The 71804-nt window shown below is 37.5% G+C and overlaps 6 protein-coding genes across 8 annotated transcripts; 4 read left to right on the plus strand and 2 right to left on the minus strand.

Moving 5' to 3' along the window:
• Positions 1–401: 401 nt before the first annotated feature.
• LOC106057080 (uncharacterized) lies at positions 402–8217 on the plus strand. 2 transcript variants are annotated; one of them, XM_013214129.2, is made up of 2 exons: positions 402–642; positions 7308–8217. In XM_013214129.2, the coding sequence occupies exons 1-2, from the start codon at positions 557–559 to the stop codon at positions 7831–7833; spliced, it is 612 nt and encodes a 203-aa protein (XP_013069583.2). In that variant the 5' UTR covers positions 402–556; the 3' UTR covers positions 7834–8217. The 2 variants fall into 2 exon arrangements, 1 of the variants encoding a protein (XP_013069583.2); XR_008777067.1 differs by lacking the exon at positions 402–642 and adding an exon at positions 649–1319.
• Positions 8218–11135: 2918 nt separating this feature from the next.
• LOC129925303 (uncharacterized) lies at positions 11136–16543 on the plus strand. Of its 2 annotated transcripts, none has more exons than XR_008777099.1 (2): positions 11136–15557; positions 15737–16542. XR_008777099.1 is itself a non-coding variant. In XM_056024849.1 (2 exons), exon 2 carries the CDS (start codon positions 13358–13360, stop codon positions 14912–14914), a length of 1557 nt encoding a protein of 518 aa, XP_055880824.1. In that variant the 5' UTR covers positions 11136–12251; positions 12431–13357; the 3' UTR covers positions 14915–16543. The 2 variants fall into 2 exon arrangements, 1 of the variants encoding a protein (XP_055880824.1); XM_056024849.1 differs by having other exon boundaries at positions 11136–12251; positions 12431–16543.
• A 3155-nt stretch (positions 16544–19698) lies between these two features.
• LOC129925229 (uncharacterized) lies at positions 19699–44073 on the plus strand. Its single transcript, XM_056024463.1, has 2 exons — positions 19699–19924; positions 43789–44073. Exons 1-2 carry the CDS (start codon positions 19798–19800, stop codon positions 44058–44060), a joined length of 399 nt encoding a protein of 132 aa, XP_055880438.1. The 5' UTR covers positions 19699–19797; the 3' UTR covers positions 44061–44073.
• LOC106057083 (alpha-2Db adrenergic receptor-like) lies at positions 34823–43157 on the minus strand. Its single transcript, XM_056024462.1, has 4 exons — positions 42909–43157; positions 41221–41325; positions 37276–37494; positions 34823–36728 (listed from the first exon to the last, which is right to left on the minus strand). The coding sequence occupies exons 1-4, from the start codon at positions 43089–43091 to the stop codon at positions 35925–35927; spliced, it is 1311 nt and encodes a 436-aa protein (XP_055880437.1). The 5' UTR covers positions 43092–43157; the 3' UTR covers positions 34823–35924.
• A 42-nt stretch (positions 44074–44115) lies between the features above and the next one.
• LOC106056960 (uncharacterized) lies at positions 44116–51248 on the minus strand. Its single transcript, XM_056024464.1, has 3 exons — positions 51112–51248; positions 46457–46593; positions 44116–44794 (listed from the first exon to the last, which is right to left on the minus strand). Exons 2-3 carry the CDS (start codon positions 46589–46591, stop codon positions 44555–44557), a joined length of 375 nt encoding a protein of 124 aa, XP_055880439.1. The 5' UTR covers positions 46592–46593; positions 51112–51248; the 3' UTR covers positions 44116–44554.
• A 7681-nt stretch (positions 51249–58929) lies between these two features.
• On the plus strand, positions 58930–61302 carry LOC106056959 (uncharacterized). Its single transcript, XM_013213920.2, has 2 exons — positions 58930–59451; positions 60191–61302. The coding sequence occupies exons 1-2, from the start codon at positions 59231–59233 to the stop codon at positions 60303–60305; spliced, it is 336 nt and encodes a 111-aa protein (XP_013069374.2). The 5' UTR covers positions 58930–59230; the 3' UTR covers positions 60306–61302.
• The last annotated feature ends 10502 nt before the right edge of the window (positions 61303–71804 follow it).

A 71804-nucleotide genomic window follows, 5' to 3' on the forward strand; every position in this document is an offset into this window, starting at 1 on the left:
GTGCTCTTGGAATTAGGGGAATTACTTTTGAATTTTTTTGTTTTGTTTTATAGAGGAGGGGGAGTTAACTGCAAAAACCCCAGGTAGAGGGTTTAAAACTCAAAACCCCTGGTAGGGGGTTTTAAACTCGAACCCATCTGGTAGGGGTTTTAAACTCGAACCCCCATTGGTTGTGCTGGGGCAAGTGATGGTTTAGTATTAAAATCTCAACTAAAATAAACAAAATCAAAGCAAAAAATCAGTCACTAAATTCCGACTCCCCCCTTTCGGGGGGGGGGGGGATTTCATTTCCGGGGGGGGGGGGTTGATCCCCACCCCCACCACGGCTACGCCCATGGCGGACAGTATATATTATAGAATCATTTCTTACTATTCGACAGCTGCTCTGAGTTGGAAACCTATTCCGTAATGTCGAGCTTAAAGGATTACAGCGTAAAAGAGGTGGCCCTCTGGAAGCGATATAAAGATAAAATCAGGCGCCATTTGATACTATTGGCATGGAGGAAAGTAGCTGGCAGATGATATCCTCTGAAATGGAGAGCTCTCATGTGAATACATGTCTATATATATATACTATAAGCCTATATGTGCTGAAGACATAAGGAAGAGCACACTTTGGAGCGCACACCTTGTTTTATATGGGTAAACATATAATCATTGTTTAAATGTTTTTAGATGTAGATCTATATGGATATACATGTATATAGACTTTTAAATGGATGCAAGCTTTGCTTTTAGAAATACAAACTATAAGCTAATTATGTCTATTATTTAGGTAGCTGTATAATATTTGTATGGAATAAGAAGTAAACGTTACGGTACTTAGGTCATGTGAGATAAATGATCTTATTCTTTTTTTAACTCCTATAACCGAAATCAAAACACACACAAAAAAAACGACATTAGACACGACACGATTATTTATTGGTTAGCTCTATCTTGTTGTATGTGTTATTAGATCGGCGAGTTAAGGAATGTAAACAGACTGAAAGCCTAAGCTTTACATTAGGGAATGCAATGTATTGAAAGATTTAAATGTCAAAGCGCACAGATGAATACTTTTAAAGAGGCGAAGAAAAGATACGTCGTAATCGATTTCCAATCCATTTAACAAATGACAGGCATTTGAGTGGCAATAAAAGTAGACTATGACTTTCGGTTTTAGTCTTGTGTGAAGTGTTGACTAGAGAAAGTGGATCGATTCTATCATAGCATCGATGTTATTTGAAAACTGGTTTAACACTGTTTAAGAAAGATGACATCTTTTTTCACACTATACATCACCAAGTGTTTACTATAATTGAGGAGATCAAGCGAAGGTAAATTAATTTATACCATTTTAATATAGGCCTATATATATCTATTTATTTAGTGATTTTACTAAAGTGTGAATATTCGTTTGCTATAAATCTCACTGCTCTATTTTGTGTCTGTTCCAGTTTCTTAGTGCTTTCTTGAGTTGAGGGGTCCCAAACAGAGAATACATATTCTATTATTGGCCTAACCAAGGTTAAATAACATTTTAGTTTTATGTTCTTCATATTTGATTTATAGACATTTTTACCTGCCTGGTTGGACCACTTCAGGGACCGATTTTGAGTTTGCGTTTCCACACAAACTGTCTTTGCTTGTAGCAATAGTTTAACAATAAATACACATTATTTCCCACCAAAAAAGTCTTTTCGCTGTTGTTGTTGGGTTTTTTTTTTTTTGGGGGGGGGGGTAAGGGCGGACATCATATACCCTAGCTACGCCCCTGACTGATACTACTTCTAATGTACGATAATAGGTCACAGGGTCAGATGAACTTCTATTTGTTTGGCTTGGATGTAATAAACAAATTTATGATGATGTTAAATCCTATCTATTGGCCTGCTGGTGATCAGGCTCAACCTTGAATCTTCTTATTTTCAGCACTGCAGAAATGCGATTTCATTTTTTATTTAAACATTAATCTGTATATGTGAACAGCGTAATCGGAACCGTTCAATTTCTCACGAGAGAAGTTCCATCGTTCTGTTGACATCTGTTGCGTGAACATAACAGGCCCCCTACAAAACAGGCCACAGGCCCTCTACAAAACAGGCCCTCTACAAAACAGGCAGGCCCTCTACAAAACAGGCCTTCTACATAACAGGCCCTCTACAAAACAGGCCCTCTACAAGACGTCTTGCAGAAAACGGTGCACGCTCATCTGCCTCGAATGTCTCTCTCTTCTGTGCGCGGGTTAGCTGGTGAAGACGCGTCAGGATTATAAGATAGGCCTATAATTGGTTTGTGTAAATGACCTAGTTAATAGATGTGCACGTGTAAAAACTTCCGGAAGTCCTTGAAAAGCTATTTAGGTCAACATTGATGCGTGCTAGGAATGAAAGACATTTCTAGAGATGGATAAAAAATGACGTAACATTTCAGAAAAGTCTTTTTGGGCTATAAGCTATCAAAGTCATTGTTCATGAGTAATTTATTCTCAGTATTTCGTCAGTATCTCACTGTGCTTCCTTTACTGAAGTCAGTCAAGTTACTATACTATTTGTACAAGTTTAATATGAATTGATTTCACCATGAATGCGAAGGCATGATGATGTAGACTGTAGAGTATTGTAGAGGCAGATCTACAAGATCTAAGCGTCCGGGCATGGAAACGAAAGCACAGGAGAGATCTGAATGAAAAGATATGTTGAAGAAGGCCATGGCCCTCCATAAGCTCTGTTGCCACCGGGATGAATGGATGGATGAATTATTTCTATTTGACCTGCGCTTGTCTTACTATAAGAAGCAGTCTACGGATAGTGACCAAAAAAAATAATTAAAAAAATAGATCTCCGAAGTTCTGAATACAGAAAAATGCTTGGCTCGGGGCTCCGCCTCCAACTCCGCTGAAAGGGTTTATATAGCTCCCTCATGGGGTGGGGGTGCAAGCATACATTCTGTGACCGGAGAATAAGAATTCAAAAAACATTGAGAAAACAGATCGCTAGATCTGGGTATTTTGTCAGTAGCCTGTCACACCTGTTGAAACTCTCTCTCTCTCTCTCTCTCTCTCTGTGTGTGTGTGTGTGTGTGTGTCTCTCTAAGAGGTAAAACCGCTTGGCCACCTTTCAAGGGGCTCAAGTTCGAATCCCCACTCGAGTTGAGTTGTGTTTGCTGAGAGCCTAACGGCAGCACGGAAACCTTCTCCTAGATATCCCCTTCCCTCTAGGTCCACAAAATAGTTTGAAATTTGGACCTTAGCGCACTGATCACGCTGAGTGATAACAGATGCACTATTACATGAATTATTTTAAAACAATATTATCTTACTCTCTGGCTTATATAAACGTTGACATTTAGTATTTTTACGAAGTTTGATACCATGCTCGTTGACTCTAGATTCTAGATGCATGAAAACACATTAACTGACCGGTACAATAATAATAATTATTATTTAAAAAAATACTAATGATAAATCCAAACTTTTAGCAACCAGAACAAACTATTTCGGTCTAAGTCACTAATGAATGAAGGTTTCGTTTGGTTGTGAACACGCTCAGCGCAGGATTGTTAACGAGCCTTGTTAGACATGCTAGAAATAATTTCTTGGAAAAACAAAATGGACGTGTGTCGATTCTTGATGGGAAAAACCCGTTGACTAATGTCTTTATTTTTACATTATTTTTCTTTCTACCACTGCTTCGCCCACCTCTTTGTCAATACTTTAATTTTGGACTAGGACAAAGTTAAGTATGTTGTAACATATTGCTAAAAATTCCGGGAAATCCCTTCTGTTTCGTGCGAGATGTCTGGAACTGTGAGAGTGTTTTGGGATAACTACATTGAGAAATCGTGCTGGATTTTAATGCTTAAAAATAGAAGCTGTTATTTTGGCCTTTTTAAGTAGATGGTAAAAGAAATTAAACCGACCACCGGCACTGTCCGGCAGACAACGGTTATAACATGCGCTAGACATGGCAAAATATGTAGATTCTAGCTACGACTGCGTAGCCTCGTAAATGACTGCACTCCTTAATATTCTGACTACAAAAAACAAGCCTTATTAATACAATTATTTTCTACGAGAACTGGGGAACACAAAATATTAATTTCATTTATAGAGCGCTGTTATCAACCATTACGTAGGCTCAATTAAGCAATAGATCCATTACTGTACTTATTGTTCAATACTTCGTGTCAGAAGTTGTGGTCAGTGTTACTAACGTGAAAAAAAGCGACCTGTTGGTCACGCAGTGGCGTAGCTAGGAATTCGCTATCATTTTTGGGGGCTCGGGAGGGGGGCTTGGCCTCTTTGGGGGCTCCTGCGTTTTGCGTAATATTAACTATAAAAAACACTTATTTGGAGCCCTCCTCAAGTGGGGGCACGGGGGGATTTTCTAATATATATGCAAGCAATCATGTCTGGGTGAGTCCAAATGTACAAAGTAAATAAGTAAGCAATCATGTCTGGGTGAGTCCAAATGTACAAAGTAAATAAGTAAGCAATCATGTCTGGGTGAGTCCAAATGTACAAAGTAAATAAGTAAGCAATCATGCCTGGGTGAGTCCAAATGTACAAAGTAAATAAGTAAGCAATCATGTCTGGGTGAGTCCAAATGTACAAAGTAAATAAGTAAGCAATCATGTCTGGGTGAGTCCAAATGTACAAAGTAAATAAGTAAGCAATCATGTCTGGGTGAGTCCAAATGTACAAAGTAAATAAGTAAGCAATCATGTCTGGGTGAGTCCAAATGTACAAAGTAAATAAGTAAGCAATCATGCCTGGGTGAGTCCAAATGTACAAAGTAAATAAGTAAGCAATCATGCCTGGGTGAATCCAAATGTACAAAGTAAATAAGTAAGCAATCATGCCTGGGTGAGTCCAAATGTACAAAGTAAATAAGTAAGCAATCATGTCTGGGTGAGTCCAAATGTACAAAGTAAATAAGTAAGCAATCATGTCTGGGTGAGTCCAAATGTACAAAGTATAGCGCACATTTTAATGTTAGGATTAGCGGCTTGTAGTAGATCTTTGTACAACGTACGCATTATTGTTGATTAATTGTTCCTTTTTTTTAAATCGAAAGCTAGAAGTTAGAAGAACTTGAAGCTGGAGAAGTTTTCACAGGAACACCCGAAGGATTCATTTCTTAGACGTTTTACAAATAGATTGTTGGTTGTTAACTTGTTATGAATATTCACAATTGTCATTTGTTTGTTCTACAAGGTTTTACATGAATTTGTTTCTTACGGACGTTCCTTCCGATTTGAAGTTGATTACATATTAGCCCAAAACTCCATCTCCCAAGTCGGCGTGGGTTCGAACCCGGGATAATTGAGACACAATCCAGAACACATAATACACGACCAGGCAGTCCTCCATGTCCCTACGTTATCTGCCCATTCTGTATCAATCATTTCATATTCTTTTAGATTTCCATTTTTTATTTCAACTATTCAATGATTCGGACACTTAAATTCTTGGGCAGAGACAGCTATGCAAATTAATTGACATCGACTTAAATTCTTAGAAGGAGTTGTTTACAGTTATCTGATGTTGGCTACATACATTTTATGTTGGGGCAAGAGAAGTTAAGTACAAATAGAGGAATTTTAGTAGCATTAAAAATATACATACAACAGTAGAAATTACCCTATCAAATATTCAAACAAAAACATCACAAACACTTTCGTAAAATTAACATTGCCTAAACACACATTACATAATACTGCATAGACCAGCAAGTCGTGGCTAACCAGCTATAGATCAAAACGTAATATAAACCTTCAGCTATAGGTCACAACGTAATACAAACCTTCAGCTATAGGTCAAAACGTAATACAAACCTTCAGCTATAGGTCACAACGTAACACAAACATTCAGCTGTAGGTCAAAACGTAATACAAACCTTCAGCTATAGGTCACAACGTAATACAAACCTTCAGCTATAGGTCAAAACGTAATACAAACCTTCAGCTATAGTTCAAAACGTAATACAAACCTTCATCTATAGGTCAAAACGTAATACAAACCTTCAGCTATAGGTCACAACGTAATACAAACATTCAGCTATAGTTCAAAACGTAATACAAACCTTCAGCTATAGTTCAAAACGTAATACAAAACTTCAGCTATAGGTCAAAACGTAATACAAACATTCAGCTATAGGTCAAAACGTAATACAAACCTTCAGCTATAGGTCACAACGTAATACAAACCTTCAGCTATAGGTCACAACGTAATACAAACCTTCAGCTATAGGTCACAACGTAATACAAACCTTCAGCTATAGTTCTAAACGTAATACAAACCTTCAACTATAGGTCACAACGTAATACAAACCTTCAGCTATAGCTCCCCCTATACTTCAAAACGTAATACAAACCCTCAGCTATAGTTCAAAACGTAAAACAAACCCTCAGCTATAGTTCAAAACGTAATACAAACCCTCAGCCATAGGTCACAACGTAACACAAACATTCAGCTGTAGGTCCAAACGCAATACAAACCTTCAGCTATAGCTCCCCCTTATAGGTCCAAACGTAATACAAACCTTCAGCTATAGCTCCCCCTTATAGGTCCAAACGTAATACAAACCTTCAGCTATAGCTCCCCCTTATAGGTCCAAACGTAATACAAACCTTCAGCTATAGCTCCCCCTTATAGGTCCAAACGTAATACAAACCTTCAGCTATAGCTCCCCCCTATAGGTCCAAACGTAATACAAACCTTCAGACTTAATGATTATCACACAAGTTCTATTTATTATATGCAAATGTTGAACTGACTATTGAAAACATTATGAGACACTGAGACAGCCTTCACTTTTTCTTCTGTCCTATTGGAACCCCACATGATCTGACAAAGATCACTATTTCTTTCTTGTCTTTAGCAAGGATTAGAGCCTTTTCCATAGGCCTGTCCATTAGGTTGTTCTCCCAACGATTTTTTAAAAGCATATTTATAAATGACTTACTATTGTTTTAGAAATGTATAAATATGAATTACTTAATTCTCAGAAAAGTATACAGATACATGACTTATTCTGATAGAAAAGTATAGATATAAACTAATTGCTATTTAGATAGGAAAGTAAAGAAATAAATGACTTTCTATTTTGATAGAAAAATAAAGATAGTGACAGAGAGTTGTAATGGTAGAAATAACTTTTAAAAAGTCTAAAGTCTAATTTTAACATCTTTATTATCTTCCTCTGAAAGGAATTTAGACTTTTTGAGTCGCTGTTCTAATACATTTTAAAAACGATTAAGAAGGTGCAGACTTCTCTTCTTAGATCCCTGGTTTATTTAATGCTTGTGATTCTCTTTTTCAGAATGAGTGTGTCTAATAAGGAGCTCCAGAGGCATAAACTAATAGCTCAACCCGAGTGGAAAACACGCTATGAAAACAAGGCCTGTCACAGGCGTCTCTTTCTTTACTTGGACACATTGAGTCGACGGTCTGAGAGGGTGGCTGCCAGAATGACTCATGACATACGGAGAGCCAATGTGAACATCTTGCACAAAGATGAAGACAGAAAATCTCGAGTCGGATTCCCTCTGCTAAAAATAACTGCTTCCGGGAAAAGAAAGCATGGCGGGAAAGGTGCACACTATCCATCAGAACAACAGCCAAGGTCATTCAAACTCTCTTTCATTGACACGGAGAAGTCGACGGAGAGTAAAACATCACAAATAAATGACGTCATTTCATGCCAGTACGGGCGAGCCTGCCAGTCGTGCCCCTATTTTCCCTGCCGGCGTCCCCAGACGTACCACAGCCTCGGCTTTCGTCCCGACAACTGCTCCACTTTTGAGTGGATCACTTGGTCTGATCTGCAAAAGCGTCAAAATCTGTGAACACTCAAAGATCCATTTTAACACGTTGCATTTGATAAGAATCTGTTCCTTACATTCAACCCATACATACTTTCGGCATGGGGAAAGTAGAGCGGCCCACACATTTCTAGCCTAATTGGTGTCTTCGGTTAAATCGCGATTAAGGTACATCGATCTTTGCGTCACAGACAGAACATCTGTTGCCAAAGACCGATGTATTATTATTTCATTGTTGAACATTCACATCAAATTTAGGATGTGTTTCCTAACTGTATTAATTGTCTTTACATCAGGTACTAATGTCATTTCAAAGCGATCAGTCTTGGCAGTGTGACGTAGCAAGGTGACATCTTGATTTTTGTAGGAAGACTGAACACGTCATAAATAAAGATATTCCAAAAGAGATACACTTTGTTTGTCTGTTGTATGATCTTTTACCAATGTCGGATTTTAAAGTTAATTACGTCCTATCCCAAACCTCCATCAGGACGACTGGAGCTGGCGGAGGGCAGGGTTCGAACACGGGATCATAGAGATCATCGAACAACAAACCAAAGCTAATACCACCTATTATCCAAATTATTTATAGTATTAGGAAACTATGTGATTTGATTAAGGCAATGGCATTGGTGGCTTTTGACGTCTCGAGAGACAATCTTTTCCCTTTGCTACTTCTTGTGTGACTAAAGAGGCCAATCCTTGATACACAGCTGCGATCGCAGGTTGGGCATATGTAATCACCAGGCGCCGTTGCATTTTCACTCTTCTTTCTACTACTGGTGTGTATGGCATCTGCAATTCGGGACCCTTCTTTTATGCTCTCTCTCCATGTGGATCTATCCAGTGTCACGTTTCCCCAACTGTTAGTGTTGATTTTGAAGAGCTTCATGTTGCGTTTGCATACATCAGAATACCGTAAACGTGGGCGACTAGCAGCTCTCCTGCCTTCTATTAGATCGCCATACAGAATGTCTTGTGGTAGTCGACCTACTGGCATTCTACGAACGTGGCCTAGCCAGCCAAGGCGTCTGCTACTGATAACAGAGCGGATGTCGTGGCACCCTGCTCTTCGTAGCATTTCCTCATTGGTTATTTTATCTTGCCACCTTATTTTAAAGATCCGCCATAGACAACGGAGGTGAAAAAAATTTAAGCCTTTTTTCCTGCCATGAATAGGTTTCACTTCCGTATAGCAAAGTGCTCATCACACAGGTCCGGCAGACTAAGGCTTAGAAATTGTTAGTAAGGTATTGCCCCACACTCTTTTCTGAAAGCCAGACATAGTGCCCATTGCCTTGGCTATCCTGTTGTTCAGGTCTTTATCCAGACATAGTGCCCATTGCCTTGGCTATCCTGTTGTTCAGGTCTTTATCCAGACATAGTGCCCATTGCCTTGGCTATCCTGTTGTTCAGGTCTTTACCCAGACATAGTGCCCATTGCCTTGGCTATCCTGTTGTTCAGGTCTTTACCCAGACATAGTGCCCATTGCCTTGGCTATCCTGTTGTTCAGGTCTTTACCCAGACATAGTGCCCATGGCCTTGGCTATCCTGTTGTTCAGGTCTTTACCCAGACATAGTGCCCATGGCCTTGGCTATCCTGTTGTTCAGGTCTTTACCCAGACATAGTGCCCATGGTCTTGGCTATCCTGTTGTTCAGGTCTTTATCCAGCAGAACATGGTTTGATGTGATAGAGCTCACATAGCAAAAATTGGCAATGACATATCAACCATTATATTAATACTTATTGATGATACAGATAGTAATGAATAATAATTATCTAGAGAGTTTCTATACTATAGCAGTACAAAAATAACTTCTCTGCTTCTATATTTTAACTGTTTAGTCTTTAAAAAAGTTATTTAGCGGCCCATGAAGATGAAATAACCGCTATTAGTTTTGTCTAGTCTGTCAGTCCCGTTTAGATCACAAAAAACTGGAAAAGATAATGATAATTCGATATCATGCTATTTTAGATATTTCAAACTTCTGAGGCAACAGCTACTTTTTAGCTGCCGGCGAAAGGGGAAAAGACGCTATTAGTTTTGTGTGGCCTGTCTGTCCGTCCGTCCGTCCCGTTTAGATTTCATAAACTAGAAAAGATAGTGAAAATCCGACATATAATATTTTAGACCATTAAAAGTTCTGATGCAACGGCTTTTTTTTTTCTGAAAGCGAAAAATCTAATTTTTTAAATCACTTATGCAAGCAGTTTTTTCATAAAAATAAAAATTATAGAACACTTAACCAAAGGAATTTTTTAAAATTTTTTTTTTAATTCTTTTTTTTTTTTTACGGAAATGTTTTTTTCTTGAGGAATAAGAGATTGACCCTTTACAAAACAATTAGATCAATTAGATATTCATTATAAGACAGTTAGGACAGGTTCACATCCAACTTCACATTCTCTTTCACCTATCCTTTGGTCTGCTGGACCTTTGAGGCAACACACAATATCCGTTTAATCTTTTTTCTCCATTCTTCTCTGTCATTTGTCTTTGGTAGAATTTAATTCTGATAATATTGAAACCTGCCTTTTTACCTGCCTGGGTGGACCACTTCGGGACCGATTTTCAGTTTGTGTTTCCACACAAACTGCCTTTGTAACATTGTTTTCTTTTCTGAAAATGAAAAATTAATTTTTAAGTTTAATTATGCATGCTGTTTTTTTTTTTTTAAAGAACATACCATTTTTACAACTATATACTTTAAATAGTAAAAAAAAAACAAAACAAAAAAAAAAACCCACGGAAGATCATAGTAGTATGGCAGACAATTGTCCACTATATTTTAAACACATTTATGCGAAGCTGTTTTTCTTTAACTAATGTTTTTAAAAATGTGTACAGATTCATTTTTATCACAAACTGCCAGGTTCCTTTTGTCCATGTAGTGCGGAATCTTAAAGTTTTCTTCGACTCAACACTATCTTTAGACCCACACGTAAGTCAGCTCTGCAAGGGTCTTTATCTGCAGCTGTGTAGATTAGGCCAGATCAGACCATATTTAACAACGGGGTCAACATAAACGTTAGCTGTGGCATTCATACTCTCCCGCCTTGACTACTGCAACGCCGTGCTAGCAGGTATACCTGATGACAAAATAGCCAAGCTGCAACGTATTCAGAACAATGCCGCACGAATAGTCCTTAGAAAAACAAGACGAGATTCTGCTACTACACTCTTTCGCTTCCTGTGAAAGCGAGAATCGACTACAAGACGGCCACACTTTGTCATCAGTGCATCTATAACAAAGAAATGCCCTTGTACCTTAGCGAACTGAGAGAGCCCTTCGCTCAATGGACGCTTCTAGTGGTGCCACGTTTCTCTTTTAAAAGCTACGGTCTGCGGGCTTTTCATTGCACGGACCAAAGGTTTGGAACTCACTCCCCATTGACATCTGACTGATAACATGCTACACTACTTTCAAAAAAAAAAACATTAAGACCTATCTGTTTAAAACTTTTTTAGATTAGTATGTCATTTTAGCTACTTGAGCCTACATCATGTTTGTTCATAGCGCTTTATAAATAAAATTATTATGTGTATCACTGTCAGTAAAGTATTTTCTGTCGTACGAGCTACTTATATATTTTTAAAAAATGTTTACTTTTGTTTTAAAAGAGGAAGACTTCATGAAGTGAGTATATACGTGAAATATAATCTAATTCTAAAACAACTATTAATAAGCAGTGGTTTTTTTTTTATATACACGTAAAATACAGTATGGAACTCTGATCAACTACACTTCACATTGAAGTGATTCAACCCAACGGAAACGTTTCTTTCTTGAGGCCTTGACAGAGAGATTGGCCCTTTAGAAAACCATTATGCCAATAACATAATTATTTAATAACGTATGTTAGGATAGGTTCAGCCTATCGGACATACATTTATAATTCAAAAAACAGAAATGGAAAAGTGGTTTGAGTGCTGGGACAATTCCCAAAAAGCCCGTGGAGTCTGGGAGCGCATGAGGCGCCCTGACCGCACTTCCCCGTGGTGGAGGCTGTCCAGGCCTGAGCAAGCTATTATAGCACAGTGCAGGACAGGCCATTGTCCTGTTGGCTCATATTTCTCACGGCTATGGCCAAATTTCGATTCACGGTGCCCCCCGCTACGGGGAAGAAGAGGAAACCGTGCCTCATATTCTGTTTGACTGCCCCAGACTTGCTGATCTCTGTCTCGACATGTCTGGGAAACCAAATGTGAGCTTGTGCTCCCAGAGCTATATTTTTATATATTTTATTTTTATAGGCTAGTGCCAAACTTATTATTTGTACTTCCGCTTTTTGTGTATAAAAAGTGATGCCACGCTGTTTTTAAAACAGTTCAGTGTACAGTTGACCAGTGGTCAGTACCATATCTGTCTGTGTGACAGCTGAAGATATTTGTGGTCTGTCATCTAATTATATTTTTATTCATGTACCTGGGACGGCCTGTAAGTGTAGAAATATATATTTTTTTTCTAGATCTAGATCTATACTATGTGTAAAGTAGTTATTTTATTTTCTACTGGACTATTTGTCATAATAGTTGGCAACATGCTGTACGGAAGATGGCGGCGTCCATCAGTCCTAATAGAATATTTTATAATATAGTTTTGCATTTGTTTTGCAGGCTATTATTACTGCTGTGTAACTGCTGTGTAACTGCTGTGTTACTGCTTTTAACTGCTGCTTTTAGCTGTTGAATATTACTGCTTATAATTGCTGTTGTAGATCTATTCTAATTCTAGGGAATCTAGTTTTATTTTGTTTCTGTAGTGTTGCCTTATTAGTGGCTTAGTTATATTTATAGTCTGTTTCTCAGTTCTGTTCTTAGTGAATAGTAATGTACTGAGCCTAAGGCTAAGATGTTCTTGTTTTAGATATGGGTTGGTTGTAATAGTAGGATATTGTAGATCTAGACTAGTTTATTGTAGATCTAGGTCTAGTGTAATAGTTTTAGTGACTTAGTTAGATAGTTGTTTTGATCAGTTTGTGTCAGATAGTTGGTTTGGTTAGTTTGTTAGTGTTTGTAGTGGTGTAGATTTAGAGGGTTTTAGTTAGTTGCTGAGTTCAGTTGTAGAGTTAGTGTATATATTATTATAATATTATATTTTATTATTATTTGATTCCATGTAAATAAAGTTTCATTTTGTTTATTTATACTAAACTAAAGTTTGTTATCTTGTTTCCATTTAGTATAGTTAGTTGTCTGGTTACTTAGGTGACTCTAGCCCCTTGGTCACCATACCGAGGTGCACAGATTGAGCCCACCCAGTAGCGCAAACATCTGCCTACTGTTGGTAAATTTTAATGTTGAGCAGCAGAGAATAGGTCATCTCTCTCTATCCACTCGCGCCTGCCTGACCTGCTCACATTTTTGGTGTCAGAAGTGGGATCTGTGCTTGAGTGACCAGACTTGTATTTTTTATTGGCATAGATTAGGTTTGCGTAGGAGTTTAGGCATTGATAGGCGGTATAGATAGTGTTAGTTTAGTTGTTTTTTTGGTATTGTTATTGAGAGGTTATTAGGCTTTAGTTTTGTTGAGTAGTTACGTAGATGAACAGCGAGGCAGCAGCAGCAGCAAGAATGCAGCCGTCTCAGACAATGATCTTGGTGCCTAGGACAGAGATGAGTATCCGGCGCTTCCATGGTGATGGTCCTGCCAGGGAAATTGAAGAGTTCCTTCAAAATGTTGAGAGAGCTTGGAAGTCTCAACACATGGTGCATCCAGAGGAAAAATGTGACTTCCTCTTTGCACATCTAGGTGAGGCAGTGAAGGCCGAACTTAGGTGTCACCCTCAGACGACAAGGGCATGCCCAGATGCCCTTGTACAAGTTCTACGCTCCACCTATGGAGAAAGGCGGAGCGTCAACTGTCTGATTGGGCAGCTGTTCCGAATAAGCCAGCACCAGTATGAGTCTGTCCGCACTTACTCACACCGTCTCCTTCAGGCATTTGAAGCACTCACAGACAGGCAGAGAGCTCTATCTGAAACTCCCTTCAGCGAGTCTATCCTGAGGGACCAGTTTGTAGAAAACCTCAGTGACAGGACCCTAAGGAGAGACCTGCGAGAGAGACTACTTGACAGGCCAGAAACTGAATTCTTGGCGTTAAGAGACATGGCCATCAGGTGGGCCCAGGACGAGAATGTCGCACCGCAAGTCAACGTCACATGCAGTGAGATAAAGATTGAAGGCCAGCTAGCTGCGCTCTCCAAGCAAGTGGAGGAGCTTGCAGCCCAGATTGTGCTCCTACAACTTTCGGGACCACAGAACTCTAACTGTCCCCACTGCAACCACCATCAACCTGATCACATTAGCGGCAATGTGAGACAGGTTACCTCACAACGGCGCGTGGAGACAAAGCGCACTCTTAACCATAAGAGGCCAACGACGAAGAACAGGAAATGCTACACTTGTGGCAAACCTGGCCATCTGGCAAGAAATTGCAGGCTGCAGAACAGGTTCCAAGGTCAGCGAAAGAAGCCAGGGAACCGGGCTCACCAGCAACACCCTTCTAGAAGCAACTGCTCGAATTGTGGAAGCCGGGACCACTTCACCCGAGCTTGCCCTGATGTCACTGCAGCAGTGAATCGCGTTCAGGTTGCCTCAGTGGAACAACCACAGGCAGTACAACTGCAACCTGCTCCCAAGCCAACAGAATTGTCGGTTGAGGTGCCACCGAATCCTAGGCGGTCCAACACTGCTCCTGATTCAATTGTTCGCAGAAACCAACCCGCAGTGGCAGAAATGATGTCGATTCATTCAGAAGTTGCCTCACCTGACACTTCCAGTAATCATGCAGTAGGAGGTAGGGAAACAAATCCTTTCCTACAGTTTCATCCGGTCCAACCAGAATCCACCTTGCTCTCCCATGAGGTTCCTGAGTTGCAGAAGAAAAGGAACGACCTTCTGAACATTGGGTGCAGAGTTCTTGTCGAACAGAGAGTCAGAGGCCAGGGAAGAATGTTCATGCAGTATGAACCCTCGTGTTTTGTAATTACTGCAGTACCCAAGTATGCTTCTGGCTGGTACATGGTGGAGGCAGAAGACGGCAGTACTTACCGATATGTAAGAGAGGAGGAAATGAAGTTTGTTTCCTCACCATACTAGCACAATTCTTCATTTGTATATTTGTAATTTTTATTTAATATGTTGGTTGCATTCCAATGTATCAAGATGTATTAGTTTGTAATAACTCTATGAGTACATGTTATCTACATGTGTATTTGAAAGCTTTTTTTCAAAAGTTTAGTAGTTGCTAAACCTATTTCAGAATGTACAGAATCAAGAGTATTTTCTTGTGTTTTTAGCTGATGAAGTGTATATTTTTTTTGCTTTTGTCCTTGTAAAGAAATATAATTTAAGTCATGTCATGGAGATGTATATTTTTGTGTGAAATAGATTTTAGTGTGTATTTTCTTTGATGGTAGAATATGTCAGCAGTATGTATGTAATGCATTTTAAGTAGTTTGTTAGTATTTTGTTTTGCGAGGATGCAAAAAATTTAAGGCGGGATGAATGTGAGCTTGTGCTCCCAGAGCTATATTTTTATATATTTTATTTTTATAGGCTAGTGCCAAACTTATTATTTGTACTTCCGCTTTTTGTGTATAAAAAGTGATGCCACGCTGTTTTTAAAACAGTTCAGTGTACAGTTGACCAGTGGTCAGTACCATATCTGTCTGTGTGACAGCTGAAGATATTTGTGGTCTGTCATCTAATTATATTTTTATTCATGTACCTGGGACGGCCTGTAAGTGTAGAAATATATATTTTTTTTCTAGATCTAGATCTATACTATGTGTAAAGTAGTTATTTTATTTTCTACTGGACTATTTGTCATAATAGTTGGCAACATGCTGTACGGAAGATGGCGGCGTTCATCAGTCCTAATAGAATATTTTATAATATAGTTTTGCATTTGTTTTGCAGGCTATTATTACTGCTGTGTAACTGCTGTGTAACTGCTGTGTTACTGCTTTTAACTGCTGCTTTTAGCTGTTGAATATTACTGCTTATAATTGCTGTTGTAGATCTATTCTAATTCTAGGGAATCTAGTTTTATTTTGTTTCTGTAGTGTTGCCTTATTAGTGGCTTAGTTATATTTATAGTCTGTTTCTCAGTTCTGTTCTTAGTGAATAGTAATGTACTGAGCCTAAGGCTAAGATGTTCTTGTTTTAGATATGGGTTGGTTGTAATAGTAGGATATTGTAGATCTAGACTAGTTTATTGTAGATCTAGGTCTAGTGTAATAGTTTTAGTGACTTAGTTAGATAGTTGTTTTGATCAGTTTGTGTCAGATAGTTGGTTTGGTTAGTTTGTTAGTGTTTGTAGTGGTGTAGATTTAGAGGGTTTTAGTTAGTTGCTGAGTTCAGTTGTAGAGTTAGTGTATATATTATTATAATATTATATTTTATTATTATTTGATTCCATGTAAATAAAGTTTCATTTTGTTTATTTATACTAAACTAAAGTTTGTTATCTTGTTTCCATTTAGTATAGTTAGTTGTCTGGTTACTTAGGTGACTCTAGCCCCTTGGTCACCATACCGAGGTGCACAGATTGAGCCCACCCAGTAGCGCAAACATCTGCCTACTGTTGGTAAATTTTAATGTTGAGCAGCAGAGAATAGGTCATCTCTCTCTATCCACTCGCGCCTGCCTGACCTGCTCACACAAAAATTATCGACCTGTTTGGGGACATTTATGCACTACGCAAGACAGCAGGGTTTTTGTCCAGGGCTTTTGCAAGAGAGGATTTGAGCCTGTCAAGCCCCCACTGTAATGGAGTTTGATGGTGATGATGATCGGGCTTACATAAATATTAACAATGTAATAATAATAATAAATCTCCGTATATCCTGTGGACCATGGGGTATCATGTCGTCATTCGGACAAAGACAATACTTTCGAGACTCTTCTCTTTGTATAATGGAAATAGGGGTTGTTGTGGATGTGGTTGTAGTTGTATTTCAATTTGAATATATTTTAATAAATAAATGCACAATAGATGTGTAAGTATTGTTGAATATTGTTATCATCATGATAAATTTGATGTTTGACTCTAGTTTCTAGTCTAGGTGATTTATCAGTCAATCTTGATGTTTTTTCGCCACCTCAAAATGGCCGCAGACTTTTTTGTTTGTTTTCTGCGATAAACCAAAAAAAAAATAAATTCTTGTCTAAATGGGGATTCGAACTCAATTGGCAAGCAAGGGGGGTGGGGGTAGTTTTATGTCCGTCAGACACACATCTGTGAAAGGTCAAGTTTTTTTTTTTTTTTTTTTTTGTACCAGGGGAAGTAACGAAGGAAAAACTTTTAAATTGTTAATAATTTATATATTTAACTCCCCGAAAATAAGTAAAAATTTTCCAAATACAAAAGAAAAAGTTCACCTTTCAGACCTTACGATCTATAGGGCAGATGATGTAAAGGTCATCTGTTTCTGTGGCCCACGATTAACGAGGGTGTCATGTCTGTCAGTCCAGTTGTGATTATCCGTATAGGCCTACACTGTCAGTGTCCAATCGTAGAGGCAAAAAATATGGCGTATTTTTAGAAACCAAGCCTTAGTATCTAATTATGCCTTTTTACAATACCTTTCTTCAGGTCAGAACGTCTTCATACTTATGGGATGAAACCTACATGCTGGTCTTTAATACAGTGAAAACAATTTCCTTGAAGTTCAACAGCTGATGTATATCACTGTTAAATGAATTACTAGTTTGTTGGTCACTGTCACAGTCTCGGTTGCCATTGCCTGTTATTTGTTCACATTGGGTCAAGAAGGTGAAAAACATGAGAAACCTCTGATATAGAAGGAGGAAGTAAGAATGACTAAATTCCCTTTAAGTCAGTTGAGTCGTACACCTATTTTTAGTAGTTGTTTTCTGTAATTAGAGCTGGATATACTGGCGGATCCGGGGTCCTACGTTTATTTAGAAGTCATAGTTTAAGAACAAAATTAGTTGAATAACTATATAATTTTATATTATGTCGCTACACTTCTGGTAAGGTGGGGAGGGGGGGTCGATTGCGTATACTGCCCTCCCCACTCTGGCCCTTTGATTGGGGGGGGGGGGGGCGGTCCTATTTTTATGGAGCTATCATAGTTTGTTAACAAAATTCGTTGAATATCTATATAATATAAGCTACATATTGATGTTTTAACCCAATTTGTATATTATGTCGCACACACACTCTGATCTCAAATTTTATCATTAGTAAATATAAATTGAAAAAGGCTTTTACCAGGTGGGAGGGGCGATACATGCAATCGTCTTCCGCCGATCTGACAAACCAATACTTTTTTCTTTTTGTATTTTAGTTAAGAAATTACAAAATTAAAACAAAATGTCACTGATATAATTTATATTTGCTATAAATTAAATTTTTATATAGAAGAATTCTTTGATGCCAAATGCAATCATTAGCAGAAATTATAAAAAGGAGCGAGGATTAACGTTTTCACTCTACCGCCCTCTCCCTTTTCCAGATGAAAACATGACGTTTTAAAACAAAATAGTCAAATATTACGACAGAGTTTATGTAATTGCACACGAATTTATCTTAGTTATTTTAAGAAAGACTTTGTTTTGGAAAATTTAGAACTCATACGAAATTTTTCATTATAATAGTAACAGTTGAGATGAGCTCTAAACCCAAATATTATTTTCCTAATCAGCTTTTTCCAACCTTTACTCTTACGAATACTTTTCTATTGTATAAAAAAAATTGGGACCATAACTCACAATATATACTTGAATCCTAAAAATGCAAACAAATTTAGGGTAGACTTAGGTCCACTTAATTTCTCCTCTCACTTCCGAATTTTTTTGTTTAGAGCTTTGAAATATAATTCTGTAACAAAACAAAGTTACAAACATGCCTATTGTACAAAATGTATCACTTACAAATGAGCTTTTTAAAAATATTTTTCGAATACCTTTTTTTCTAAACCAAGAAGGGATGAGGGGCATGTCTATATTAATGAAACCTGGCACATGTGTATCTTTCTAAGTGTTAGCAGGTCGTCAGGGATGGCTCTAGATCAGGTCTAGAACTTGCGCTGTTAAATATAATTTTACACAGTAGCTAGATGGTGATGCTACTGGGTGGGTTTCATCTGTGACACCTCAGTCTGTGACCAAGGGGCTAGAGTCACCTTTAGAAGTAACCAGACAACTAGACTGAACTAACTAAAGGAAAACAAACTTTAATTTAGAATAAATACTAAAATTGGAACTTTTTTTTAACAAAAATAAATCAATAAAATATAATATGTACACTAACCACTACAGCCACTACTACTGAACCCAACAACTAACTAAAATCCTCTAAATCTATGCTACTTACAAACACTAGCCCAACCAACTATCAACTAATTAATAAATGACTCCAACTGACTAAACCTAGATCTATACGAAGAAACACCCAACAATAAACTTAAAACTAGTCTACATCTACAATTATACTCCACAACGAACCCGTAACACTAAAAGCACTTTACTACAATCTAACAACTGAAACTAGATAGATCTATAAATATGAACAGCAATAATAAAACACTACAGCAGCAATAATACTACAACAGCAGCTTAAAGCAGCAGAGCTTACAGCAGTAATAATAGCCTGTAACATATACAAAAACTATAATTACAAAAAAATAAATAATAGGTTATAGATCCACTACTACTCATAGCAGGCTAAGCTGGGCGCCGCTTCCTTTAACACAACATGTTGGAAAACAAACTGTAACTAGAAAATAAAAACTAAATTAAAATATATAGCATATTTACACATAGATGTAGTAAAACAAAAAATACAATATTTCTACACTTACAGGCCGTCAAAGGTACAGAAATAAAAATAATTACACGACAGACCACAAAGATCTTCAGCTGTCACACAGACAGAGATACTATACTGACCACTGGTCAACTGTACACTCAACTGTTTTAAGACACTGTATGTGTACAACGCTACATGTTGTATGTGTACTAGGCTACTAGTTGTATGTGTAGTACTGACAGACACTAACACGCCCAGAGGAGTTCAAACCCTTACAAAGAAAGAAAACAGAAAGACTCTGATCCCTAGGCTTCTACTTGAAGAAATACGTAAGTCAATGAAAGACGGTAAAACGTTTAAATTAAATCCATACTACCTTTTGCAGTATTTTTTTTTAAGTTGGCAACACTGTTGTGATTTTAAAAAAAACAACCTCTCCTCTTGTAGCCTGCTCGTAATAAAAAGGAAATGCAGCTCCGGATTTATCGCGGTGCGTCAACCCAGGGCCTTACCCTTCAAAACCTAAAAAAAATATCTATTATTTTATCAAAATATGCATATTAAATATTTATTAAAGAAGGAAAATGAGATTTAAAAAAAAATTACTAGTACTGCATTTCTTTCTTCTCAAATATGGAGTGCTTTTAGAGATAAGATAAGTGGATTTTTATTAAAGCTTTTAAAAAAAAGTGTCGGGGCATCCACTTACTTAAATCCGGCCCTGGATAATGTCCCAGATGAATTTGACAATCTATCTATCTATCTATCTATCTATCTATCTATCTATCTATCTATCTATCTATCTATATCTATATCTATATATCTCATATATATATATATATCATGGGCATAGCCAGGATTTTTTTTCGGGGGGGGGGGTAGGGGGGATTTCCCCCCCCCCCCCCCCCCCGCGAAAACAAAATATTTGTATGTATGTATGTGTGTGTGTGTACATAATCTATATTACATTCTAACCCTTCCTATTTCGGAACACGTTTATTGTGCCCTAGAATAGGTTCTTCCTGTAGTTAGTGAAAAAATTGTTGACTCCCAGCCAATGCTAGCAAGGAGGTCTGGGGGAGCGCAAGGAGCCTCCCCCCAGGGCGGTGCGAAGCCCCGCCGCCAAGAGCACTATTTCTGGTATTGAATGGCAACAAAATGCATATTCTGAGGTGTCTACAGTGCATTTTCTTTCTATTAAAAAGTCTTATTTCAAACGTAGTGTGCTATTCTTACTGACTTAGACCCTCCCGCACCGTTCGGCGCATTTGCCGTCAAGCTGTTTCCCCAAAAATCTGTCACTGGTAATGTCAGAAGCCTCTTCCCACCTGCTCTGAGGACCTCCATGAATGTGTGGCGCCAAGTTGTACTAGGATGCCATCCCATTTCTTATTAGGCGTAATTCATTTTGTCGGAGAACATGTCCCGCAAACCTCATGCGACGCTCTGTCACAATCTTACTAAGGGGTCAACTTCCAGTTTGGCATAGATTTTCCTTGATTTACACCCGATCTCTATAACTGACTCCTAAAATCTGTCTTAGCCCCCCGCGAAAAAAAAAATTATATGTATGTATGTGTGTGTGTGTACATAATCTTTATTACATTCTGACCCATCATTCTTTTGGAAGACGCTTATTGTGCTCTAAAATAGGTTTTTCCTGGAGTTGGTGGAAAAAGTGTAGACTTCCGTCATTGCTGGCAAGGGGGTCTGGGGGAGCGCTAGGAGCTCTGTCACAATCTTACTAAGGGGTCGACTCCCAGTTTGGCATAGATTTTCCTTGATTTACACCCGATCTCTATAACTGACTCCTAAAATCTGTCTTAGCCATCTTTGTTGAGCCACATTTAGTGTTTTTCAATTTCGGCCGATGACTATTCACTGCACTTTATTAATTGAGCCCCGCAAACTGGTAGAAATGTGTAACCTCTCTTGAATACGCTACAGAAGGATCCTAGGCATCACATTCAAAGACCGCATCACAAACCAAGAAATCAGAGACAGGGTTACTGTAGCGATCGGAGCTCATGACGACCTGCTTACTATTGTGAAAAAACGAAAGCTTAAAACCTTTGGCCACATTACAAGATCTACGGGGCTCGCAAAGACCTTTATTCAGGGAACAGTGCCAGGAAAAAGAAGAAGAGGCAGACAGAAAAAGCGATGGGAGGACAACATTAAAGAATGGACAGGCCTGCCATTGAGAGAGGTTCTGATCAAGGCAAAAAAAAGGGAGGAATGGAGAAAGACGGTCGACAAATCTTGCCTGGTGCCCCAACGGTCCAACAGACTAAGGGATAGGTAAAGGTAAAGGTAAAAGTTTGCTTTAGATTTTATATCGAAAGGGGAAGTTTTATCGTCAAAATCATCTGTTGTGGGTTTTAAACTAAAAAATCTCTAGAGTTATGTTTGTTTTAAAATTCAAAACCCCGTTTATTTACGGTCATAGAATTTAGTAACTGTAGTTTGCTTTAGAATAATATTGAAGATAGAGGTTTTCCACCTCAAAACGCTCTGTAGGGGGATTTTTAACTCAAAACCAACTGGAGGGGCTTTAAACTTAAAAAATAAGCCATCTGTACTAAAATGATTTAAACTCAAAACCCCCAATTGTCTTGGCTAAGCTCAAATAATTTTAGTGTGTAATTTATTTTTTTTTTATATTGAAGAGGTATTTTTTATCATTAAACCACTCTGAAGGGGGGTTTAAACTCAAAACTCCTTTTGGCAACGCTCATATCATTTTGAGTGCGTAATTTGCTTTTTTCTTACATTGAAGATGTAATTTTTAGCTTCAAACCCCGATTGCGGGGGGTTTAAATTCAAAACCCCTTCTGCTAGGCTCATAGATTTCTGAGTGTGTAATTTTCTTTTTTTATATTGAAGAGGAATTTTTTAGCTTCAAACTCCACTGGAGGGGAATTTAAACTCAAAACCCCTTTGAATACACTCATAACATGTTGAGTGTATAATTTGCTTTGTTTTTAATATTTAAGAGGTATTTTTAGCTTCAAACCCCGCTGAAGGGGGGTTTAAATTAAAAAATGAGTCAAAACCCATTTAGCTACGCTCATAACATTTTGAGTTGTTTTTTTTTATACTGGGTATTGAAGAGGTATTTTTTCCTTCAAACCCTACTGATGAGGGAGTGGGGGTTAACTCAAAACCCCTTTATCTACGCTTGTAGAATTTTGAGTGTGTAATTTTTTTTTTATATTGAAGAGGGGTTTATCGTAAATTTTGGAGGGGGGTTTAAAAATCAAAATCTTCCATAACTGTGCTCCTGAAATTTGGGGATTGTTGTTTGCATTTTTTTTTGTTTTGTGTTATAGAAGAGGGGAATTTAACTACGAAAACCCCTGGTAGGGGGGTTTTAAACTCAAACCCCCCTAGTAGGGGGTTTTAACTCGAACCCCTGGTAGGGGGTTTTAAACTCAAAACCCCCCTGGTAGGGGTTTTAAACTGAAAACCTCCCTTGCTATGCTGAGGCAAGTGATAGTTTAGTATTAAAATCTCACCTAAAATAAACAAAATCATAGCAAAAAATCAGTGACTAAATTCCGATCCCCCCCCCCCCCCCGCAGGGGAAGGGGATTTCATTTGGGGGGGGGGTTTGAACCCCCAAACCCCCCCCTGGCTACGCCCATGATATAAATATAAATATATATATTGTGGTGCCGGGGATTTTTTACGACATTTAAAGAATACCACAAATCTGATAGACACAGTTGCCAAGGAGACCAGAAACGCTTTACTTAATTGAAAAACTTTTGAATTGAAACCATCCACTTTTTATAATTTTGTCAACTTCAATATTTGCCATGCTATAACCTATCAAGTAACAGTCTTGTAGGATGACCATCAAACAGGCTGACCCAGCGCCCCTACGTTATCATAAGAACACGAACACTTCCATTTCACCAAACAACCTCACCGAGAAGTCCTCACTCAGATATTCAACTGACGCTGTTGAATTGATTCCAAAAATAGTGATGAGCTGGTCTTTCCGTGTGCCTACCAGTTCTCAGGTGCTCTCAGAGAGAGTCTGGGTGCAAATGACTTTAACCCCTCTCACCCCGACTCACGTGTTTCTTGTTGATTCGATTTAGATTTTCTCCGCGATTCCTCTCCCAAATTTGATCTAAACGCGTAAACAAATTTGATTCTTTCTTTCAAAAACTTTACGAGAGCGGGCGCCTTAATCAGTTTAGACAATGCGAGCTCTTGTAGTCCGGCTTTGCGTAACCTAATTTAGGTTGCCCCTAATTCAAACCTCGTCAGTGGGGAGATTGTGACATGGAACTTGGCAAGACCACACCCACGTGTCACTTCAAATGTGTGAAACTGTAGGACTGGTCAGTCGGTCTTATGAAGCTATGTTCTATCTATCTATCTATCTATCTATCTATCTATCTATCTATCTATCTATCTATCTATCTATCTATCTATCTATCTGTCTATCTATCTATCTGTCTGTCTGTCTGTCTCTGTCTGTTTGTCCGTCGTCCTTTCGTCCGTCCTTCCGTCTATCTATCTATCTATCTATCTATCTATCTATCTATCTATCTATCTATCTATCTATCTATTTATCTATCTATCCATCTATCTGTCTGTTTGTCCGTCGTCCGTCTTCCTTTCTATCTATCTATCTATCTATCCATCTATCTATCTATCTATCTATCTATCTATCTATCTATCTATCTATCTATCTATCTATCTATCTATCTGTCTGTCTGTCTCTGTCTGTTTGTCCGTCGTCCTTTCGTCCGTCCTTCCGTCTATCTATCTATCTATCTATCTATTTATCTATCTATCCATCTATCTGTCTGTTTGTCCGTCGTCCGTCTTCCTTTCTATCTATCTATCTATCTATCTATCTATCTATCTATCTATCTATCTATCTATCTATCTATCTATCCATCTGTCTGTCTGTCTGTCTGTTTGTCCGTCGTCCGTTCGTCCGTCTATCTATCTATCTATCTATTTATCTATCTATCCATCTATCTGTCTGTTTGTCCGTCGTCCGTCTTCCTATCTATCTATCTATCTATCTATCTATCTATCTATCTATCTATCTATCTATCTACCTATCCATCTGTCTGTCTGTCTGTCTGTTTGTCCGTCGTCCGTTCGTCCGTCTATCTATCTATCTATCTATCTATCTATCTGTCTATCTATCTATCTGTCTGCCTATCCGACATATGTTTAAACCAGCATTATTGTTGCTCTCCATCATGTCCTGCCCAAACGTACAATCCATTGTTTGCCTTTCAGCTTTGTTACATTCATGTTCCATCTTCTCTCTATCGTCCATCAAACTAAGGGATTGAAGAATGAAGGGGCTAGGATTAATCTTTTCATTTGTATTTTGACAGCCTAAATGTCTAGGACTTGCCTTTACCTTGTTACTGAGAGGTATACCTCTAAAGGTGTATCAGTGATAATGATTTTTTTTTGTTCTAACTAAGATATAAGTGTGACCTTATTAAATACACTTGCAGTGTCCAGGTAGGTGACTTTTATGACCTCTGACCTTTGTTTTTAAACTGGTTTTTACGTTTGCTTCATAAGCAAATTAAAACATCTGTTTACATGCTAATAGGATTGCGTCACTGGCACCGATTTGCTGCAAATAACAACATAACTTATCATAAAATTTTGAATACAGTAGTATCTTATAAACCTCTTCATGTCAAACGTACTATTTTGTAAAACATATTATTTAATGAAATGTGTTATTCAATATGACATATCATTATTACAACAGATTCATTGCATCATTACTAAGTATTATTTAGATTAGCATATATTCCTTTGCAACAAATTAATTCTTACAATATATTATCTATAACATCATATTTTTCATGACATCATATTTCTTTTATTACAACCTATTATTTACAACAACGTATTATCGGTATTTATTGTATTGTTGTATTCTGCTCTTCTCTGTTCTGTACCACAAAAATGTTTCATTTCTGACTTCTGAATAGTTTCTTGATTGCAGTACGGAACTGTTGGTTCATTTCTGACTTCTGAATATTTTCTTGATTGCAGTACGAAACCGTTGGTTCATTTCTGACTTCTGAATATTTTCTTGATTGCAGTACGAAACTGTTGGTTCATTTCTGACTTCTGAATATTTTCTTGATTGCAGTACGAAACTGTTGGTTCATTTCTGACTTCTGAATATTTTCTTGATTGCAGTACGAAACTGTTGGTTCATTTCTGACTTCTGAATAGTTTCTTGATTGCAGTACGAAACCGTTGGTTCATTTCTGACTTCTGAATATTTTCTTGATTGCAGTACGGAACTGTTGGTTCATTTCTGACTTCTGAATAGTTTCTTGATTGCAGTACGAAACTGTTGGTTCATTTCTGACTTCTGAATAGTTTCTTGATTGCAGTACGGAACTGTTGGTTCATTTCTGACTTCTGAATAGTTTCTTGATTGCAGTACGGAACTGTTGGTTCATTTCTGACTTCTGAATAGTTTCTTGATTGCAGTACGAAACTGTTGGTTCATTTCTGACTTCTGAATAGTTTCTTGATTGCAGTACGGAACTGTTGGTTCATTTCTGACTTCTGAATAGTTTCTTGATTGCAGTACGGAACTGTTGGTTCATGAGGGCGTACACAAAAAAGTTCACTGCCGAGTTTGCAATGCCAAGAAAAGCCAAGATGTAGCCCACTTTGTAGTGGATGGAAATAACAATGGAGGACAGAGAGTAGATCATTGTCGGAGTCCAGAAACAAAGAAACAGACCGAAAACGACGAACATTTGTTTCAGCCATTTCAAGGAGGATACCATGCTGGCTAGGGCAGGCATTGCTCTTGTTTCATCAAGTCTCGCTTGCGTCGGCTGATTCCCTCTGCGTTCGTTGTCTCGAAAGGAAGAGCCGATGACGTCATTTTGATGATTTAGGGTAGGGATGCTCATTTGATTAGAAGATTGGTTTTGGGGAGTTGTAGTCAGCTGTGTGGCATGAAGTTGTCGCAGGTCTTCATTGTCCGAAACAAGGCTGGACGTACCGGAAGATGGACGGTCATCGCAGGTTTCCACATCGTAAATATTATCGCCATCCTTTTGCGACTTTGATGTTTCGTTTATATTATTATCTTCAGTGGTAGATAAGTCGACAAGAGAGTTTTCGTAACTAAAGGTGGAGATTCCTTGACAAGGATTCAACGTCACTTGATAGTTTGGAGAGGTTTTCAGAGACACGGCATTCTTCTCAAATTTCGCCAAGACGTTGCTTATTTGTTTGGCTCTTCGATATTTCATTTTATGGTGGCGTTGAGCAGTTCTTGCGATCAGACCATAGGTAACTCCAATGACAATGGTTGAAGCAAAGTACATAACTGGTAGATAGTACCTAACCGCTGCAGTGGTGAGAGCATGGAATGGGTTACACAGCTGAAACACAAGATACAAAATAAAACAACAACCACAAAGCTACTACTCAACGTAGTTATAATGATTCGTTTGGCTCAGACATTGAAATACATTTGTAATAGATATAGACTAATACTATTAAATCTGTGCTATTACGAATATTATTAGTATTTTACTGATTGTTTTTGTTTAGCGCTACTTCATGCTTTTAGCTTTCTAAATAAGATCTGATCTATCACTTTGTCTGGACCAGTTGGGGGATGGGTGGGGTAGAAAGAAGTGGGTATCTGGATGATCGCTAGTTTTAATGCATTTAAAAAAAATAGCGACCAAACGAACTGAATTCGAACTCAGTGCTTAAACCTCCCCAAGCTGACACTCTACCAGTGTGCTAGCGAAGTGCTTATGAAAATAGAAGGTTTTATAGTTATCCATTGTTAGCTTCAAACTTTAGAGCGGCGATCTTTAAATGGGATGAATTTAGCTTGTACCATCACATCAGTTAAGTACAATTTCTTTCCCTTATTCAAGATGCCAAACAAAATTATTAATTAACAATAGTTATTTAACTAATTTAAAAAAAAAATTGATTTTGTATTGTCAGGTAAAAGAAATAATTGTGCAAAATTTCAGCTTGATCCGAGATTAGGTGTTGGAGAAATTAGGTGTACAAACTTTTGACCAGACAGAAAGACATTCACATTTTCTCAAATTAAGAGATAAAAGCATTAAATTTAGAGATCATATAATGAATATAAATCTGATTAAAAGTTATACGAGGATGCAACGTTTGTTCTAGAATCTAGATCTTGAATACTTACATAAAACATTTGAGAGAGAGTGAGAGAAAGAGAGAGATAGAGATATAGATGGACACAGAGAGAAAGAAAAGGGAGAGAGTGGGGAAAAAAGAGAAAGAGAGAGAGAAAGAGATAGAAAGAGAGATAGAAAGAGAGAAAGAGAAAGAGAGAGAGAAAGAGAAAGAGAGAGAGAAAGAGAGAGAGAGAAAAAAAGAGAGAGAAAGAGAGAGAGAGGGAAAGAAAGAGAGAGAGAAAAAGAGAGAGAGAAAAAGAGAGAGAGAGAAAGAGAGAGAGAAAAAGAGATAGAAAGAGAGAGAGAAAGAGAGAGAGAGAAAAAAAAAGAGAGAGAAAAAGAGAGAGAGAGAGAGAAAAAAAAGAGAGAGAAAGAGAGAGACAGAAAGAGAGAAAGAGAAAGAGAGAGTAAGAGAGAGAGAGAAAGAGAGAGAGAGAGAAAGAGAGAGAGAGAAAAAAAAAGAGAGAGAAAGAGACAGAGAGAGAAAAAGAGAGAGAGAAAGAGAGAGAGAGAGAGAGACAGAAAGAGAGAAAGAGAAAGAGAGAGAGAGAGAGAGAGAGAGAGAGAGAACAAGTCAGGGAAACAGACAGGAAAAAAAAGAAAAGATGACGATGTCAGGTTCTTGTGTTCTTGTATTTATCAAACTAGTATTAGGTATTTCAAATGTAAATATTTATTAATATTAAATATTAATTCAATTTGTGTTATTGTTATTATTTTCTGAACTTATAATATTTTGGCTCAAGTTCAGCCTGACAAGCACACCATACACATATAGTTGTAGATAAACTAATAAACTACGTGTATGATGTTAAATAACAATAAAATTTATTCTTGTGATATATTTACAAATGACTGATTCATGATGAATGATAATAATAGTATGAAATATCAATATGTAATAATATGTAATCTAAAATGACCCAGTTAGTCTCTTTAGATAAATAACATTCAAATAATTATGAAATACATAATATATTACCTTAACTATAATAGCTAGTTCAATGAATCACATAGACCTTCAATCTCAAAAACAACAACTGGTAATAATAATAATAATAATAATCTTTATTATCCGTAAGGAAATTTGTCTTACAATTTGTGCATTACACCAAACAAAAAACATTATAACTATAAGAAACCAAAGTGTACATTCACACCAGACTAACTCATAATTTACATGTGACAAAGTTTATACCAGATTGTTCTTATTTAATGATTTGATTGCCAGGGGAACAAAAGAGTGTTTGTGTCTGTTTGTCTTTGCTATCGGTGTCTTGTATCTCTTTTGTGATGGTAAAATCACAAAATCCCGACACAAAGGGTGATTCTTTATTTCGAGGATCTTGTTAGCTTTTTTTATAGATGTTTGTCTCAAACAACTGCCCAAATGGGGCTTGTTTTTTGCCAATGATTTTGCCAGCAGCATTTAGGATTCTATTAAGTTTATTTTTATTTTTAATGCTCAGATTGCCATACCAGGCAGTGATATTGAAACTTAAAATATTGCAGATGTGAGCGTGATAAAACATAGCCAAGGCCTTTTCGCTAACATATGTAGATCTAGCCTCTAGATCAGGCACTATCCACTGACGACAATTCCAAAAGTAGAAGTTCATAGTTGATACTACACCATCAGGTCTGACCAATGCAACCCGCAGTCCGGAATCTTGAACCTCAGACTCATGTAAAAACCAAATTGCACACCAGATGACCAACTGAGAGAAAGACCTCAGTCCTGTAGACTGTAGACCTAAAGTTGTACTCTCAATATATAACTGAGACTGGATAAACAAGTCTTGACACTGAGACTTGACACAGAGTCTAACACATAGACTTGACACCAAGCTAAGATCACTACTTAGACTTGACGTTAATACTTGAAATAGAGTCCTGGACTGAGACTACGACTAAAACTTAGTCTTGAAGCTAAAACCCTATAGAAGATAAAAGAAAGGATTCTTCTAATCATCTATATCTAGTCTAATTATAGACTTACAAATACGAACGAATTCAAATAGCAAAACTATACAATGAAAAATAAAACTCACCCTAAACAGGGGTCAAGATAATCCAACAAGAAAATGTCCAAGGCAAATGCTAAGGCTATCCAATAACAAAAACCAATGAGAAATTCAAGAGCTCTCAAAACACGTCTATCTGTACCAACGTACAAAACAATGGAGAGACTGTACTAGACGATAAATGACGCAAATCACACACACACACTAAATTTACGTCACTAGAAGTTGTGACAAGCAACAAAAGTTCAGTCCTCTAGTCTACACAGAAAATATTAATAGTGTAATGACGTCATCAATGTAGTGATCAACGCCGCACTATCAATTAGAGAAATAATTCTACTATACAGTTACATAGATAACTGCGACAGACGAGACAAAAGAAAGACAGTCTGCAGATGTTGACTGCTGTTCAGAATGAGGTAAGTAACTTCAAAGCAATGGGAATACTGTTCAAGAAACCATCCGTTGTTTATTGTATTTTTTTATATACATTTTTTTTTAAGAAAAAAAAAAGACTACAACGTACATTCGGATCGCTGGTATTAAGAATGAAGGCGGCCATATAACCTTGACTTGCGGATAATACCCACTGCATCAGTATGAGCACACTGACTCTCAGTGACGTCACTGTCCGACGATAGACGAAAGGATGCAAGATATACACGTAGCGGTCAATAGCCACGGACAACATGGTGACCAAGCTGACAGTAATGGAAGTAAACAGCGAGCCCAGAACGTAGAGACACTGTTGAGGACGATATAAGATAGTTATTACATTTTGAAGGAAGCAAATCTTCACAGTGGCGGGCTATTAGGGAAATTTAATGAAGAATATTATCCGACCACAAGCCTCAAGAAAGATAAAAATGACTGAAATAGTAAGAAGTCAAAACAAATTTAAACTAAGACAGGACGGGTCGGGCCGATATTAAAGTTGTTTTTTTTTCTTTCAATAGAGCACACACTATTCATCCTTTTCTATATAAACCAAAAAGTAGCAGATGTAATTACGTCTGCTAAAGTGGGAGGCAGCACTGGCCAAATATGATTATATGACAACAATTGAAAAGAATAACGCTATCGGAGACGGTTTAAAATGCCTTCTTCAAAAAAGGTTAGGGTTAGGTAGGCCTTTATTGTTTATATAGTTCCATGATTTGACAGTGTCTAAAAGAAAGCACAAATGAAAATACAACATTGCTCAAGGCAAATTAAAAATAAGTTGACTTAGGGAAAAAGAAAATTTGTTTAAAAAAAAAACACGAAAGTCTTAGCCTATATTTTGTGTCATACCTATGTAGGTTTTAAATGGAGACTGGGGGAAATACCAAACACAAAAATACAAAGGTTTAATAGAAAGCTTGCGTTCAGGCTCCGAATCTGTCAAAACCCTTTTATAAGCGAGGACCTTAGAGATAAAAAAAAAAGTATTTATGCATGTCTCTTGGGGTAGCGGGTAATTGAAGTCAAAAGTCTGTGTCAGATAACATTCGGGTGAACAGGGGAGTGAAGATGGTGATCAATGTTGGAACTTGATCTTAGTAATCAAACTGACGTGACTTACGTGGACAGTATCGACCTTATTGGTGATGTAGTTAGACAGAAGCAGTTCTAAGATGGACTTTCCAACGTGGACATCCGCCACTGCCATCGAGACTAAGTACCTGTTCTAGTACACCAGAGAAAGTAAAGCACAGAGAGTTGAATCATGTTCGAACAGAAGTTATACAATAAACCAGTGTTTCCCAAACTGTGTTCCGCGCAACCCTAGTGTTCCACGAGGTCTGAATAGGTGTTCCGCGCAACCCTAGTGTTCCACGAGGTCTGAATAGGTGTTCCGCACAACCCTAGTGTTCCACGAGGTCTGAATAGGTGTTCCGCGCAACCCTAGTGTTCCACGAGGTCTGAATAGGTGTTCCGCGAACTCCTGAAATAATGAACTAGCCCCCTATGTGAAGCAATCTCTCTAAGAAAGCAAGCAAAGTATTCCGCTAAGTCGCGGCGCTAAGTACTGGTACTCAGCATGTGTAAAGGGAAAGGTTTGTGAAACACTGAAGTACATACAAAGACTCAATATACCAACAATACTTAGACAAAAATAAAGTAGTCATATTCATATTTACGGATCTGAATTTGACCATCAATAAAAAAATTTTAAATAAATAAATTATTTAGTTAGAAAAACTTTGTAAACTAGTTAGTTCTCACAGTTATATCCACTCTTCCTCCATCTTAGACACAGTTATATCCATTTGTTATCTTTTATTTCTTTATTTTTTGCCGGATTAATTTTTCTATGACAGTATTTGAATTTATTGGCGTATGTTTGTTTTACATACTAACTGACCTGAATATTCCTTAGAGCTTTTGTTCTACAATGAACTACCAGGGTTAAACTATTGACCAATAAAATGATCACACACAAAGTCAGTATTACTGAGACCATCATAGCCTGGTATATGTCACCGAATGCCATGAGTCCAAACTCAAACTGATACGTTTCACTAGCAGTGTCATTAGGAGTGAGTGCCCACTTGCCTGTAGAAGTGCTCGCTTCTGACATTTTCTGTTTTCAATCACTTGGTTTAACAGTTTGACTTCAAAACATCCGTTTGAATTAAATGCAAGACACTCATGCTTGAAGTCCGTCTGAGCCCATAGAAGACAATCATAAGTAAGTCAATCACAGTTATCTTGTCTTAGATTTTTTAATTTTAAAATTATGTACACAGAATTGATTAGATTGGCACAGTAGTGCCAACTACATATGACAATGAAGACCTTTAATAGTCAATGTTTAGGAACAATTTGCACATCCAGTTATGTAGTCCTAAAATATAGAACTAAAATAAGTTGTTTCTTGAAATACACATCCTAAAATATAGAACTAAAATAAGTTGTTTCTTCTGTACACCGGATAGAACGGAAATTGTTTATACATTCCATTTTAGAAAACCTTTCAAATGTCCCACAATTCCATTTTTTTTTTTGCAAAATGTCCTGGCTCCTTTCCAAACACTGTAGCAACGTTTGTACTAATACTCAAATTTATTTCTTTTTTGTCCGCTTTATATTTCTGAATATTGGATTTCAAATAACTTTGAATCAACGTGTTAGCTGTACAAGTATCCCAGATTCCATTAGTACAGAACTGTCTCAATCAACAGGATTTGGTATTAACACAGACTTCGTGAAGTGGAACAAGCGAACACGCATTAATGAGTTGACATAGATCTAATAACTAAATGAATGTTTGAGTATTTTGACGACAAAGTGACACACACAGAAACAAATAGACACAGGCACACGCTGTCATTCTCTCTCTCACACATCCACTTTCACCCATGCAAACACGTACAGGCGAATGCACACATACTCACAATTATTATAAGTCAACAAAAAACCATTAGTTAAGCACCAAGCAGACAGCACGCTATCAGAACAGGGTCGTGACGTCAAGTAATTACTCTAGGCCGTCACGATTCTGGTATTGGATTAAAAAAGAAGACCTGATCTGAAGGGTATTATTGTAAATAATGATGCAGTCATTCAGTCCTCCTATATCGTCTGAGTTACAGTTTCGTTCAGTTCGTTTGGCAATATTTCTGTTTACATTTTAAATGCTTTACCTACCGACTCACTTGACTGACTGTTAAGGTGTGTGTGTGTGTGTGTTTCTATGGTGACGGTGAGAAGAAGTTAGCGATTGGTTGGTGGCTAGTCAGTGTGAATGATGCAAGATAAGCAGCAGTGCCGTAAGGTGTCCTGGGTACACTAGACGACTCCAGGATGCCAGAGTGTAAAGACGTGTTTGTGTAGTGAGTTAGATTCTGTTTCAAAAAACTATTTTATATTCATACACAAGTCTACTACATTTATTTCACTTCATCTCAAGTTTAATTTCCTCTATATTGTAATAAAAATAATATCCAAAACTGTTAACAAAGAACTTATTTGAGCTATTTCAAGTTTTATAAGCTGAAATGTAATATGCCCGGAGCGGTTTCGTTTTCCAGCAGCAGTTTGCTGCTACAAGTCAACAAACACTGACGTCATAGTGTTACTGAAGCAATCATCATCATCTGTTCCTTGACTTTCTTCCTAGAGGTCTTGTGACAGTTCGTAGGAGCGTTGTGACAGTTCCTAGGGGTGTTGTGACAGTTCCTAGGGGTGTTGTGTTTAGCTTTTCTTTGGACGACCCTTTCTTTGTTCTACCTGTCTTTTGCCAGAATTGAGAAGTTTCTCTTTATTTGCCAGCCAGAGTGTTGACTTGTGAAAGTACAAACCTATTTGTTTTCTTGTCCTGCTATCTGAGACCCAACAGTTTTCTGTAGCATTTACTCTCAAAGGCTTGAGTTCTTTCTTTAAGCCAAATCGTTCCTAACCCAACATACACAACACAACGAACAATATTTAAATTGACTTTGAAAGTGGATGTTTCTTTGTTTCGTCCATTAAAAAGGAAGATTAATTTTTTTTAATTAATTTAATTCTTAGGTTTCCAGGCGGATCCAGTCAATCTGTACCATGCACTAATGTCACTAGGGAATAAAGAGCACTTGTACGAATTAGACTCATGTTAATCTGAAGGATCAGGTGACTAGAGCTTGACCTCTAGGCTGCTGACACGTACTGTTGTGATGAATGTAGAAATCAAGAAGTTCATTCACTGATCATGGGCCAGTAGTCAGTAAGGGAAACTGAGATTGTTGAAAACAAAGCAAGCAAAGTTCCAGTCTTCGCAGAGATTCAAACCCAAGACCCCAGGCTTGGAAACCAAACGCTTAGCCACTCAGCTAACGCACCACCCACGCTGAAAATACTTGTTTTCAAATACAAGGACTAACATTGTCATGACATTGATTACAACCGTGTGAGTTATACTAGAAGAAACAAATGATGTTTAACAAAAAAATAATACGTTTTTTTTTTCTAATTTTAATTCTTGCAGTCAGGATGTGATCTAATCATTATCAACTTAAAGTCCCATTTATAAAAATAAAAGATACATATAGATGTTCCAGAAAGATACACTTTGTTTCACTACTATCGGAGGAGAATGTGGAGAGTGTTCACCCGTACTCTACGTTTCATGAAGTAATGTCGCTGTGTCTGAGAAAACTATGAGCTACTTTATACTTCCCCTCCAATGATTGACACCTAGGACATTACGAGCCTAGTTTTTTAAAGTTTACATTTTGTCGCTAAATGTGCAAAATGTTTCTGCATCTTTTCATTTCTCATTGTAGTGGGAGGAAAGAAGGATTTTTTTCTATTGTAAAATACGGTTCGTTGCTTTGAGGAATTATTTGATAATATGAAAACTGGATTTAATTTAGGTACAGACAAATGTATTTTAAATTTGGAGATATCTTTTATTAGGAAAGTAGGAAATGGTGAAGTTATATTCCTTCATAAAATTCCTTCATAGAATGTTTCCAAAGAATGTTTCCATAGAATGTTTTCATAGAATTCCTCCATAGAATTCCTTCATAGAATGTTTCCAAAGAATGTTTCCAAAGAATGTTTCCATAGAATGTTTTCATAGAATTCCTTCATAGAATTCCTTCATAGAATGTTTCCAAAGAATGTTTCCAAAGAATGTTTTCATAGATTGTTTTCATAGAATTCCTTCATAGAATTCCTTCATAGAATGTTTCCAAAGAATGTTTCAATAGAATGTTTCAATAGAATGTTTTCATTGAATGTTTCCCTAGAATTCCTTCATAGAATGTTTTCATAGAATGTTTTCATTGAATGTTTCCCTAGAATTCCTTCATAGAATGTTTCCATAGAATGTTTTCATTGAATGTTTCCCTAGAATTCCTTCATAGAATGTTTCCATAGAATGTTTTCATTGAATGTTTCCCTAGAATTCCTTCATAGAATGTTTTCATAGAATGTTTCCATAGAAGTTTTCCATAGAATTCCTTCATTGAATGCCTTAATAAAATTCCTTTATAGAATGCCTGGATTTCGCACTTTGCCACTAACTTGTATTTTACTTTCAATTAGACCACATAAACTTCCGAATTTTATAATTAATGAAAGGTTTTAGACATAAGTAGTGCGGTAGGTTAGTGATTGTGACCTCTTTATCTGCAAAGTAATCTTTGAACTATGACCTGTCTGAATTGTTTGGTGTGTATCGCGTACACAAAAAAGTTGATGGCGGAGTTGGCGATGCCGAGCAACGAGAAGACATAGGTCACTTTTCTTGGTAACGGGTCTATCCAAGAGACTAGGATGTCGACCATGATGGGAGTCCAGCATATGGTGAATAGGCCAGAGACAATGGCCGTGAGCTTTAGCCATCGTAGTGACCGGACGCTGACTGAAAAATCGTTGACCTGTTGATGTCTCTCTCGTACGGTCTTGACGTCAGATTGCAGTGTTACAGCCGTCTGCTCAATGTTAACATCCGAAAATAAAATTTCCCTTGTAACCGTTCCTTCTTTCAACCTATTCTCCGCTGTCGTCACTTCCTGTTCTTTAACTTCCTGTTCTTTAACGTCCTGGTCTAGTACATGCTTTACTTCACTATTACCACTAATGTTATTGTTCACTGAAGCTACGAAAGGATTGCTTTTCTCGGCAACTCCGGAAGATGACGTCACATCTACGTTTTCGCCTAACTTGATTTTATCCAAATTTCTGGTAACTAAATGACCACAGTCCTCGTCCAGTCGATCTGCAATTGTTTTCAAACCAGAGCTTCTAGACTTCAGCATTGTGTTGTGGATGTCAAGCAGGCGGTGCACTCGTCTGTCCCAGTGCATCTTGGCGGTCTTGGCGATGAGGACGTAAAGGACGAATATTCCAGAGCAGACGAGAGTGAAGACGGCAGGGAACACGAATTGAACAAGCTTCAGCTGAAAGGCAAACAATGGATTGCACGTCTGTGGAGGCAAGGATGGAAAGGGACAATAATGCTGGTTTAAACATATGTTAAGCAGAAACACAAACAGACAGTCAGATAGACAGACAGAGAAACATACATACATACATACATACATACAGATAGATAGATAGATAGATAGATAGATAGATAGATAGATAGATAGATAGATAGATAGATAGATAGATAGATAGATAAATCATTTCCTATTCTAAAGAGAACCATTCCATTGCATGTTTGCACTTCCAGCCCTATTTCCTTATCTTTGCTTTAAGCAACATTTAATTATTTATTTTTTTGACCAGGGCGTCCTGTATATTTAGGACACATGTTTCCCAAGCCCATCACATAACAACTCGACGAATCCAATGAAACCAAGCTTCTGGGGATTTATTCTCCACTGAGGGCAGAATTTCGAAGGCCCGGCTAACCAGGTGTATAGGGTCGTATTGGGCAAGTGGGCAGTAGTTCGAACCTCACTGCTTCAAGGATTTATTTTGGAGTGGAAACGTTTACTCTTTTTTTTTAAACCTCTACGTATTCGTTACCTCCACACCTCCACTGACAGGCAGGTAAGCGGCGATAAATCCGTGAACCGAAGCCAGAAGCCACTCCATGGTGATAGAGACTTTGATCAAGCGGGGACTCACGTGTCGTCTGTAGACAAAGGGGTGTACGATGTAGAGGTAGCGGTCTAGAGCCACGGAGAGCAGGATGAACAGGCTGAAGTTTAAACTTGAGTACACGATGGCTAGACTGTACTGACACTGGGGAGACAGCAACAAAACCTGACTTAAGTCATCGCCTCTTAGTGTTTACTTTAAGTCATCGCGTCTAGTGTTTACTTTAAGTCATCGCCTCTAGTGTTTACTTTAAGTCATCGCCTCTTAGTGTTTACTTTAAGTCATCACCTCTTAGTGTTTACTTTAAGTCATCACCTCTTAGTGTTTACTTTAAGTCATCACCTCTTAGTGTTTACTTTAAGTCATCGCCTCTTAGTGTTTACTTTAAGTCATCACCTCTTAGTGTTTACTTTAAGTCATCACCTCTAGTGTTTACTTTAAGTCATCACCTCTAGTGTTTACTTTAAGTCATCGCCTTTAGTGTTTACTTTAAGTCATCGCCTCTTAGTGTTTACTTTAAGTCATCGCCTCTTAGTGTTTACTTTAAGTCATCGCCTCTTAGTGTTTACTTTAACTCATCGCCTCTAGTGTTTACTTTAAGTCATCGCCTCTTAGTGTTTACTTTAAGTCATCGCCTCTAGTGTTTACTTTAAGTCATCGCCTCTTAGTGTTTACTTTAAGTCATCGCCTCTTAGTGTTTACTTTAAGTCATCGCCTCTTAGTGTTTACTTTAAGTCATCGCCTCTAGTGTTTACTTTAAGTCATCGCCTCTAGTGTTTACTTTAAGTCATCGCCTCTAGTGTTTACTATAAGTCATCACCTCTAGTGTTTACTTTAAGTCATTGCCTCTTAGTGTTTACTTTAAGTCATCGCCTCTTAGTGTTTACTTTAAGTCATCGCCTCTTAGTGTTTACTTTAAGTCATCGCCTCTAGTGTTTACTTTAAGTCATCGCCTCTTAGTGTTTACTTTAAGTCATCGCCTCTAGTGTTTACTTTAAGTCATCGACTCTAGTGTTTACTTTAAGTCATCGCCTCTTAGTGTTTACTTTAAGTCATCGCCTCTTAGTGTTTACTTTAAGTCATCGCCTCTTAGTGTTTACTTTAAGTCATCGCCTCTTAGTGTTTACTTTAAGTCATCGCCTCTAGTGTTTACTTTAAGTCATCGCCTCTTAGTGTTTACTTTAAGTCATCGCCTGTTAGTGTTTACTTTAAGTCATCGCCTCTTAGTGTTTACTTTAAGTCATCACCTCTTAGTGTTTACTTTAAGTCATCGCCTCTAGTGTTTACTTTAAGTCATCACCTCTAGTGTTTACTTTAAGTCATCACCTCTTAGTGTTTACTTTAAGTCATCGCCTCTAGTGTTTACTTTAAGTCATCGCCTCTTAGTGTTTACTTTAAGTCATCGCCTCTTAGTGTTTACTTTAAGTCATCGCCTCTTAGTGTTTACTTTAAGTCATCGCCTCTTAGTGTTTACTTTAGGTCATCGCCTCTTAGTGTTTACTTTAAGTCATCGCCTCTTAGTGTTTACTTTAAGTCATCACCTCTTAGTGTTTACTTTAAGTCATCGCCTCTTAGTGTTTACTTTAAGTCATCGCCTCTTAGTGTTTACTTTAAGTCATCACCTCTTAGTGTTTACTTTAAGTCATCGCCTCTAGTGTTTACTTTAAGTCATCGCCTGTAGTGTTTACTTTAAGTCATCAACTCTAGTGTTTACTTTAAGTCATCGCCTCTTAGTGTTTACTTTAAGTCATCGCCTCTAGTGTTTACTTTAAGTCATCGCCTCTTAGTGTTTACTTTAAGTCATCGCCTCTTAGTGTTTACTTTAAGTCATCGCCTCTTAGTGTTTACTTTAAGTCATCACCTCTTAGTGTTTACTTTAAGTCATCGCCTCTTAGTGTTTACTTTAAGTCATCACCTCTTAGTGTTTACTTTAATTCATCGCCTCTTAGTGTTTACTTTAAGTCATCGCCTCTTAGTGTTTACTTTAAGTCATCGCCTCTTAGTGTTTACTTTAAGTCATCGCCTCTTAGTGTTTACTTTAAGTCATCACCTCTTAGTGTTTACTTTAAGTCATCGCCTCTAGTGTTTACTTTAAGTCATCACCTCTAGTGTTTACTTTAAGTCATCGCCTCTTAGTGTTTACTTTAAGTCATCGCCTCTAGTGTTTACTTTAAGTCATCGCCTCTAGTGTTTACTTTAAGTCATCACCTCTTAGTGTTTACTTTAAGTCATCGCCTCTAGTGTTTACTTTAAGTCATCGCCTCTAGTGTTTACTTTATCGCCTCTTAGTGTTTACTTTAAGTCATCGCCTCTAGTGTTTACTTTAAGTCATCGCCTCTAGTGTTTACTTTAAGTCATCACCTCTTAGTGTTTACTTTAAGTCATTGCCTCTTAGTGTTTACTTTGGATCTTTTAGTTTTTTACTTTCCCCTTTCTTCTTCCTTTCTTCCTTTTTTCCCGATTGGAAAGTAAGCGGAAAAGGTTTAAAAGACAAAAATGTCTACATTTCAGAGTGACTTTGTCGATTAACTAAAACTTTTTTTTTCACATTTTTCTACTTTGACTTGGCCCCCATGGAAAACGAGTGTAATAGACCAGATAAACCTTTATCTTACTTTAACTGGCATAGAACGAGTGTAATAGACCAGATAAACCTTTACCTTACTTTAACTGGCATAGAACGAGTGTAATAGACCAGATAAACCTTTACCTTACTTTAACTGGCATAGAACGAGTGTAATAGACCAGATAAACCTCCAGCTTACTTTAACTGGCATAGAACGAGTGTAATAGACCAGATAAACCTTTACCTTACTTTAACTGGCATAGAACGAGTGTAATAGACCAGATAAACCTTTACCTTACTTTAACTGGCATAGAACGAGTGTAATAGACCAGATAAACCTTTACCTTACTTTAACTGGCATAGAACGAGTGTAATAGACCAGATAAACCTTTACCTTACTTTAACTGGCATAGAACGAGTGTAATAGACCAGATAAACCTCCAGCTTACTTTAACTGGTATAGAACGAGTGTAATAGACCAGATAAACCTTTACCTTACTTTAACTGGCATAGAACGAGTGTAATAGACCAGATAAACCTCCAGCTTACTTTAACTGGCATAGAACGAGTGTAATAGACCAGATAAACCTTTATTTACTTTAACTGGCATAGAACGAGTGTAATAGACCAGATAAACCTTTACCTTACTTTAACTGGCATAGAACGAGTGTAATAGACCAGATAAACCTCCAGCTTACTTTAACTGGCATAGAACGAGTGTAATAGACCAGATAAACCTCCACCTTACTTTAACTGGCATAGAAGAGAACACCTGGCATAAGGCGGCTTTCGAACGAGAAAGCTGACTACTTGGCCTCTTTAGGGGTTCCTGCATTTTGACATTCGACATCATGACATGAGATAATGTACTTAATAAATATATGACTAATGTGTTGAATACGTGCGACATAGTCACTAATTTACATAACAACATAGTCACTAATTTACATAACAACATAGTCACTAATTTACATAACAACATGACTAGCAAGATAACATTGGCTTTATATTTAACATAAAAACAAAATTCAAGTGGGGACCAGGCGGGATTTTCAAATTTGGACCCCGCTGTCACCCCCTAGCTACGCCAGAGATGTAGTAAAATACATGTACAAATATTTATCAACAAGAAAGAATTGATTGTGTTCTAATTGACAATTATTTGTCTCCACTGCTCATGAATGTCCACCCCCCCCCCTCCACCACTTGGCAGGGATTACAGCTAATAAAATCAAATCTTTTTGACCTATATCTAAGGGATAAAGTTATCTACACATCCCCCCTCCTTCTCTCATACTGCTTACCTCAATCCACTGTGTGGACGGTCTTGCATACTTCTGCACCAACATTGCCAGGATGCCCACACCAACCAACAAATCAGCTGCTGCCAGGGCCGTAATGAACCTGTTCTGTAAATAGATGATCGATATTTTAATCTATAGTCTGCAATGAGAACACAAAGGGCTTCTTCTTCTTCGTAATAGTCCTAAGAGTTGAGTCTTGGAACTCTTGGCCCACGGAAACTCGCCTCATTCTGCATCTCTAAACAAACTTCTGACTGGGAGACATCGAAGCAGATGTTAATTTCGTCATCCCTATTACCAATGGCTCGTATGCCAAAACTTTTGGGTTAGAAGTGAGGCCGAAGGCCAAACACTCCGGAAAACTCCTCCATATTCATTTTCTGTACCACATCAGCCGTGAAGGTCCATTAAGAAGATGCGCGTGAAGATGGAATTTGTTATGGCTTTCTTCTATTCCCTCAAGTGCAATGGACTTGGTCCTCAGACACCCCATCAGTTCTGTTTCTAATCGTCTCTTCTAACTTGTTCCTCCCCGAGATGAAGCTTAAGGGCTTAGAATGCCCTGATACTTTTGAAAATTCAGACAACAATGTAATTATTTTAAATAATGGCCTAAATTAATTATTGTTTTGGAGAGTTTCATCTGTGACGAATGCCCATAAATAGCTATTCATGTTGGTGTGCTCGATGTCGTGAGAATAGAAAGTGTGGATACGCTAGGTCATTTAGAACAGTGATATGCCCAACCTAATTCAATCTGCGGGCCATTTTAATTTCAAACACTAGTGTCGCGGACCACATGATGAAAAAGATACAAAAAATTAATGAAATTGTTCTGAAACTATTTTATTTCAAACCAGAGGAACTAGTACTTACATTGAAGTATTGGAATATTTGAATTTTCTCTTTACACTTCAAAAAAAAAAAGTTCTGTTTATATTTTGTTTTTCTTTTTTTTTTGTTGTTATAAACAGCCTCAGACTTTCTTTATAAAAACAAACATGTTGGCTAGCAATGGTATCATGTTCTACAAAAAAGGTAAAGATCCGTTCACTTTTCCTAGTAGATTCTATAGTAATAGTTCATGAACGCACAAATGTTAAATGTCTTGGTAGTAATCCATTAGAAAAATGTGAGGACTCGAACGTAGGTAAAGATACATTTTGAACATTGTTTTTTTTTTTTTGGGGGGGGGGGGATTTTTTTAAATTTTGTGCCGACCTCTCGGCGGGCCGGGTGGAATCACGTTGCGGGCCGGATGTGGCCCGCGGGCTGTATTTTGGTCATCACTGAAATAGTAGGTATATGATACATTTCATCTACTTTTTAGCACTGCAAAATCAATTTTCTAATCTCCTTTGATGGCAGCATAAACTGATGGAACAATTTCATTTGGCAAAATTGAACTTTTTAAATACGGCGTCCTTTGTTTCCCTGTTTGCATTGAAATGTATCATGAAAATCTCAAATTGAACTTCTAAATTGCCAAGTAAATAGAGTTTACAAAATGTGATTAAGCAGTGCTAAAATGTGCTCAAGAATAATGATGTAACTTTTGCAGAACATAGATGACACTTCCTTTCATTCATTCACCGGAGACACCAACAAGAGTTTCAGACATGGCTCAAAATTTCCAATAGAGAAAAACAGAATGTCAACCATAGAAAATGTGAGTTGTCTAGACTTACCGGAAGTGATTTCAAACCTTTGTTCTTGCAAATGGCCAGCAGAGTGACGCTGTTGCTGGTCACGATCAGAATGCTCATAAAAAATAAGACGACGGTCATGCTAAGGTCAAATGGACCGTCCGTCTCGTCCACGTCTTTCATGTTGTCTTGAACTTGAGTTGAGTTGAAAGTCGAGCTCATCATATTTGTTGATGAAGTGAAACTTAGATGGGAATACCTGGAAATGTGTTGTTTGGTCCAAAACCAATATGGAGGAATTCAATTATTAAAACAAACAAACCCAGAGCGGCACTACTGAAGGACAGAACAGTTCAAGTGTGGACTTCTATCAAGAACATTTAGAAAGGTTTTATCCAGTGGATTCGATTATGGTTTCCAAGGTAACGATACAACAAAAAAAAGACCGTATCTCGTTAACAACAAATGCGCTGTTAGGCGTTAAACAAAGGGAGACAATTATCACCAGTAGTAACCTCAGAGTCTTGTTTGATTGACTTGATAAAGTTTAAATAGCACTAGCAGTGCAGTTCATGATTGTCAAACTCTCTACCCGTGGGCCGCATGAAATCAGTATCGAGTATTGATGTAACACGACAAGGCCAGTGTAACAGAGAGTCTAAGTCAGGGATGCAAAAAAAACAACAACCCAAAAAACAAGTAAAGGTTACCCTAACAGACCTTACGACCTCTGGGGATACATGACGTAGAGCTCTTATGTCGATATGGCCAAGGTTAACGAAGGTTTCATGTGGCCAGCAGAGCATCCTTTCGAGTTCCCACGCTTTTATTTCTTTTCTGTCTCGATGAGACAAATACATTGTACAAATAAGTTTACTATTTTATTTTTAATTATTTGTATTTTTTGTTTGTTTGTTTGTAGCTGACGAGCCCGGAGTGACCTTGTCACTGGAAATAACAGCGTCAAAATGGACACTCGTCGTATTACCCTCTGCCAGTCAGAAGACGCTGTTCAATCAGGCCGGGGAGAGGGAACTCTTGTTTGTTTTTGCTGACCTAGAGTTTCAAGAGCCTACTGCTCAACTCTACCTGACAGTTTCAAATGGTGAGGTTTATCTGAGCCTGAAAAGTTCCACTACAAACTGGACTAGCTACTGTAACTGGGGACATAAGGCCGAAAAAAGGACAAAATAATAACTACACTGTAACATGGCATCAACAAATCTCAACAAAATTATAACATAAACACTTTAATAACCTTCTCTCAAGTCTATTTATTTATGTATAAACACAGAATTTACTAAATATGTTTAAATGTACAAAAAATTCGAAGTTTAGATCATTGTTCTAATCGTCAGGTCGTTTATTGGAACTAGGTTTGGGATTGTACTGGATGACCAGTATGCAAACATTTTTTACTTAAATATAATATGCAAGCTTTATATTAAAAAACAACAACAAAGAATATATATATATATATATATATATATATATATATATATATATATATATATATATATATATATATATATATATATATATATATAAATGAGAGTATTAGGAAGACCTAGATTATGTTAATTAATGCCCATTTCAAAACACAGATGTTAATTGACAGGTAACTCACTATCATCCTTTCAATGTACACGTTTTAATGAGTATCTACTGAATGTACCAGTTACACGCGGTCAATGGACTAACGAAGTGATGTCTCTGTTGATGGCTGGGACGGAATCCCCGCAGCTCCAGGTACCGTTGTACGAAGGCTCAGCCTCCATAGTGTCGCACTGGCTGTCCAACTGACCACTGACCAAGCTGTGTGTATTGAGGCTCTCGTTCTCGGGGATTGGAGGCTGGACCCAGGAGTCCGTCTGCTGCGACAGGATGGCTATGTCCCTTGCTTCGTCCATAGCTTTTTGTGTCACTAGCTGTTTGGAAAATAAAGAAACTAAAACTGACTGTAGACAGGCTTACATTTCATTGGAGGTTTTCACCAGGTGCGACTAACTAAAAATAGCTCACCTTTTGATGCATGTATAGAGAAAGGATTCGTTGATAGGCTATATGTTTACAAGTGTATATGTTAGCAGCTATGCACTAGCTAACACTGGAAAATCTCATGTGTACGCTTCTCTGGTGTAGCACCAAGTGACTTGTACAAAGCTAATAGTAACTTACTTCGTCTGTCTGTCTGTCTGGATTCTTTTACACTTTTTAATCCCACTTCCCATTCTGGGATCAAGTTTAAATTTGGCACAATTATCCCCTGTCGCTGACAACGATTGAATCAATCAAAACTAATCAGTTAATCAATTAGTGGTATTTAATTACTTTTATTTTATATGAAAAAGGGAGGTAAACTTTGCAATATTGAAAGATATGGTACCGATAACGTGGTGCTTTTCCTTGACTCAATATAAGCTTTGTTGTTTTAAAAGTATTTTAAGTATTTACTTGTTTTACTTTATTGGCAGTTTCAAACAAAGGCGTAGCAACAATGGCACAAAGGGGGGTTCATTGCATCCGGTCACATAAGTAGTAGAGGCCCACAGACACAGAAGACATTACGTATAAGGGTAATACTATTTACATTGTTTTTATGACTTCAAGTGTCATTATACTGTTAGCCTACTTCTATTATTATATTGTTCAACCCTGGCCCACGTGTTCCTAGCGTCCTTGACATTGTTTCGATTTGCAAATTGATTTCAAAAACCTCTCCCAAGCTTCCACAATTCATTTTCACACTTTTTGTTTAGTTACCTTATACCTTAATAATAAAATAAAGAACAATTAATTAATCAATTATTGGTGATTTATTGTTTTGATTTTAAAATAAGGGTAATAAATGCTACATAAGAGAGATGTGCAGATAAATATATATATGAATTTAGTCCCCTTATTACGTTTTCACACGTTTTTTTTTTTCTCCCACATCCCATTCTTGGATCAAGTTGAAATTTTGCATAATTATTCATAGTTGATAACAACACACGAATCAATCCAAAAATGAAATCAATTAATGAGTAATTTAGTACTAATTAATTAATTTTGTTTTTATTTTTATACAACAGAAATGGAGATAAATCCCGTAATTTTCAGATAAATGACATTACTTAGCGGTTCCTTCCCTTAGATAAGCTTTGTTTTTTAAACTCATTCCCTTGTCTCACAGCCACTTACTTGTCTCACAGCCACTGACTTGTCTCACAGCCACTTACTTGTCTCACAGCCACTTACTTGTCACTTACTTGTCTCACAGCCACTTACTTGTCTCACAGCCACTGACTTGTCTCACAGCCACTGACTTGTCTCACAGCCACTTACTTGTCTCACAGCCACTTACTTACCAGTCAGACCTAAAATACTCTTGTCTTTGGTAACTTTATTATTAATTTTTTTTTTTGGTATGTCTCCACCAAATCAAATGCCTAAATGCTTTTCATACTATAAATTACACCTGTACCCATCGCATACTCGAATACACGAACACAAAGATACACACATATACACCTCCGTGCACACATACACCCCAATGCACACAGACGTATATCCACACAAATACACACACACATTGAGACAAGACTCACCTTGAGGTAGTGGCGATTGATTTTTGTGTGCAGCCAAAAGAACAAATAGCATCCCGAGATGAAGAGAACTATGCTGTAGAGTAGCAAGCTCATAGCTACGTAGCAAGACACATTACACCACTTGAATAACCACATGACTGAGACATAGAAAATAGGCTCTATCTATCTAACACATAATGATAATGAACATCCTAAATAAATACTTTGCGTCAGCATTCTCAGCCCCAGGAGACAAAGACATATTACTTAATTTGAACCAACACTACCTCTTTGATCCTATGTTTTTTTAATATTATTTTATATTTTGTCTTTACTTTAGACTTGAGGTACGCGTGAGCCTATAGGATTTACGTTTGTGATCTGACAATATTCAATGTTGTAAAATGATAAAATAAATGTATGTTAAGCAACGAATGGCCGAAATACATTTAGATGGTATGTCATTATGTTCTAGTCTAATAAACTGTAGAGTCCGAACCTTAACAACGTCTCTATGCTTGTTAAGTCAACACGCCGTGATGCTCGTGAATAAGCTCTTGCGGGTAATACGATGCTTCCTCTTTTCTGATATCAACTTTTAACGAGGACATCGAGTGGCCAGCACAACAATAAACATCTTTACTTTTTCTTTAAATGGAGCATGTATATGAGATGTGTGTGTGGGGGGGGGGGGAGAGTTAATGATGTCATATAAAAAAATTACACTCCCCCCTTCCCTAATAATGAACTGGAAACTGTTGGCTTGGAAGACTGTTACTTCCCTTCCCACAGCACCATAATAAACTAAACAGCCACACAGTGCTGCCACTGTCTTGTATAGCTGTAAGAAGCAAGGACCGACAAGACGTTGCAGAATATAAAGACGCTAATACACCAAGATGCATAATACTAAGTCAAAGTAGCATTTAGAACTAGTTACCTATAGATTGCATAGATCACGTAACATGTGTATTACGTAACATGTGTATTACGTAACATGTGTATTACGTAACATATATTAACTAACAAAAATATCATGTAACATTTGTATAACGCTACCTATCTATCTCCTAACGTATATATCATCATAGTAACATGTATATCATTGACTATGTTTCACGTAGGGGTGCACCGGATAGTCCCTCCGGCTCCGGCTTCTGCCAAATATCCGGCATTTTTTACTATCCGGTGCTATTCGGCTCCGGTCGGATATCACTACCGGATAGTAAACCGGATAGTAAAAAATACACCTATTTAATATGCACAAAGTGGACCTCGTTCCATTACTGTCTGTTATAGAATGTATTAATGCTTTTATGAAAACAAAATAATGTGCTTAAAAATAGAGCCATTATGAATATGCACCAAATATCGTTTATTATAAAGACAAGGCGTGTTAATAACTTAATATAAATAGAAATGAAACTTTACATCATAAGTGCGCTTTACATACAGAGCAGCAATGGCTGGCACTTTTTTCAATTTGTCTTGACCTTTGAGTAAGTTAGTTAACATGTTAAAATGCTACATTCCTTGACTACGTCATGCTGACCAGACGTCTGTCTAGCTGTGCGGGTATATCTCCAGAGGTAGAGATGAACAACTCCCACCCCCTTTTATTTGTTTAGTCCATCACATTGAGTTTATTTATAGGCAGGTAACCACAAGTTAAATACGATGGACGTAGGTTTAATGTCAGCGTATTGACACTCTCTAGTAGTCACACCTTTCGAGGGAACTGAGTTTGTTTACTTATTAGTTAATCTTTATTGGGGGGAGGGGGGGGCTGGACTACAAGAACCACACCTCTAAGGTGACCAGGTATATTTCTAGATGAACATCTCCCTCCCCCTTTTATTTGTTTAGCCCATCACATTGAGTTCATTGATTGACAGGTGACCCCAAGTCAGATACGATGGACGTAAGCACTCTCTAAAGGTCACACGAGGGAACTAGGTTTGTTATTGGGGTTATTGTCTAGATGTGCGGGTATATCTCCAGAGGTAGAGATGAGCAACCCCCACCTCCTTTTGTTTGTTTAGTCCATAACATTGAGTTCACGGATAGGCAGCTGACCACATTAAGCCAGATGTCAACGTGTTGACACTTTCTAGAGGTCACATCTTATGAGGGAACTGAGTTTGTTTACTTGGAGAAGAATTTTTATTAGGGGCGGGACTACAAGCCAAATCTCCATAAGGTTACTCTGGTATGAGTGTGTTTATTATGAGACCAGGGGTATCTTTAAGGGGAGGGCTCAAGAGACTCAACATGCTCAACTTCTTATTTGTTTAATCCATGACAATGTATTGATAGACATTGACCATTCTTAAGCCAGAATGGATTAACGCAGATTGTTGAGAAACATTGACACTGTCTAGAGGTGACTAGATGATGAGACTAAGTTTGTTTACTTGGAGAGAAATGTCATTTAGGGCGCTGAACACACGTTCATTGCACAATAAAATAAAACAAATGTGTGCGTGTATGTATTTTTTCCCCTTGTATTAAAACTTTTAGAAAGAAAACTAATATCATTGTTTTAATCTATTGACTTAATATATTAAGGAAAACCTTACAGTAAAATTTAACATCGCAGAAAATAAATTGATCTAAAACACCACAATTAGATCTAGCAAACAATGAAAAAATACGCTGGAATATTAAGAAACACTTGACCTCTGTAACTAAGGTACAGATATAATTTATCTATAGGCCTATGCTTGACTGACCATGCCAATGTGTTATCTTTTTTCGCCTGCACACTAAACACTATTGCGAATGCCCAAGAACAAAAACGCGTGATGGTCAACACCATCATCTATACACACTACACTAGGACTACATGTGTAGGCTCACTAGGTCTATCTGACCAGATTGTTACTATCAGTCGAACACAGAGTCTATTTATGTTTTTTTTTGGTACGGAGGGTGTCAATGAGTTTTTTTTTCTTCTATAGTTGATTTTCCTGATTTTCTTAGATCTATATAACAGTAGATCTAAACATAGATACCAATAATAGGCCTACAGACTACAGTTAAATCTATGCTTCGCAACATTTAAGGCTCAGGCTATGAGTAGGTATAATAGATGTTCCTGCTGTTAATAAAATATCGTTTGCCGCAAATGGATTAATAAATATATGACCTACTACGCTTCAGATTCCAACTATTAACTAACAGCTATCAGTATTAAGCCCTTGAAACCAGAACCAGAAGCAGTCTTTGGACTTAAAATTACAAGTCTGATGACCAGTTGTTGGTCAGAAATTCTTGAACACATACATCCAACCACCATACAAGCCAGATGAGAGATTTACATTAGTAACTAGTTAAATATATACTAACATATTTTACATTGACCCTCCAACACACAGCCTTTATGGTTGGTGGCCTCGTACGTGCTACACAGATTAATTTTTGTTTATAAATATTGTTAAGCTTGAATAAATCAATCAGTAACAGAGTTTAAAACAATAAGGTATATAAAAGGAAAAAAAATAATACCAACAAATATAGGTATGTTATTTAACAGTTTCGTAAAATGCTCAGCAATACAAGCTATTTACAAGACACTTAGGTATTCGGCTCCGGCTCCGGCCGAATATCAAATTTTACTATCCGGTCATATCCGGCTCCGGCCGGATATCAAAAAGTACTATCCGGTGCACCCCTAGTTTCACGTAAAATATAATCACATAACATTGCTTCAGTTCCAGAATTTCTGTTCGTCACATCATCTCTGGGATTGACAGCTAAACATGCGCCTATATGCTTACTAGATCGCGGAGAACCCATTCTTAACTCCGTGACTGGAGGAAGAAGCCCCTAATGAACAGAAAACTGAGTTCTAAGCTCTACATTTAAAGTCAATGCTCAGCCGCCGCAGCCTTTGTCTCTTTATCGTTGAATTGACCTCGTCCCGCATCCCACACACTCTGAGGCCGTACAACAGCGACCGGGTTACCTTAGAATCCAACATCAGATCGGAGGGTTAACAATCTGAGATGACAGCAACTAAACACTATATATGTATGTAATATATATCACGTAACGTATAGATCAAGTAACATATAGATCAAGTAACATATAGATCAAGTAACATATAGATCAAGTAACATATAGATCAAGTAACATATAGATCAAGTAACATATAGATCAAGTAACATATAGATCAAGTAACATATAGATCAAGTAACATACAAAATACTAAAAGCAACGGACGGTGCAACTAAAAAGATAAAATGTGATCTAGCAACCTAGAAATAGATCTACGTAACCTTGCAGTGTGGTATGCATTTCAGGTGATCGTTACGATGGTGCCGAGTTCAAACCGCGCCAAGACGTCATCCACAACACTCCCCAAGAGGTTTGACCTAGGACGTAATCATTTAGCTAATTAACGGCTAAAAATAAATAGAAGTGTCATGAATTAATTGATTAATGAATAGACTCTCAACAATAGGAATTTGTTTGTAACTTTACCTGAAACGAAATAGATATCTACTAATTATCTAGATCTATATAATATTTTTTACATTGCCTCTAGATTCAATTATAGTTCTAGCATATCTATAGTGTATTGATTTTAAATTTAAATCTATATTATGTAGATCTACATGATTTTGACAGGATTTTTTGAGGTTCAGTAAGCCAAAGAGACTCGGGGTGCTTACCTTTTTAGCGTCATCACTTCTCTACATTCTGTTGCTGTGAGACAAACTAACATTATTTACAAGAGAAATATACAAACCAACACTTCAGATGAGTTCAGCAAGACTTCTGAAGACATTCAACAAGAGTGCTGAACCTAGAGCAAGACGTGCAAAGATTGCCTGAGTTTCCTATGACATTATACAATTGATAACTAGACCACAGACCTAGATCTAATCTGGCCTTACTTATAGAGACTTCGATCTTCCAACTTCCCTACACAGTAGAGGCGGCAAGCTGTCTCCAGATGAATCGGTCTTCATCAGTGTTTGCATCCTTTTCCCGAGATTCTCCCTGGAGAAAAGTAGCAATTATACATAAAACACTGAACCATAATCTTCAAATACAAAAACAAAATCTAATAAAATACTCTGAAAGACACAAAGATAAAGGCACATTCCTCATCTCATATGTTAGGACAAATTTGTACATATGCTCCTTCTTCCCTAGTGCTATTAGAGCATGGAATGGGTTGCCTGAGCCAGCCAGGAAAATCAGTGACTTAGCAGAATTTAAGTCATTGGTTAACATGCATGACTAAATGCATGACGCGTAGGACGTAATAATCTTCTTTTTTTGGAGTAACGTCTGTATTATATAAGATAAGATAAGATATGTTGCGACGCCATGTTATACGGAAACGTTCCTGTTTGAGTTTTACTCGTTACGGGTTCCATCTTGATGCTATTCCTGATGCGAGCAATTCATTCTGTTGGAGACCATGTTCCGCAAATCTCATGCAACGCTCGGTCACAAGTACTCACAACCTCTCTAAGTGGTCAAGCGCCCGTTCTGCATAGGATTTCTCTGTTTTCACAGACACAATTTAATTTCAAAATCAGGAGAAATGCAGAGACCCGAGAACAGAGACTGTTTATAATTCTCTCTCTATCCTTCAGTTGGGAAGCGACTATGGATAGTCTCATAGAAATGAAATGAATCCCTGATCTATGGTAAAAACGATGTCACCCACTCAGCAGTTCCTCCATTTCCAAGCAGCTGATGTATCCAATGGAACGGTAAGTGTCCATACAGTTTGGGATCAGCGGCGTCACAGGCTCTGCCAGTGTGTAGTACTGAGTGCTGCAAACTACCTAAGGGTCGCCGGCTCCTGATTTCTCCTCAGGGTTGATACTCACGATGCCTTTCATATATTTGGGTATAGCTGCAGGGCGAAGAGGTTTGAATTGTTTTCCTTCTCCTAGGTGAGTAGCCAGCCAAAGTTAACAAGTCCCTCCTGCGTGTTTGTATTGTACTTTGAACATAATGAAGGCGTTGGTTTAATAGGATTTTCAATAACGACTTTTATTTTCCCTTTTTTTTTTTACCTACACGTGACAGTCATAGAGATCGACGCTATGACTCTCTATGACTGCTCAGCCACTGCGCCTCTAGCAATTAATTAGTAAAATGATTTTTTTTTATTCAGGTCTTGTCAGGTTCAATGAATAATTTTGCAAAGTTTTAACTTCATTCGAGAATGGGAAAAAAATGGGGAAAAAATGTTTTATAAAACAAAACAAAAAAAACAAACAAAAAAAACAATTCATATCTATTACTACTAATATTGTTTATTGTTTGGGATCAATAGTCTAATAAAAAGCACAAAGCGGGCTGAGAATAGCAATGCTAAGGGAGACTTCCAAAAATGGAGTCAAAACCATACATAGTAAACATTTTAGGGTATCCTGTGAAATAAGAAAGTGAAACTTGTCCAGTCAATTTGAGCACTGTAGAATCAGATTTTTAAAGATCTTTCCTTTTGAGCACAAAGTTAATTTTTAGGGTTTAGTTACGGTTAGGATTAGGTTTATCTTTCAACTAGCAGTACACACCGGCTACGCCCGTTGATCTGTTCCTAGGCTTTAAGTCTTTATATTGTTTGAAAGGCGGGAACATAATCTTTTTTTTTTTTTTATTTTAATAAACTGACCACATTTTAAAGATCTCACCAACAGACTTTTTAGCCCGTGAATTATTGTATCTGTTACAATGAAATTAAACGACTCGCTCTCTTCCCTTCTCTCTCTCTCTCTTTCTCTTCCCTTCTCTCTCTCTCTTTCTCTTCCCTTCTCTCTCTTTCTCTTCCTTTCTCTTTCTTCCATTTTCTCTCTCTCTTTCTCTCCCCATCTCTCTCTCTCTCTCTTCCTTCTCTCTCTCTCTTCCCTTCCCTTCTCTGTCTTTCTCTTCCCTTCTCTCTCTTTCTCTTTCTTTTTACTTCTATCTCTCTTTTTCTCTTCCCTTCTCTCTCTCTTTCTCTTCCCTTCTCTCTCTCTCTCTCTCTTTTTCTTCCCTTCTTTCTATCTCTCTCTTCCCTTCTCGCTCTCTCTCTCTCTTTTTCTTCCCTTCTCTCTCTCTCTTCCCTTCTCTCTCTCTCTTTCTCTTCCCTTCTCTCTCTCCCTCTTCCCTTCTCTCTCTCTCTTTTCCTTCCCTTCTCTCTCTCTCTCTTTCTCAAACCCACAATTTGTTAATTTTTCACCCTGCACTTGGTCATTTCTCCGACATAGACGTTTGACTTGATTTAGAAAGACCCCCTTTATAACGACCCACTTCCCTTTAGACAAACATTGCACATAAGCTTTTGACCCATGGATTGTAGCATCACTTTTGAGTTATCTGTCCCCCAGGCCCAAAACAACAACAACAACAACAGCTCCCTCCCACAACACAAAATTGAGCCTTATGTACAATCTCTGACATTTATCCGTCTGCTCAATATTTAATACACCCTATGTTTGTTGTTGTTGTTTTTTAATGTAACGTCCTCTCACACACACACAATCGCTTTCACGCTTTTTGGTTTTTTGTTTGAGTACAAAGACAGCCCTTAAACTTTTTTTTAGCATCCTCCGACTGATCGACCATTCAACACACACTTTTCAACTTTTACATCTATACATAGTATGTATGCTTAATTTTAACCTTATTTTACATCCTTGAATCATATCTTTTTAATGCTATTAGAATTGCTTTTGTTTTGTCTTTTATTTAGACCGCGTCTATAAGGAATGGTGAAATGATGTACGGCATATTAAAAATAAGTATTGAAAAGAAAAATATTGCTTTCAAAATATGGAATTTGTGTGCTATTTATTATTTTGCTTTATAAATAGACTACTGCCTTTTGAAGAAATACCGAAAATAAAATTCAAAGTTTTGATAGAAAGATTGCGTTTTCTTTTTTCGAAAAGCGCTGATTAAGGTGCACATCTGTCATAGCCGGTTCTTAGTGAACGCCTAGGAGATAAAATGAACATAAGTAGGAAATTTCAGGCGAATCCGTACGGCAGTTGATCAGATCTCTTGATCAATCAGTCAGTCAGTCAGTCCGTGGTATTTTGCGCTTCTAATATAGATTTATTTTATTTATTTCTAAATCTTCCTCTTTTTAGTTTCTTACGTTTTTCGTATTTCTTTAGGATTTGCCACCACATTTCTTCATATGGCTTTCTCTTCTTCTTCCCTCTCATTTAATGGGCTATGTGGGACTAGTCCGTTTCGTTTTTTTGATTAAAAAGTTGAATCGCAAATTGGGCCGGAAGTGGCTTTTTTCCTTATATATCTTTGCATTTTTCAGTTCTCTTTTTAAATTAAACTAACATTATTATGCTATAGTTTAAAGTGTACCTGATAGAGACAAAAATTCTGCACAAAAATACGGGTAGTTGGGATCAAACCCGATAGAGGCTATAAAAATAAAAGACCTGAAACTAGCGCTTGAAACTACACATTTACAGTACTTTATTTAATGAGTATTTTACCCAAGATCTGTGTTGTTTTTTTAGGACTAACTTATTTCAAGTACCCGGCATTTTCCGATACACAATTTCATACACAAAAATGATTGTTCAAAAAAATTGTAGTGATTTTTAAATGATTAGTTAAAAAGGTGTTACTCTTATCAATTTTGAATATTAGTTTGTTATGAATGTCACTGTCTATTTTGTGTCTGTTCTAGTTTCTTAATTTTTTCTTGAGTAAAGGGGTCGTGTTTTATCCTAATGGGTATACCTGATTTCTCCAAGCAGACTTTGTAAAATATTGGTCCTAAATAATTCTATGTTAATAAACGAAAATACACATGGCTGCATTATGATGAATGTACGAGTTAGTTCAATATATTTTATATTACTAGGTAACTATAAATAACCGCATAAATAGACGTAAGTTTCTTTTTTTTTTCTGTTAGACAAAGTCACAAGGCAAATTTTTGTTGATATCCTTATTCTAAAAAGGAATAATAAATAGAATTATTTTTAAATAGTTTTGAAAGTCTAACTGATAATATTACAAAGAGAGTTTGTGTTTTTGCAAATGTACGCAAGGTACATTATGTGTCAGTCCATTTCTTCTAATTGTTTAGAAAAGAGTGTAAAAATGTAGACTTCGATATTTTTAGCCTGAATTTAAGAAGTTACAAACTTCAAACAATTAATATATTGCCTCTTTCATAAAAAATTTGTATTTAAAAAATAAATTTCTCCAATGCTCGAGATCCAGCTTGTATACTTAGGCCCAATATGAATCGATCCGGTATCAATGTATTAAGTAGCAATAAACCCGCAAAAAAAAATTAATGAAAGAAGATTGAGATATACATATTGTTATAAACCTGGTGGTGGCACAGATGGAGGTAGTGTTGTGTGTGTAGTCAGCCGACGCAAATCGCCCCAGGCCAGCGCTAGACGAGCGGTCAACCGTGACGAGCTACGACGGTCAGCCGAGACGAGTGTCAACATGAAGGTTCGAGTAGGATCGACGTCGTGAACAGAGCTCAGAAGCGTCACAGGGGATGTAGTCATGTGACGAGGCTAGAAACATCGAGCGATGTTCCGTCCGGTTCTAGAAGGCCAGTAGGGACCCTATATAAAGAGCGGAGGTGTCGCAGTCAAGACGGTTAAGAAAAGGGGCTCAATACAGCAAGGTTCACGACAGAAGGTTCATGGCAAGGGTTCAGAACACGGTCGACTACAGCACAGTTCAACGGTGTGGTTCTGTACGGAGCATTACGACGGTTCAGTGCGGAGTACTGTTAAGTACAGTTGAGACGACTGGCGTCTTGATCTTGGTCTGCGATCGAGTCCGACACAACGAGCCTAGTGTGTGAAGTCAGTCCTGAACTGTTGAACCCAGTGCAAGCCCGGAACGAGACGGAGAGGCCAGTGCAAGAGGTGATACGGCGGTACGGTGTTATCGGAGAGATATTTGTACAGTCCTGTGTTACGTGTTGCCAATTGTACAGTATTGGCTGTTATTTATTCAACTATTAAAGTGTTACGTTACTTTGGAGCCCTGAGTTGTCAAGTTCTTTAAGTTGGTGGTGTATGGTGCAGTTTGCAGAGAGCCTGGATAGTGAGATTTGTAACAATATATTTTTGTGACGGTACGCATCGGCACGGGGTACCGGCACCTTTGTTCAATTTCGGGAAAAATTATTACTTTTCTTGTATTTCAAAGTTAATTGCTAATTTATTAGTAGTTGAAAGTTAGACAATCTATTACTGAGTACCGGCACCTTTTTTTTTTTTTTTTTTTTTTTTACAAAGAAAAAAAAAAAGCACTTTATATATGTACTAGTCGACCGGCTGCGTAGCATACGCCGCTATTTTGAAGGGCCAACTAGGCCACTGCAATCTATGCGACCGTAGTGGGCCCCGCACTTTTATAGGACCCGCGCTAATTTTAGGTGTAACTTATAACAGATTTCCTCGGCCTCCTTTCGATTCAATAGGAGGTCATGGAAATCTCCTGTAATTGCAAAATATACGAAAAAGTCCTGGAAATATCCGGAAATTATTAAAATCTTTTGAAAACTCATACAAATCTCCTGAAATATATAGACGAAAATTGTCATTTATTTTCGCTTCTTAAATTACCTAGGATAACTCCCTCCGTCCGAGTTGCAAAAATAAAAGAGTGATCTTTCCACTGTGTCCACAGTCTTGAGCGTGTTCTGTCGCCTCGATAGTTACTACAGAGTAGATTACTTTCCCCCCCCCCTTTTTTTTTTTCGTGAGATAGAAATAAAAACAAAAGAGTGATATTGCAACGGTCCCTGCTATTTTGTGACGTGTTCTCCCCCCCCCCCCTCCTTATGTTTTCTCGTGGACTATCCGCAGAGTGATCTTTCCTTTACTTCTTGCTACTCGACAAAAATCTTGAGGGAAGAAGAGAATTATATATTTAGAAGATACTTAGTATACAGTGTACTTTCAGCCGACATGCCGTATTATTAACAACACCTATATGTGAAAGTCTCAATCATCTGGAGTCTTAGACAGTCATTATTTTAGACTAGATTTAAGTAGAGTCTAGAGTCTAGACCTAGATCTACTAGACCTATTACTATTAAAAAAATAAAAATAATCAGTCATTAGACATCATTAGCAATTTTATAATTATGTCTAGGCATTGAAAAGTAAATCTATTAATAATCCATAATGGATTTAGATCTAGATTTAGATTTAGACTTAGATCTAAGTCTATGTACTAACTTATTAAATAAGTAGAAGTATTATAATGAATATTGTATAGATCTAAATTGACTAGATTATAGATAGATCTATAGAAAGATCTCTAGTCTAGTAGATTAAGTATAGATTATAGTAAATATATTATAGTAACCTATTATTAGATCTATGTCTTATGTCTATATCTAATAATCTAAGAATTAATAAACTATAGTCTTCAGTAATATCTAGACTTTATTGTAATACAAAATTGACTATAGGCATAGCATAGGCTAGACTCGGCACTCTAGTCTCAAGATAGAATCTATACTATTACTAGATCTATTCGATTTTTAAAATATAGATCTAGACTAGAATTAGATTATAGATCTAAATATACTAATGGAGAGATGATATACGGTGTTAGCTAATAGCGTTGCACAAGAAACAAACCTGGGTTTTTCTAAACTCTCTTACTTGGTATGTAATAGTAAAATAGCACCTACCTAAATAAATCGTAACTAGAAATCAAAAACCTATATTTATTGTAGTATATATAGGTCTGTGGTTGAGTTTTATATAGCCTTCGTAACTTCTTCTATAGAGAAATGACTTTTGTAATTTCTTTTACAGAAAAATTGGGCTATTCGCGTCTGACACATATATATTTTTTATGTTCAGCAACAAAGCCTATTGTATTGCTTGAAAAATGTCACCTGGATCTGTGATGATTGTATCTGTATAGAGTATTGTAAAAAGCACTTGATAGAATCTTGGTTGTAATATATAACGAACTCTAGGTTTATTTGATATGATTTCATTGGTCTATTAGTTAATGTAGAGTTACGACCCTTGAGAGATTGTTATTGTTGTCAGAAGCATTAGTTTCCGACAATCCTAGTAGAAGTAGGCCTGCTGTAGTGGGCAGTTCCCATAGTTTATATTTAATAGTTCCACATTGGATGGCGTTATTTACAATTACAGTTTATTCTGATTGCTTTTATTAAATGTATATTTCTGTTCTTAATTATCCCTGGCATTTTTTTTATTTGTTGAAAGACCTACGTTTATGTGTCCATGTCAAAGCCATACCAGGAGTTCCCATTTAAATCAAAATGCACACAAATAGCAGATTACTCTGATATGCTTGTAGTGTCAAAATGCCCGAATATGAAACTGGCCTACAGAAGAAGCGATCTACCGAAAAAAAAAATCAAGTAAAAAAAAAAAAAAAAAAAAGGAAATGCTTTAGTTATAAATAAATTGCCCGATAATCAAAGGGGAAAATCCGATTCTTTTACACGAGACTTAAAACAATACGGAAGTTGTGGCTTATGATAAACAAATCCAAAGCCTGGGTTGATAAATAATATTTAGATCTAATGGGAGAACGCTAAAAAGCTGCAAACATGCTGTTACTGAAACAATTTCACAGCTGAGTCCAACTTGTAAACCCTGAGCTGACGTCACAAGTCCAGACTATGCCATTACGAAGACCATCTACCATATGACAGTGGTTTCCCAAGAAGCTAGGGCGCCATACAAAAGGTGAAGTCGGTGGAGGGAAGTGAGTCGACATTTTGCTTTTAAAATCAAACCTCCGAAAGTCATCCTGTGGTACCAGCAGCTGCCCATGTCGCAAGCGAGGGAGGACAAGTACAAACTGAAGCATACGGTGAAATCTCTCCTGTCCAAGTTCCTGTTCACAGCCGAGTCCATCCTGGACATGGACACCAGGGTCGCTGCAGTGCTTCTTGGTCTGCACGCGCAGTCCCACCTGCCACCCGCCTGCGCCAACTTCTTCTTCGGCGTGATGGGCGCCGCTGTGTACGCCCTGCTGAAATGCTGGCCCAAGTTAGTAGATTAGTTTTGTATTTGATGCCATGTAAGGAGGGGCGCTTTTAATTGTATTACGTATTACAGACAGAAACTCGGTTGAGCAACTTAACTTGGGTGGTGGGCTGTAGCGGGCCTCAACTGCTTTGGGCGAGATACTCAATTGAAATGGGCATCTTCGGGTTGGAAAACTGTAGGGGATCTTCTCTGCCTAAGGCATTCAGGCAGCTTAGGGGCAACAAGTCTTCATTGAAATGAGCTGGCCCTATGAATGATTACCTCCTTACAATGGTAAAAAGAATATTTTATGAAAGAGTATATATCTGTAAACATTCTAGTTCTCAAAAACAAAACAAAACAAAAAACCATTTAAAATAATTTTAAGTTGTTTCTCTTTACAAATCACAAAAAATACAGTTTAATGTCACCCCCCCCCCACACACACACACACACATATCACCAAATCATTGAAGGTAGATGATTTTTTGTTTATTTCATTATTTTTTCAATTTTCATGAACGTTTAAAATCCAAACCAATGACCACACTCGTAATTAGATTACCGTCAATTAATAAATCCAGAGTTACTAGCCTTGGACTTTCAAGAAGAGAATGAGAACACCTAGGTCAATTCATTCTAGAAGGTTCAAATTAGCCAGGGTAATGCCCTTTTATTCTAGGTACTACTTCCTCGCGTAACATAGGTGAATCAAGGGAGACAAAAGTCGTAACTTTAATGTTCTTTAACTGGTCCACAGGTACGCTAGACACTCCTCGCAATGGGACCAGTTCCTGCAGTACTCAAGGCCATCAAGCGGTGACCAGGCCAACGACTTCGAAGTCCTCCGAGAGCTGGAGTCTTCCCTGGTGTAGCACATGGAGCAGTGAGGACAATGGCGCTGCACACAGCTTTTCTTGGAATAGTAGTCATTTGTAGCAAGACCATCTCAGTTGAAGTTACCTTTTACAACGTATACAGAGATGGGATGCGATAAGGGAACTAACTATTAAATAGTTTCATCTTATTATGTCACTGCTATAACTATATCATGTATAGTGAAATGTAAAGACACGATTATCTACCTTATCAGAAATTTCCCTGTGTTATAGAGTAAATAAACCTATCTAGTGAAGAAGAGGTATTTACCACAGGCGTTAATAATTCGATCCAGGTCAGACGCTTAGTACAAAGTTCTATATAGCGGAATTCTATCATTCTATTGAATGGCATAAGAGGAAATTTTTATAGCTAAGAGATATTACAAAGGGGAAGTAATAATAGGATTTTCTTCTCTATGCTATTTATTCAGTTGATTATTTCCCTTACATTGTAAATTTAACTTTTTTTATTTTATTAACCTTGATAGTAATCAAGAATTCAAAATGATTGAAATCAATGGTTCTATCTAACTAAAAGAAAAATAAAACAACAAAATATTAATAATATCATTGGTAAAAATATAGATAATATAAAAAAATATACACTCGTATGTTAATTTATGTAACTATATAATTATACATTTCAAATGTTTCGCGTGTCAGCACTGTAATAGATAGTAACTTGGTTCCAGTAATTAAAAAAATGGTGGTATATAAATATAATGATCAACTGTATGTGTAATTGTACAGTTCAGTCTCTTATTCTAGTAGGCTTGAAGAGCTGACAGCATCAATAAAAGGTCTATTTATTTTTATTTTCATACTTACACATTTACATTATTATGATATTTGGTTTACAAAACTGGCGAAGTGTAAAGCATTGAAGTATTTAACAATTGTATAGGTTTAAATATGCTATATAATTCTAGACAAAAAAAGAGGATAACTTTACGATATTGATATGTATCAATAAATAGCAAACTGGAACTGACTTAAACTGAGTTAATATGTGTATGTCCATATCAGGTTTAATCTATCTATCTATCTATCTATCTATCTATCTTTCTTTCTGAAAGACAGGATTTACTGTATCAAGACTTTAATTTCATTGTAACTTTTAATAAAGACTTTAATTGGACCTTAAGATAAAAACATTTTTTAAAATTATTTTAACAATTGAACCCGGTTACAAAAACAGTTAGTGTGGAAACACTAACTCAAAACCGGCCCCCGAAGTGGTTCACCTAGAGTCTTCAATAGGATTCGAACACAGGACTTCCGGTTCCAAGTGCTTTACCCATCAGCCACAGCATATATAATTCGTCCATCGTTGTTCGATGGTGACCACTTTGTCATCCAGGGGGCTGAGGACTTTGCACTGGGGTTTTATGCCTCCTCATGTGGCTGGTGAGACCTATGTGAACCCGAAATGTTCGGCCGCACACTGGGCAGGTTATTCCAGCTGGAGCTAGTGTCGTGGGCCTTGCTTTTCTTCTCTGGCGTTTTTCTTCTGCCAGCGTGGTTCTCTTTTCCTCAGCAACCTGTGCGCCAGTTTTCACAGCGCGACGCCATGATGCTCTGTCATGTGCCTCTGTCTCCCAGGTGGCTGGGTCTATGCTGAACGCCTTCATATATTCATTTAGCGTACACTTATATTTTTTAAAATAATAATTATTAACCTTATCCATACATTCAAAATTAATAACATGTTACATGTAATAAAGAGAAACTAACACAGATTTATGCTTCAAAATTAGATAAATTGGCAACACGAAAAAACAAAAAAATTCTTGACCTACTTTAAGAAACAATTGTGTACAAATGACTTAACATTAAGACTTTGCCTCGCAAATAAAAATTAGTATCTCCATTGTCCTTTGTCATACAAACTGGACATAGAACTAGCTAGATTTAGACCTAGTTTTTTATCTAAATCTAGATTCAAGGTCTAACTCTAAGTCTAGATCTAAGCCTAGATCTAAATCTAGAACTAGATATAGAATCTTGATATAGAATCTACTATATCTAGACTAGAACTCTTATGAATTTACACGTTTAATCTTAAAATTACTAGACCTAGGACCTAGGCCAATGTTATGATCATGAATGGTAGGCCTTTTGTTACCTTGTAATTGTGTACTATCCTGTTCGTATCCGATTCATTTCTTAATGTGATACTATTGTTTACATTATAAATAAATCTGCACCCCTAAGCTGTCAGAAGATAAGTTATTCTGTAATATCATGATGTCCAATTTTCATTTTCTCTTTTTTTTTCTGAGATCTAAACTGGACGGACGGACAGACAGACGGACAGACAGGCCATACAAAACTAATAGCGTCTTTTCCCCTTTCGGGGGCCGCGAAAAAAATGAGTTACAAATGCAGTTCATAGTGTCAACAGTTTTTTTCCTACATAGAGACTGATAAGCCAGGGAGTCTCAAAAAGCTGTGGATGGAAGCCTTGGCTGATAGGACTTGTTCTCAAATTATTTTCTTTTGATAACTCTAACAGTGGTAAGATTTTTGTCTTTTGAATCTAGGTAGAGATAGGATTTTATCGTTTCAAAGAACAGATGTCAGTAAGACGTCCTTGTTAGGGCTGGGCCGTCAGGTCTCAAATAAAAACTTTTTTTTTATGGATACCGGTACCTGAGATCAGGATTCGGTTTAATGTCAGGATTCGTTTAAGGAGAAATGTGATCAATATTTTCATTGTCTCTTATATAACGTTTTTTGTTCAATATCATTGGAACTTTATCTTCCTCTTTCCCGTTTTGTTTTCTTCTCTAAGCGTCTCTTTCTTCCTCCCCTCTAATTTTCTATCTCTTTCCGTCTCTCTTTCCCTCTCCTTTATCTCTCACTCTCTTTTCATTCTCTCTCCCTCCTCGACCTCCCACCCTCTTTCCCCCTATCGTTCTCTTTCTCTTTTTCTCCCTCCTTATCTCTCTCTATTTCTCTTGTTCATTATCTGCCTCCCCTCACCTCTTTTTCTCTACACTCCTCTCTATCATCTCTCTTTCTCTCTCCCTCCTCCATCTTTCTCTCTCACTCTCTCTCCTTCACACATTTTACTTTCTCTTAACGTTTCTCTCAATTTCGCCAACAACAAATCACGTGGTATAAGAGCCCGAGGTCACGTGATGGCTTGAACACCTCTCCCTGACGTAAATGGCTTGAATAGACTCCCGAAGTTATAGATGCCACTTGGACATAACCTCTAATTACCTGGCAGCTCTAGCAATTAATTAGTGAAGACATACGCTCATAAAAATGCCAATTTGGCCGGGACAAAAAACAATTAAAATTTAAGAGTATTACTCTTTTTTCGTTTGGCTATTTCTCTCTCTCTCTCCCCCCCCCCCACCCTCCTTTTAGTCTCTCTCTCTCTCTCTCTCACTCTGGCAATCTCTCCTTCTTTCACTCGTATCTCTCCCTCTCGTTCTAGCTCTGTATGCCTCTCTATCTCTTTCTCTCACTCTCACTGCTGACTTTATGTTTTCTCTCTATCATTCTTTCTCAATTTTATCTTATCTTATATAATACAGACGTTACTTCCAAAAAGAAGATGATTACGTCCTACGCGTCATGCATTTAGTCATGCATATTAACCAATAACCTAAATTCTGCTAAGTCACTGGTTTTCTTGCTCAGGCAACCCATTCCAGGATAATAAGTGTATCGCTAAAGGAGTCTCATCACATATAAGACATAACAAGTGGCGCCCAACGACAATGGTCAAACCCACGTATTTTAATTTACTTTACTAACTAATTTACTATATTTACAATTTATTTTTCCTTATTATTAACTTTTCTCTAATATCTTCTTGTCCTAATTATCTACATTGAGATCTATTTTACTCAATCGCGCTCAAATAAATTTGTTACAGAAAGTCTCGATCTCAAAACGAGGCTAAGACTCAAAACTGAAATGCGGCCAAAATGGCTAGATTTCAAAAGAAGTGCCGAGTAGACCAATCTATTTATTTTAGGCTGGGGCGATACTTGCTGCATGTCCTAGTCTCAAAATGGTTGAATGCTGAAGACGTCTAATTGATCTACTGAATATTCACCTCATTCTCAGCGTGATGCATGTATGACATCCAGGATGCATCGCGGTGTCTCCGTGCTGTGGCATGTGTTATCCCCACAGCTTCTGCCAGGTACTCTTGAGTCATTCCAAAATGGATCTTTGACTTGGAGGATGAACTATTATTTATTGACTAGATTGTTGTTGTTACATCTTCCTTAGAGTGAGTCCCTGGGAATGTTGGCTTCTTCTCCCTCTTCTGTCTAAAGTGTCAGAGGCTCTCCACCAGAGAAGCTCGCCCTCCACCCCCCCCCCCCGCCCCAGCTTTATTTCATACGCAGTGTACTCGGCGGCGATATTTATCACTTTTTTCTACAGTTATGGCCGTTAATTAAGACTCGCGTCATTTTAATTGGCAGAAGTACAGACTCTTACGTAAAACGTAAACAAGATACTTACTTGGAAGACGGAGATTCTGGACGCGCCATTAAAGCTAATGATGCTATCATGGGCCCTTAGCCGTTGTTGTTTTTTTCTAACTCTGTCGCTCGGCCATACATGTCAACAAGCTAATCTCACAAGGAGGGGGACAATTGAGATTATCTCCTTCAATCCCCTCTCTCTTTCCCGTTTTCGATGCAAACCAGTAATATCTATCTATCTATCTTTTTTTAAAAAATTAACATTCTGTCGTCATCGAGAAGTACATAAAAGTCTATTTATAAAGTGCTGATTATGTGAATGTGTGCATCTATATTGTGCATCTATTTTGTTATTGTATTGTAGTTACGCTGAGGTTGTCAATTGAAGTCAAACCGAATTTCCATTTGATTGGATCAATAAAAGTTATCTTATCTTATCTTATCTATCTATCTATCTCTTATTTCTTTTATATGCAAATATGTAAAGGTTTCCCTTTCAGACATTGCGATCTATAGGGGAAATTAATGTCAACTGTTTATATGGTTTATAGTAAACGAGGGTGTTATGTTTAGATCCACAAAGCTAAAACTGCTAGTGACAATCCTGAGTACCTTTTGTTTTCAAATAAAGTATGCATTCTTTATGCATATACCTATAAACCAATTTTTTTACACAAATATGTCAGAAATGTATCTCGTGATAAAGACTATTAACTCGTAGCACTGAAAGGCATATATGACCTTAATCAAGTTTTGTAACCGTTTTAAGATATCATGTTAAAGTCATTTCATTATTTTCTTCATTAGTGTACTAAGAAATAATTTGAGTCCCTGTTTACCTTCATCATATGCAAAGTGAGCTGTGACCCCCCCAAAAAAAATCTCAATATATTATTATAATTTAAATAGGCACATTCTATGCACACAAGACTCCTACACTTACACGCAAAACCATTCTTATAGCAAGAGGGAATAAATGGGACTATTTAATTGAATATACTACTACATCTATAAATAGTAAGCCTTCTGGTGTATCCGGTGCTCAGAGTACGGAAGCATTGATTATGGACTTATTATCACCTGATTTGCCCATTTTATAAGCACTCAACTTTGACCCCTTAGACATAGTTCTGGACAGTTCAAATGGTCAAAACGGTCTGCTTCAAGTCATTGGAGATACAGTTGCTTAAAGGAAAAGTATACATTTACCAGTTTACCTTTTTATGTAGGTAGGTAAGGGGAGGGTTGAGAGGGGGAACTAAAAAGTGAGAAAAAGCTAAGGGAGGAGTCCTGGGGATGGGGTTTGATCATTAACACTTTGGTAGAAGAAAAAAGTTGTCCAATTCAAACGTTCCAGTAAGCTTGCTTTAAATCTAATTTGCACATACAGCCTAGTAGCGCACCCAGACCTGGCGCCCTGACTCCCCCTCCCCACACAATTTAAGGTGTTGACATGTGGGATTAATGCCGAAACGGATGCCGGTGTCAACATTCTCTACTAATGTGACGTCTTAGATCCGATACGTCCGTATCCCTCGACATTATCGTTTTTTTTTTTTTTTTTTTGTTTTTTTAAAATACATTTAAAAAAAAAGGGCCAGAGAAACCAGGGACTAGTGACTGCAGAAGAGGAAGCAGCTTAACAGAGAAGATTCCATTATCCCCCCCTCGTTAGCCTTTTCTATTCACTATTTTCCTCTTTAGTAGTCTCCCCCTCCCCCCTCCCTGTGTTTCGATTTTTGTTATTTGAGGGCACGCAGGAAAAGGGCTCGTGAAGTACTATAGGCGTCACTGCATTGTGCTGGCCCCACACGTCCCTAGCTTGCATCGAGAGATGACAAGATAACATTGAGTTGGCAGAGGCAACTGCCGTGAGGGACAGAAGTAAACAAAAGAAGTAAAAAAAAAACCTAGGGGAGAGGAGGGGGGTTAGGCATTCACATTTAATGATCAGTGAGTTTGTGATGAAAGAGTGGAGAGTAGCTCGTGTCGCTTTCTCCCCCTCCCCCTCCTATTTTTTTTTATTCCGCCCTCGTGCAGTTTTTCCCCCCGCAAGCTCATCCCATCAAATCATCTTACCTCTGCCTGTCAACCTTAAAGGATGTATCTCATCTCGTGGGCGTATCTGCTGACAGATCTGCCCGATCTTATCGCCCCCCATCTAGTTAGTAGAGAGGCGCGGGTGGGGGGCTGGGGCTGGCATTCATTGGGAATCAATTAAGACAGGGTGTGAAAATGATCGTCGCTAGCCCCCCGAGGAGGGAGGATATAATCAAGTCAAGGTGTTCATTAGGAGCTTTGGCGCCCCATCAAATCAAAAGCTTCTACTTGAAAGTAGCCGAAGGCGTTGAATTTAAACAAAATATTTATTTTAAAAAGGTGAAGAGACGAAAGATAGCGTGAGCAAATAATATACACTTACATCTTTCATTAAAGCAGACTTATAGATAGTGAGATGTTACTAAGTGTTACAAATTGTGATGGTTATTTTAAAGAGAAACAGATTAGAGTAAAATACTGGTCTGCACATTTGACAGCTAAATGGAAAATAGACAAAGCCATAATGCAAAGGTCTAGAATTTAAAAAAAAAGTGTCTTTCTTTGAAGAACTTCGCTGTGTCTAGTGAAGAGTTTTAGGATTTGACTTCTCGGGTTATGAGGTTAGCAGTTAGTACAGTCAGTGTCAAGGTCACATCACCTTTCTTAGAAAACTAAAATTTTTCTAATTTCTCTTTTTTTTTTTTTTTTTAATTCTAACAATTTATTCACATTTACATCATCTTCGGGGTCGCCAGCTTTTAGGCGTTTCCGCCAGGTGTCTAAAGCAGAGAAACCAAACGGAGGTAACACTCAACGAAATCCACTAACACCGGCGAAAGGCCGAACAATCAATATAAGGTAATCGACGCTGATACTGAATAAGAAGCAATGAAAGAAACCGTCAAATGTCAGTTAACTCTCTACGTTCATAAGAAGCTTCCTATCTCTAAGGCGTCCTGGAAGTAATCTGTTTACATCGGTTGATATTTCTTTCAGCCTAAAACCTAGTCTTGTTTTTACTAGTCACGTGATTGTCCCTAAGTCAAAACTTCCGCTATTACCGAAACAAATAACTCATTCCTAATCGTGCCGTAACAAAATAAATAAATGGATCGTTTATTTTGACAAATTTTCCAATCGATTTGAAATTTCGCACATAAGTTCATGTTGCGTGACATTACAAGCTGGGTATGATCTCAGTATGTCGTTTATATTCACATCTGCATCCGGTCTAAAGAAGTGAGAAAAATACTTTTGTCTTTTTGGTAGATATATGCCCAGGAGAAGGTTCTGATATTGAAACTTTCTGTCGGGCCCTGATATTTAAACTTTCTGTCTGGTCCTGATATTGAAACTTTCTGTCGGGCCCTGATATTTAAACTTTCTGTCTGGTCCTGATATTGAAACTTTCTGTCGGGCCCTGATATTTAAACTTTCTGTCTGGTCCTGATATTGAAACTTTCTGTCGGGTCCTGATATTGAAACTTTTTGTCTGGCCATGTTATTGAAACTTTCTGTTGGGCCGTGATATTGAAACTTTCTGTCGGGCCATGATATTGAAACTTTTTTTCTGGCCATGTTATTGAAACTTTCTGTCGGGCCCTGATATTGAAACTTTTTGTCTGGCCATGTTATTGAAACTTTCTGTCGGGTCCTGATATTGAAACTTTTTGTCTGGCCATGTTATTGAAACTTTCTGTCGGGCCGTGATATTTAAACTTTCTGTCTGGTCCTCATATTGAAACTTTCTGTCGGGCCGTGATATTGAAACTTTCTGTCGGGCCCTGATATTGAAACTTTCTGTCGGGCCCTGATATTGAAACTTTCTGTCGGGCCGTGATATTTAAACTTTCTGTCTGGTCCTGATAATGAAACTTTCTGTCGGGCCCTGATATTGAAACTTTCTGTCGGGCCCTGATATTTAAACTTTCTGGCTGGTCCTGATATTGAAACTTTCTGTCGGGTCCTGATATTGAAACTTTCTGTCGGGCTCTGATATTGAAACTTTCTGTCGAGCCCTGATATTGAAACTTTCTGTCGGGCCGTGATATTTAAACTTTCTGTCTGGTCCTGATATTGAAACTTTCTGTCGGGCCCTGATATTGAAACTTTCTGTCGGGCCCTGATATTTAAACTTTCTGGCTGGTCCTGATATTGAAACTTTCTGTCGGGTCCTGATATTGAAACTTTCTGTCGGGCCCTGATATTTAAACTTTCTGTCGGGCCCTGATATTGAAACTTTCTGTCGGGCCCTGATATTGAAACTTTCTGTCGGGCCCTGATATTGAAACTTTCTGTCGGGCCCTGATATTGAAACTTTCTGTCGGGCCCTGATATTGAAACTTTCTGTCGGGCCCTGATATTTAAACTTTCTGTCTGGTCCTGATATTGAAACTTTTTGTCTGGCCATGTTATTGAAACTTTCTGTCGGGCCCTGATATTGAAACTTTTTGTCTGGCCATGTTATTGAAACTTTCTGTCGGTCCCTGATATTGAAACTTTCTGTCCTTCTTTTGTTCCATAGTTTTGTCAACATTAACTTAATCCCAAAGTTGTATCAGCGAAAGGTCTTATTCCTGCTCTAAATTCTCGCTGATGTGGTTGGCGTAAAAACAAATTACGGACACTCTTTTGGGGGATTCCTCAAGTGGGGGCTCGGGGGGATTAGACCCCCCCTTCCCCACCCCCCATATCTACGCCTCTGTATGAGAGAGAGAGAGAGAGAGAGAGAGAGAGAGAGAGATCTTGCTTTCATTTTTATCTATTCCTATTATTATTTTTTTATTTTGTATTTAGTTCTTCCTGAAACTAGACTTGTATTGAGTCTGGAGTCCACTTTTTGGTGGCATCAGACCATCTACTCTTAACCTAGGGGACACAACTCATTTCATTTCTTGTCAGATAGTGCTCCCAGAAATTGGGGGGCGATAAGGCGAGGATGTCGTACTCTCTGACACTCCCCTCCTCGTGTTCTCCTTGTTTTGTTTCAAACTTGTCTCAAGGAGGCGAACAGAAAACTCCCCCCCCCCCGCCTCCTCTCCTACCAACACCCTACTGTACGTTGTGTTTTGTTTTCAAGGGTACAGTTATCTGCTTATGGCAGTTAGCGATTCACCCCCCCCCCCCCCCCATTTTCACCTCTCTTTCCTACTCTGTTCCCCTCATAATACCCCATGTATCTTATCCCCCTCAGCCATCAAGTACACAGGGCGGGGAGATGGGGTGCTAAACAGGGACGTAACTCACACGCACTTGGGTTTTCTTCAACGACAGCTTGGCCGCAGCGTATCTTTGAGCCGCTTATCTGTCGTACTAGGTCGTACTAGAAAATTGTCAGAAATTTGAGAAGTGTAAAATAGAGAGAACTCGGCCACCTAGGCGACAGAATGCTGAAACAAATTACATTTTTAAAAAATGCTGCTTGATGTCATTGACTCTTTAAACTCTAAACTATCTGAAGAAATGTCTAAAAAGTCTGATAGATTCTTTTAAAGGCAAAGTTCAAAGTCTGATTGAATCTGTAAAGGCAAAGTCTCAAGTCTCATCGATTCATTCTGGAGAAGGAAAAATATTTATTTATATTTTGGGAAATAATAAAACTGTTTGCAAAAAATGAAATATGTGTAATTTAAAGTATAAATCTACAAAGTAATCACTTCCCGTGCCTAATATGAAAAAAGAAAATTTTGTTAGAAATGTTTTAAGAAATGTGAACAAAATGTTCTCCTTGTAATTTACAAACTATAATGGCATGCTAGTTTTACATAGTATAGAGATATATTTTTTTTAATTGCTTACATATTTTTGAAGCCTTAGCTATTTAAAAATAATAAACAAAAATATGAATCGAATGCAATGACAACCTAGAAATAAGCTTTTTTTTAGCGGCCCCCGAAAGGAGAATAGACGCTATTAGTTTTGTGTGGTCTGTCCGTCCGTCCTGTTTAGATCTCAGAAACTAGACGAGAAAATTAAAATCGGACATCATGATATTTTAGATCATGCAAAGTTCTGATGCAACGGCTACTTTTTTCTTTTCCGAAAGTGAACCGTATAATTCTAAAAAAAAAATAATCTATGCAAACAGATTTTAAAAAAAACAACAACAAAAAAACAAAAAAAAAAAACACTTTTAAATGAAAAACTTCAGGGGAGGTAACATTGTTTTTTAAAAAGTCACAAACCCATTAATAACTCAAGCTTCATTCATAGATTCGCGCATTGGTACCAAAAATGTGCACGTATGGTCGCAGCGGAAAATGTATCAATGGATCATAAAATATATTTTCCATTTATTAACTAACTCATGGAATGGAATACTGATGGAATGTTTTTTTTTTTTAAAGAATTTTGATGTGTATTAAATGTATTAATAACTTTACCACAATTTTAATTATTAAGGCTTAGGGGTGAAGATCCCCAAAATACTAAAACAGTAGTATCACGTTAAGAAGTGAATCGAATGCGAACAGCATAGTATACCATTACCGGAACGAGAAGGCCAACTAATCCTGATCATAATAATGGCCTAGGTCTAGTAATTTGAAGATTAAACATGTAAATTCATACCTAGGTCTAGTCTCTAGATCTAGTCAATCTAGTTCTAGCTATATCTAGTTCTAGATCTATATCATCCTACCTAGATCTAGATTGTATGACTAATGGAAGGGGAGATATTAATTTTTATTTGCGAGGGTAAAAGTCTTAATCTATGTGACCCAAATCATTTCTAGCTCACAAGCGGAAATTAAATAAAATTGTGAATTTGGCCAAGAATATTTATTTCGTGTTGCCAATTTTGTAAGAAGAATAAATCTTAGTTTTTTTGTTTTTTTTTTAGTTTCTCTTTATGACATGTAATATTTGATTAATTTTGAATGTATGGATAATGGATTTTTACGTTCGGGATCTTCATGGAGCCTCTGAATCCTCCCAGCTCTAATGGGTACCTGACATTAGTTGGGGAAAAGTAAAGGTGGCTGGTCAGTATACTGGCCAC

The sequence above is a fragment of the Biomphalaria glabrata genome, chromosome 3 (assembly GCF_947242115.1).
Source record: "Biomphalaria glabrata chromosome 3, xgBioGlab47.1, whole genome shotgun sequence".
In the NCBI taxonomy this organism is placed as follows: domain Eukaryota; kingdom Metazoa; phylum Mollusca; class Gastropoda; family Planorbidae; genus Biomphalaria; species Biomphalaria glabrata.

Coding starts and splice junctions, on each gene's coding strand:
- LOC106056959 (XM_013213920.2), top strand. CDS start 59,231: ATGTCGCAAGCGAGGGAGGACAAGTACAAACTGAAGCATACGGTGAAA. Junction 59,452..60,190: donor CTGCTGAAATGCTGGCCCAA/GTTAGTAGATTA, acceptor ACTGGTCCACAG/GTACGCTAGACACTCCTCGC.
- LOC106057080 (XM_013214129.2), top strand. CDS start 557: ATGTCTATATATATATACTATAAGCCTATATGTGCTGAAGACATAAGG. Junction 643..7,307: donor GCACACCTTGTTTTATATGG/GTAAACATATAA, acceptor TCTCTTTTTCAG/AATGAGTGTGTCTAATAAGG.
- LOC106056960 (XM_056024464.1), bottom strand. CDS start 46,591: ATGTGGTTATTCAAGTGGTGTAATGTGTCTTGCTACGTAGCTATGAGC. Junction 44,795..46,456: donor TCAATCGCCACTACCTCAAG/GTGAGTCTTGTC, acceptor TTTTCCAAACAG/CTAGTGACACAAAAAGCTAT.
- LOC106057083 (XM_056024462.1), bottom strand. CDS start 43,091: ATGATGAGCTCGACTTTCAACTCAACTCAAGTTCAAGACAACATGAAA. Junction 37,495..41,220: donor CGTCCACACAGTGGATTGAG/GTAAGCAGTATG, acceptor CTGTCTCCCCAG/TGTCAGTACAGTCTAGCCAT. Junction 36,729..37,275: donor CTGTCAGTGGAGGTGTGGAG/GTAACGAATACG, acceptor TTGCCTCCACAG/ACGTGCAATCCATTGTTTGC.
- LOC129925303 (XM_056024849.1), top strand. CDS start 13,358: ATGAACAGCGAGGCAGCAGCAGCAGCAAGAATGCAGCCGTCTCAGACA.
- LOC129925229 (XM_056024463.1), top strand. CDS start 19,798: ATGTGTACTAGGCTACTAGTTGTATGTGTAGTACTGACAGACACTAAC. Junction 19,925..43,788: donor GCTTCTACTTGAAGAAATAC/GTAAGTCAATGA, acceptor GTTTGTTTGTAG/CTGACGAGCCCGGAGTGACC.